This window comes from Cupressus sempervirens, chromosome 6 (assembly GCF_028749045.1).
Source record: "Cupressus sempervirens isolate cs-2001-9-10 chromosome 6, ASM2874904v1, whole genome shotgun sequence".
Classification (NCBI taxonomy): domain Eukaryota; kingdom Viridiplantae; phylum Streptophyta; class Pinopsida; order Cupressales; family Cupressaceae; genus Cupressus; species Cupressus sempervirens.
Window position 1 is genome coordinate 140804482 of NC_143123.1, and position 72089 is coordinate 140876570.

The 72089-nt window shown below is 34.0% G+C and overlaps 1 pseudogene; it reads left to right on the plus strand.

Moving 5' to 3' along the window:
* The first annotated feature begins 12717 nt into the window (after positions 1-12717).
* On the plus strand, positions 12718-47323 carry LOC149551622 (AP-1 complex subunit mu-2-like; annotated as a pseudogene).
* The last annotated feature ends 24766 nt before the right edge of the window (positions 47324-72089 follow it).

Consider the following 72089-nt stretch of genomic DNA (forward strand, 5'->3'; position numbering starts at 1 on the left):
ATTTGTCAAATCTTTAATGTAACATTGTTTGTTGTCACTCGACATCTATAGTGTTCTGTCACTCAGTCAACACTAGTTTGCTCAAAAATCACTAAAGTTTATTGGTGCTTGGCACTAACTAAACTTCACTCAACATACACTAATATTCACCTAGCTTGCACCATTTATCTTCGTTGCTTGAAATATCTTGATTTTCACTTGGCTTCTACTTTTTTCTACTTGGCTTGCACTGATCTCTTGGCAAGGCTTGGCAAACACTTTTCTTACTTGATCTTCTTCTAGTCTTTCATTGAGTAATATTTCATTATAGACTTTAAGTAGATAAAAATACATTGTAGTATCAATGTCTTACTTGGTCTTAGTGCTCCTTTTATACACCAAATAAATCAAACTTTCTCTAGGTTCTCTTTTTACCTCTTTTGAAATCCTCTTCATCAATAAACCACATGATAACATTCACACCAAAAACTAATTGTCTCACCAGTAGGTAATAGGTTTAACATCATTGACAAAATAATGATTGTCCCATTAAAGGTTCTACACTTCAAAATAATCTCTTTTCAACTTCTCTTGCTTAGCTAGATGAGGTGTGATCACCTAATCCATTGGATAGGGTGATCTTAGCTTTTTTTTCTCCACTTCTTCTAGCTTGTACTATCTCTTTCCAAGTTTTATTTACCACAACTTTACCATTTTCTTGGTTTTTTCCATTCAACCATTTCTAATTGTTGGTGTAAATAAGTATTTTCTATTTACACTTTACTTAAGTTTACTTAGGTTAATGCATTATTTTATTATATTGCATTATTTTATTATTTATTTAGGTGAGACACTTAGGATTTTGTATACTCTTAAGAGTTGTCATGTTGACAACACTGGAGTAAGAAACTCTAATTTAGCACATGGTCTCTACAACACTGGAGTTTGTATCATTACTTGAGTTTTCATGTAGAAAACATAGTTATTTGCACTCCCATTTTAGCACATGTTCTCTACAACATAATTTTGTGTGCTACACCTTTGTAGGCTTATCCTCTCATCATCACAATTATTCCTATGCTTAATGGAGGATAACCCATATCTGGTGGACATGTGCCTAGTTGTATGACTTATCATATTGCTGACTTCTATGCATTCTAGAAGCTTTCTAGAGGCCTTTATTTATAGGCGCTCCAAGTGTACTTACACATTAAATAATGAATGAATATATCATCATTCTGATCATACTCTCTTTGGTCTACTATTGTGCTTGTGTTTGAGTTCCTTGGCCTTGGGTGAATTGTGCCCTGAGATAAATTCTTACATGATATCAGAGCTCGGGGAGATTCTCTACACATAATCATTCAAGACCATTCATGCTTTAGCACCTTAACCTAAATATGAAGAATCTATAGAAATTGGGAGTGTCTAGAGCCAAATTAGACTCTGCCATTGTGTCCAAAACATCGATTCGGTGAAGATTGACTATAAATTTACCTATGCTAGGCTAAAGCTGATCATCAGGCAAATTTTTTTTGCAAATTAGCACCCGAAGGCCCAATTTGCAAGTTTGGGTATGGTCATTTAATTGATCGGTGCATTTATTTTTAGATCTACATTAATTTATTCTCTACAATTATTTTTTCAAATTTCTATTTTCAAATATATTTCTTTTCCCAACTGGGCTTGCAGAGAAATTTTTTTTGCTCAGTTGGGCTAGCAAAGAATTTTTTTTTTTGTAGAACTAGGCAGTGATACCCCAGCCCTGCAAGGTATATTTCTTAATCAGTAGATTTAATTGGAAAGTGTATGCTTCACAAATTCTAGCCATATAAGCCAACAGACTAGACTACTTGCACCTCGATTGCATCCAAATCCAGTGGGCCACCTAACATTCCACCAGTCGAGAAAGCCACAAGCCCAACAATCCTTTTTTATTTCAATATCCTATGGCATTGTTTTTATACAACATTGCAACTAGTTCACCCACAAATGTGGGATTAATCTAAGATTTCTAGTGCCCATAAAAGACACCACCGGTAGCCGTTTCTGGCAATGTAGATACGTTCAACTCAACCACCATGTGTCCCAACCCTACTGCACCACATGGACTGCACAACAACCCTGCCATGATATCTCCATGTCAGCTCCCAATTAGCACAGAGTCATTAACACGTCATTGTATAGTTAGCACTCCACATCTGCGCCAATCAGCTGATGATCATACTAACACATCAATCTACATTAGTGGAGTCAGTTCCACATCATCAGTCTACATGAATCTGTACCTACATAATTAGTAGACATGTGGTAGCCCTACCAGACATGCATTTTTTTTCAGACCCATCTATATGAATTTGTATGGTGATGACATCACACTGACATCATCAAGGACAAGGTACATTGATGTCATCAAGTTCACAAGCTCAAATTTGATGACCATCTAACTGTCATTCAGTGGAAAATTTGAACTACTATGATGGTTGTATGACCATCAAATTTAACCCCTTCTTTTTTTGATGCAACCCCTCTCCCGATTGATTTTTGATTTTGTAGTCCAACTTTTGGGAGGTCATATCTTAGTCATCCAGACTCTAAATTAGGTGTGATTTTTTTAAAAAAATTGGGTAGAATTTCCTAAAATTTTCAATGGTGCAACTCTTTTCTAGTTTTGGTGCACGAATTTGTCAAAAAAAGTGTCTTTTGGCAACTATACCTATCCAATCCTACATTTTGCAACTTCAAATGCTTTGTACAAGCTCATTTGGTCATGAAAACAAGTTCTATTTTTTTTGAAAGTGTGTTATTTTTCATCTACTTTCTAGATCTATAATTAGATTAAAGGGTTGTGTGGACAAAAGTGTCACTTTTAGAATTAGGTCCTTTTTTGAATTGTAATACTTTGATATATCTTCAAAATTGTTGTATATCTAAGACACATTGTAATGTTCTAGTTTTGAACTCCATAAGGAGGTTGTAAAAGGAAAAATTAGAAGTCCACTAAGGCCAAAATTGGCAAGTGTCCATCATAATTGCACTACATATAAAATGCCCAAAGCATCTTTTTTTTGGGGGGGGTTTCTTGGTGTTGTGTTCCCTTTTTTTCTACAGTTTTCTTTCATTTTTTGCATCATGGGAAATTTTAAGTTTTCAAAATTAACTACACATAACTATGCTACATGATCCATTAAAATGTGGTTTCATTTAATGCATAAAGGAGTTTCTCAATATGTAGATGGTACCCTTCCTATACCAACAAGTGATCAAGTATCTACTAGTGAAATCATTGATTGGAAAACAATGGATAGGAAAGCCCTAGGTGATATTTGTTTGGGGGTTGATGACAAGATCATGTATCAAATTTAGAAGTCTCATACATCTAAGGAAGCTTGGGATACCCTCCAAAACCTATATGGAAAGTGTCTGAGGAAGATGTTTTCAAAATTGAAGATGAGCTTGTCTCCTTAGATCCTAAGGCATTTGATTCTATATAGGATTTCATCATTAAGGTGAATGAACTAAGGAAAAAGCTCACTGATTGTGGGAGTCTTATTAAAGATGACAAATTGATCTATCTCATTCATAACAAGGTGCCATTTGAGTACTCCTCATTTGTTTCTACTTATAACACCTCCAAGACTACATTAGAGTATGTCTATCAAAAAGTCTCTTTTGATGATTATAATGATCTGTTGGATAAAGAAGAAAAAAAGTTGAAATCAATGAGGATTCCCAATTCGCCAAAGTCTAAGGCATTGGTGGCCAATAATGAGGATTCTCAACATTCAACTAGTCAATCTTCAAATAAAGAAAAGGGCAAGAATAATAAATAGAAGAATAAAAAATAAGAGGATGTAGAAAAGGCAACACCACAATCAAATCAACAAGGAGGGTCTTCAAATTCAAATAAGAAGGGGGAGAACAATAAGGACAATAAAAAGTGTGCTTATTGCAAGAAATTGGATCATGGAGAACATAAGTGTTATCATAAGAAGATTGATGAGTTGACGACTATCGTGAAGAAACATAATGTTCCATTTCCTAATGCTTATAAGGAGAAAGGATCTTATTCAGATTCAAAGGGAAAAGGGCAAGTACTAATGGAAAATTCAAGTTCTTCAATGGAATGGATTATTGACTCAGGTGCCTCCTATCATATGGGTTCTTCAAAAGGAGATTTTTCTTCATTGAAGCAATCAAAGGTACCATACATCTTTGTGGAAGATGATACAAAAATTGAAGTTGAAGGGAAACAAAATGTGGAGATAGAAATGGAGAGTTCAAAGATGTTCTCTATGTTCCAAACCTATGTTCTAATCTCCTCTCACTTACCAAATCACTCACCTAGGAGATGATCATAAAGTTGAGTTCCTTCTTGACTCAATAAAAATGCACAGTCTAAAAGATGATTCAATGGTTGCAGTTGGGAAAGTTAATCATGAAAAAAGGTTGTATTCCTTCTCCCACTTTGTGCCCAAGTCTCCTTCACAAGCCTTGTTGACTCAATCCAACTCTCAAATCCAATTATAGCATGAGCGGTTTGGCCATCTTGCCTTCTGCTACTTTCAACAACTTTGCACAAACAAAATGGTAAAAGGTCTACCTCCAATCAACTTTTCCAAAGGTGAATGTTCAATTGGTTCACTGGATATGCATCTAGATGACAAGTTACATAGAGGGAAGTCTTCAAGAGCACTAGTTGTTATTTAGTTGGTTCATATCTTACTAGCAGGTCCTTTTGCAGTGACATTAGTCAGTGAGGGTTGCTACATACTTACTTTCATTGATGACTTTTCAAGGTATACTTGGGTCTACTTTCTTCATCAAAATAATGAAGTGTTGGATAAGTTTCTAGCCTTCAAGGCTCATGTTGAACAAAAATCAAGGAAAGCCATAAAAGTTCTAAGGATGGACAATGAAAGAAGATATGTGAACAAAAGACTTAAAAAAAAATTCAAACTTCATGGAAATAATCTTTAGGATCCATCACCATTTAGTCCACACAAGATAGATGTTGCAGCATTGAGTACCCAAACTCTTAAGTCCATGTCAAGTTCCATGATACAAGCCAAGTCTCTTGATCCATCACTTGAAGTCAAAGTAATTAGCAATGCCAATCACATACTTAATAGGTCTCCTCATCCTACCTTAGATAGAAAAACACCTTTTGAGGCATGGTGTGGCAAAAAACTAGTTGTGACACACTTCAAAGTCTTTGGTTGTCTAGCATGGAAAAATATTTCTTCTAGGGGATGCAAGAAACCATCAGCTAGGCCTTGTACTTTCATACATTATGAAGATGGTGTGAAGGCATATAGACTTATGGATCCTGAGACACATAATATTTTTGTGGAGAAGGAGGTACATTTTGAGAAAATTTCACCCAGCTTATCCTCTAATCCTCTTCGCACTTCATACTTTGTGGAAATTGATGGTGACACTAGCGATAGTGCTTCAATAGATTTAGATACATGGGGTTCTATCAACAATTGTAGTGAGAGGTTAAAACATCAGTATAGTCCACATGCTTATATTACCACAATGATAGGTCTAGAAAAGTAGGGTACAACTAGTCTTCCAACTCCAACAACAAAGGATGACTACATAGAAAACATTTTAGGATTATTTCATACATAGCAGAGTTGGGGGACATCATTGATGATATACATCTTCTCTTTGATGGGGAAGATACTTCTACAATTGTTGTGAGGGCTCACTCTGACCCTCATGTCCATTGTCTACATGATTGATCTTCATAGGTTGATGTGATTGTGGATACTTATGTACAACAGTTGAAGGAGGTCTCTTTATCAGTTGAGGAGATAGTATATTCTTTGGGACAGGTTCTATATTCTTCCTTCACAAGGATAGTTGAGTAGGTTTTAGAGACATCAGTGATCATTGGGATTCTTTCCACACAAAATGGAAGCATCTCATTTTAACCCAGGGTATTGTTTCTTCTAAAGGGGAGGAACACTATTCTGCAATCTTGGATTAGCTTCTACATTGAAGCAACTATCACTGATCGACACTCTTCATTTGGGGGGGGAGAGATAACCTTGTCTGTCTTCTTCTCACATTTCTCTATTGTATATAATTGATGTATATCGTAAAGGGGGGGGGGGGGGTCTTGATAACTCCATCCATCTATGCATCTAGTTTTTTCATCTCTCTTTTTGGGGGAGGGTTTTTCCCATGAGGTTTTCCCTCTTTCTTTGCTTTATGAGAGATTGCATTTCATTATGTACATGGGTACCTAACATGGCCTAGTAGCCAAGACTCATTATGCATTTCATCCTAGTTTTTGTAAGCTTAAGGGCATTCCCCTAAGTTGCACTTAAGGAGAGGTGTTGGTGTAAATAAGTATTTACTATTTACACTTTACTTAAGTTTACTTAGGTTAATGCATTATTTTATTATTTATTTACATGAGGCACTTAGGAGTTTGCCTACTCTTATGAGTTGTCATGTTGACAATGTTGGTCTAAATTTCTGTATGATAAAATTCCTCTGTCAAGTAATAGAAAATTCAGATTGTCTCCATTATTGGTGAGCAGGGTTCCTAGATAAGTCATATTTTTGTTAGCCTTTGAAATTTTTTGTTAAAACCCTATGTCCCATTCCATTTAATTTTTCCCTAGCGCAAAATTTTAAAAAAAATAGGAGGATAAGCGAATATTCTTTTCCCACCCATGTTGAGTTCGTTGTTCAATCCTTGTGAAAGAAGTTTTACCCCATTGTCGGATCCTTTTAAATCTATAGTCATTGTTAACTCACTATGGAAAAATGCTCGATTGTTATGTATAGCAAGTTAGCGAGATTGATGACAAATGTATGTGATACTAAAAAGTGAAATCTGGTGCCGAGAATTATGTTAACATGAGGTAAATTTTGGCACGTGTTGTGTCCCAAGATTGTTAGTTTTAAGAATAAATGCACATGAAGAAAACTATGAATGATGTCATCGGCATCCAAGTTTTTTTGGCAATTCACTAAGTCGCTATCAAAAAAATCCATACGACTTGCTAGTGGCGACATAGCAAATGCTCAGATTTTGAAAAAAAGGTAGTGTTCTTTTAATAGGTTGATATGACTACAGAAGTTCCCAAGTAGTATTATAAATGAGCACAACCACCTTCTCTAACACTAGCATTAATTGGTAGGGTTTTCAATCAATGTGTGTTTTGTTTTCTGTCACTAAAATTGAGAATCCATCAAAGGTCACTATATCGCTAACCAAAATAACACCACTTTTTTGGTAGCAACATAGCGAGGGCCTGATCATTGCAAAACATGGCATTCTTTTATAACTAGAAGTGATTTTGAGGATCTCAAAGAAAATCTAATGCAGACTTTGCTTTTACTTCTGCGCAAGTTGAGCTTTATTTCCTAGTGACTGTTTAATGGGACGTTGCTATGTCATTTGACATATATTTAACATTTTGCCAGTAGTGATGTAGTGACTTGCCTAGAAGACACAAACATGGCAAGGCCAACAACATGTGATGTCATTAAAAGATAAAAAAGAGTACATGTGTGTGACAGCATGTTCAGCCATCTCAACGATAGCAGTACATGGACCCACTCCCCAAGTATAAAGCACACAAAGAATTTTGATTGTTAGATCAAACCAAGATCAAAGGCCATTGTTAATTTTCTATGGAAAAATGCTTGAAAGTTAGATATAGCGAGTTAGTGAGCGATGGCCCACCACTGTTGCAATAAATTGTTGTCCACAAGATCAAGTATGGATTGATAGTGCTCGTTAACTTGCTATGAAGAGATGTGTGATGAATAAGTATAATGATTTAACAAGCGAGGAACTTACCATTGTTTTCTTAAAAGTCATTTCAAATATCTATCATACGATCAAAGCAAAATCAGCGGTTATTGCTAGCTCACTATGGAAAGGTGCTCGAAAGATAAGTATAGCGAGTTAACAAGTCGATGTCACCTGTCCTTGGTCATCTATGGGCCCAATTTGAAATGCCAACTTTGAAAGAAAGATACAGATGGAGGTAGTTTATTGGTTTGACTGCCAGCATGCTAAAAGGAACATTGAGTCAGCCTAGTTTTCATTCTTTAATCGTATGATTTCAAAGATCGACGGTGCAAGTTTAAATACTAAAGGTAGTGGCACTCTGCATATTAATGAGCTATGAAAACTTTCACATGTGAAAAGAAAAAATAGAGTGTAACTTATAAGATTTTCTTAGTTGCACCTTATTCGAATAAAGATTTGAAGTCTTTTCTAAATAGGATCATTTACTAAGAGGATTGTGTAGATTTTGGCACAAGTGCCAAACAACATAAAAGAATTATAAATAAGAGATTTCCAAGTGCGTATTTTACTATAGTCTCTGAAGTGTCATAGTCTTGCATGGTATAGTAGAAATAGCTCCAAATAATTCACTAACTCTTAGACTATGGATAGCAGAGGGATTGCTTGACAAGAGTAATTGGATCCCTAGTGTTTCTTCATCTCGAATTAGTTCAAGTTTGTTTGAAAGGTGGTTTGCAACAAGGAAGTTGTTTGCCTCGTATGTCAGTATGTGGAATTTTGATTGAGGAAGACTAGTAATCCCAGGTGCTTTTATGGGTTGTGATCAAGCTACTAAGGTAATGAGGGGAGCAAAGAATAGACTTGATAAAATAAAACTCCTATCAGTAGTAACACCTTTCTCTAAGGAAATTTTCAAGATCGCACACTTCAATGCCATGGCAACAAAAGTATGTAGGACCCTGTGTAGAGTTTTTAGAGAAGGTGAAGAAGACTTTATACCCATGGGCTACATGTGAATAGTCCCTTTGAATTTTCATTACTGCACATCTTTTTGTGTTAGTAGGTGACAAATTTTGCTTGAAAGCTGGTTTTGGATGCAAATGTGGTTGGCTAAGCAAAAATTGCTCATTTTGTTATATTTGACAGTGACATTGTTTCCATGCTCGAGTGTTGTTTCTTAAGGGTTAATCCCATTATCTTAAGAAGTTGTGTTAATCAGAAAAGAGTGGTAAGTAAGGGTGTTTCTCCCAGTACCGTAATAATGGTAAAATGCACGGGTTCAAGTCAATTTGCAATCATCAAAATAGATTTTTTCAAGAACAAGCTTAGCAGTTACATATACAATAGAATCATAGTTGGAGCTAAATCAGCAAAAGGATGTGATAGACAGAAGCTCACAAGAGAATATAGGGTTTGCATAACTTCCTATTAATCTTTTTCTTTTCGGACAGATGTGTGCATCTTCTTCTTGTAAAGGACACTTGTCATTTTCTCTTAACCTGAAGCTTGTTGCATCTCACACTATATAAGTGAGGTTCCAGGGTTAGAGAAAGGGTCCGAATTCTATTTTTCTAAGTGATACTTAGTCTATTTTTGGTGTTTTGAGAAAAAAATTTGTTGTATATTTTCTCTGTCAGATCTTGAGAATACAAGAATATAGAATGATATGTGTTTCTTGTTGAAGGTCATTCTGAGTTTACTATAAATTGTATACAATTTTCAAGGAAAATGAATACAAATTTTGAGCTATCCCCATATCAGTTCTTACTGAACTTTGTCTCCTTTTAATTACTTGGTTATCGTGATGTTGTATGAGTAAAGGCTTGTGCAATTGAATGCAATTCAGTTAGGATTTATATTTGTTCATCACTGCTATTAGTTCAATGGATTAAGTAAAAGCTTTGATGAATTTTATAAGGTTGCTGTAGTAGTGGAAAGGATTTTGAACAATGAATTCTAATAAGAACTGCTGATAAAAAATTTTGTAAGGAAACAAATTAGACCTAAGAATTTTCTATAGACTCTAAACCCCAATGGATTAGGTATTGATCAAATTTGATCTAGCTGAAAGAGAAATATGTCACAAATGGTTGTCAAAAATGTAGAATTAAATCAATTTTACTTTTATTTCCTGTAGATCTTAAAAGTTGGCCAGTACTTATTTGTACATAATGTTTTAGCTTCAGTTAGACACTATTGCTGAGAACACCTACAGATCTATAGAAGAATTTTTGGCCATATCTGTTATATGGGATGTGTTTATCAAGTTATCAAGAATTGTGTATGTATTTGAGGATTTGAGATGAGAATCAGAATGAAACTAAAATAATTCTCATACAGTTTTCCTAGTCTTGTATCATCCCTGGGTATACCCACCCTAGTTTTGTAGAGCCAGAAGAGTAGAAAACCACTCGTGGTTTTGTTGAAGTTGGGCCCAAATGGTTTTGCACAAACAATGTCTAATAAGAATTGGGTAGTCTTTAGATTGTGTGAGTATTTTCATCTTGGAATTAAGCATTTTGTTGCTTAGTAGTTTTAAAACACCAACAAAATGGTGACTCTGCTAGGGACCAAATTGAACCTATGTGATAGAAAAACCTTGAGAATTTGAAATGAGATTCAATACAGTAGGAGAAGGGCATGAAAAATTTACAATAGTAAGTTCTCTTATGTGTTTTTCCAAATTTATTACTTAAGCTTCATGCCCCCAGTATGTTTTTTCTAGTTCCAATAGTATTCTTCAAGATTGAATGAAGATTGCGTTGCTATTAAGTGTTATTTTCAATCAATTTAGTCGAATGTGGTTTTCAGAGTACTGTTGTAGTTTTAGAGTTAGAATGGTTGAAAAAGGGGTTTCTCTCTTTATAGTGTTTTAAATTCTACAAAGTGACAATTTAGATCTGTAGTGTTATGAATCATGTTTTGAATCTTTCTCACAATAGTGAGTGGTGACTCTATCTAAAGGATCTCTAAACTAGTGTAGATTAGTTACCTATAATTTTTTTCAAGAGTTTTCAATTAAAATAGGCAGATCTGAAAGTTATGTAAAGTTTTAAGCAAGAAGAAGAGAGTGTATAAGTTTCTAACCAATAAGCCTGGAAGTGTTGTTTGATTTGTTGTTATAAGACTTTTTAATGATAAAAAATGAACTACAACTATGATTTCATTTAGTTCTCCTCAAGGAGATGGTGACTCTGTAAGGTTATGATCAGTGGTGTGAAGATTTCAAATTAGCACTAGGCCAATCAGTAGATCAGTGTTTTCATACAACAACACTAAAGGTATTTTGATTTTCATGTTATTTCTTTTCATGAAAATTTGTCGTGAAAAGTGTTCTCCATCAAGTGAATTTTAGCACTAAGGGGAGGAGAATAGTCTAAAAGGTTTCATACACTTCATTGGATCCAGTTTCTATTGTTGTTTCTAAGTTTATGAAGTGTATAGTTTGAAGTGGTTCATGGGTAGAAGGGTATAGATTTGCTACAAATTTTAAATCAAAAGTCATTATAGGTGAATGAGGTTAAAAAAATTTAAAGGTGTCAAGATTCATTCCACCTAAGATGCAGCTAGTTACTGAAGTTCTTAGATCCATTTCTACCAAGCGATATATGCCATTGGATTTCAATGGTATCCATGGTTCCCCAAATGTCATTCCTAGTGATGTTAGAAAAAAATTTCCTAATTTTAATGGGAACCATCTTGTTTCATCTGGTCATCATATTGAGTTGTTTGCTGATTTGATGGGTGACTATGAGATTGCTCATGAGGACGTGCACATGAATTTATTTGTTCAAACCTTAGAAGGTGATGCTAGAGACTAGTTTTCTTTTCTACCAGTGTGTTCTATTTCATCTTGGGGTGAATTGCATTCTGCCTTCATGGAGCAATTTGGAGAAAGGGTAAGCATATCTAATTCATATGACAAGTTCTTCAAGATTCATGTTCAAAGTGATGAACTTGTCTCTTAATTTAACATCAAATTTGCAAGAGTTTTGAATGAAATCTCTAAGAATTATAGACTTGATGATCAAATGTGTTTAGCAGTGTATTTTGATGCATTTGACAAGAAAATGAATTATCTATTAAGGGATAAAGAACCACAGACATTATATTAGGCATTTGTGACCGCTAGGGATATTGAAAATAATTTGAGGTATGAATTTATTAAAGGTCATTTTTCTATGTACGACTGCTGGTATAATGTATTTGAAAGAAAGGATGAATGTGGTATTGGTGCTTTAGTTTCAAATAAGCATATCAATACCCCTATTGTAGGTTTTAATCAAATGGAGAATTTAGATCAGAATATGTATATAGTTAAGGTTAGCCTGGTTACAAATTAAAACACACATGTTCATGATGCTACAGCAGTAGGATGTATCTCAAACTTTGATAGGGTTCAGCAATGTGTTGATATTGTAGATCAAGAATTAGTTACATTAGTAAGTTCTTGTAATGGTGATTGTATACATGATTCTATTGCTAATAAAGTTGCTGCACCTAGATCTCATTTTTGTGCAAGTGAGGAAGCTGAGAGTTGTCTCCACGATCATGAGTTTGATATTGCTGATCCAAGATACCATGGAAAAGTGATACAAAATAAATAATATGAATCACACTTATCTCAGTCACAGTCAGAAGAACAGAAATCACATGCTTCTAACATTTCAGCAGTAGATGTGTATTGTGAAGAGGCTTCATGTGAAGACAATGACAAGAGAGGTTACTCAAGTCAAGAAGAGGAAAGTGCTAGTCTATTTTCATCTTCATTTGAATCAGATGTAAATTGGGAGGAAGAAAGCAATGACGGAAGTGAGTACTCTTTTGTCAGTAAAGATATGAATTCTTCTTTTGAATCTGAAAAAGAAAGTGCATCTCAGTTTTTGTGTTATACAAATCAGTTAGTCAATGAAAAATATGAAAGTGATTTATCCACAACGTATGACGATAAAGAAATGGTGAAGTCAGTTGATGTTAATGAGTTTGAATATGAAGATTTTAGGGAAGAGTTGTCAGGTGTTTTTATTTTAGACAGTAAAGATTTAGTGTATAGTGAGATGTTTAGGAATGAATCGGGGTCTATCTGTAATAATTATCCTAAACAAGCTAATGAAGAGGATATAATTATGGACACTATATGTCTGGTAGAAGAAATAGAAAGGGAGTCTTCATATAGTCCTAAGTTTTCTTTATACGCTAAAAATTTCCATGAGAATAAAATGGGTAGCGAATTTAAAGTATATGATAACGCTTTATATGATGATGCTTGTGAGGATCAGCAACTCATGTTTTGTCCTGAGGTTCAAAAGGGATCAATGTATGGAGTCATTAACCCATTGTTTGAAGAAGACATGGAAAATTCAGATTTAGTTGAGAATGAGTTTAATGATGATACATTGTCTTACTGTTGTGAGAGATCAGATTTTTCTACTTCTTGATATGATGGTGAAAGTATTGATGAGATTGCATCTTATAAAATTGATAACAAGGTGTTTGATGAAGGTTTTTTTGAAAATCAGCATGCACCTTGTAATGAATTTTATGATAAATTTTCTAATGAGATGACTAACCCACTTGCTGATCTCAAAGAATCATTTGAAGATCTTGGATTAATTTCAATTTCTGACATTGATGACATGTATGAGTACCAGTCAAATTGTTCTTTAGAGTACCATCCGGATATGCACAAGGATACAAAATTTGAAGGTATGAGTGATCCTCTTCCTCAAGTTGAATATGAAACTTTCATTTTTGAGATTGATAGCATGCATAGGTCATTAAATGAAGAGGATTTTTAGTTTGGTATGTTTGAGAATGCTGATCAGAACCTTTATAATGAGCAAGTGGTTGCAAGTGAATTTAGTTTTTATATGCATTACGAAGGTGAAGTTGTAGTTTTAGTTTTACCAAGAGAGTTGATTCATGATGCCAACCTGATTGGTGAAATTGATAGAAGAAATATTTTAAATTTACCTCATGCATGTTCAGATGAGAATCATATTTATGACAGAGGTAAAAAAATTTTTTGAATTGCAGTGGCCTGGGGCCATCGTTTATACATAATCTTAGTGGTAGTTTCTTGCTTTTGGTAAAGTTGTCAGAGAGAAAAATTTTGTTGTCAAGTGTGTGGTCTTCTTTCTCCAGAGATCTGAAAGCTTACCATGCCTGCAAGGGGCATGCATCCCCAGACAGAGCCACTATTGGTATGAATTTTTGTATGATAAAATTCCTTTGTCAAGGAATAGAAAATTCAAATCGTCTCCATTATTGGTGAGTACGGTTCCTAGATATGTCATATTTTTGTTAGCCTTTAAATTTTTTGGTAAAACCCTGTGTCCCATTCCATTTAATTCTTCCCTAGTGCAAATTTTTTTTTTAAAAATAGGAGGATAAGTGAATATTCTTTTCCTACCCATGTTGAGTTTGTTGTTCAATCCTTGTGAAAGAAGTTTTACCCCACCATTGGATCCTTTTGAATCTATAGTCATTGTTACCTCGCTATGGAAAAATGTTCGATTGTTACATATAGTGAGTTAGCAAGATTGATGACATGTGTCTGTGATACTAAAAAGTGAAATCCAGTGCCGAGAATTATGTTAACATGAGGTAAATTTTGGCACGTGCTATGTCCTAGGCTTGTCAATTTTAAGAATAAACACACGTGAAGAAAACTGTGAATGATGTCACCAGTGTCCAATTTTTTCTGGCAATTGACTAAGTTGCTATCAAAAAAATCCATACAACTTGCCAATGGCGACATAGCGAATGCTCAAATTTTGCAAAAAAGGCAGTGTTCTTTTAATAGGTTTATATGACCGCAAAAGTTCCCACACAGTATTATAAATGAGCACGACCACCTTCTTTTGCACCAGCATCAATTGGTTGGGTTTTTAATCAATGTGTGTTTTGTTTTCTATCACCGAAATTGAGAATCCATCAAAGGTTGCTATATCGCTAGCCAAAATAACACCACTTTTCTAGTAGCAACATAGCAAAGGCCTGATCAATGCAAAACATGACATTCTTTTATAACTAGAAGTGATTTTAAGGATCCCAAAGAAAATCTAATGCAAACTTTTCTTTTACTTTTGCGCAAGTTGAGCTTTATTTCCCAGTGACTGTTTACTAGGACATCGCTGTGTCATTTGATAGATATTTAATGTTTTTCCGGTAGCGATGTAGTGACTTGCTTGGAAGACACAAATGCGGCAAGGCCAACAACATGTGATGTCATTAAAATATAAAAAAAGAGTACATGTGTGTGCCAGCATGATCAGCCATCTCAGCGATAGTAGTGCATGGACCCACTCCCTAGGTATAAAGCACACAAAGAATTCTGATCATTAGATCAAACTAGGATCAAAGCCCATTGTTAATTCACTATGGAAAAATGCTTGAAAGTTAGGTATAGAGAGTTAGCGAGCGATTGCCCACCACTGTTGCAGTAAATTGCTGTCCACAAGATCTGGTATGGATTGACGGTGCTCATTAACTCACTATGAAGAGATGTGCGATGAATAAGTATAGTGAGTTAACGAGTGAGGGACCCACCATTATTTTCTTAAAAGTCATTTCAAATATCTACCATACAATCAAAGCAAGATCAGTGGTTATCGCTAGCTCACTATGGAAAGGTGCTCAAAATATAAGTATAACGAGTTAGCTAGTCGATGACACATGTCCTTGGTCATCCGTGGGCCCAATTTGAAATGCCAACTTTGAAGGAAAGATACAGATGGAGGAAGTTTATTGGTTTGACTACCAGCATGCTAAAAGGAACATTGAGTTAGCCTAGTTTTCATTCCTTAATCATATGATTTCAAAGATTGACAGCATAGGTTAAAATACTGAAGGTAGTGGCACTCTGCATATTAATGAGATATGAAAAGTTTCATGTGTGAAAAGAAAAAATAGAGTGTAACTTATAAGATTTTCTCAGTTTCACGTTATGCGAATAAAGATTTGAAGTCTTTTCTGAATAGAATCATTTACTAAGAGGATTGTGTAGATTTTGACACAAGTGCCAAATAGCATAAAAGAACTATAGATAAGAGATTTCCAAGTGCATATTTTACTGTAGTCTCTGAAGTGTTGCAGTCTTGCATGGTATAGCAGAAATGGTTCCAAAGAATTCACTAACTCTTAGACTATGGATAGCAGAGGGATTACTTGACAAGAGTAATTCGATCCCTAGTGTTTCTTCATCTCAAATTAGTTTAAGTTTGTTTGAAAGGTGGTTTGCAGAGAGGAAGTTGTTTGCCTCATATGTCAGTATGTGGAATTTTGATCGAGGAAGACTAGTAATCCCAGGTGTTTTTATGTGTTGTGATCAAGCTACTAAGGTAATGAGGGGAGAAAAGAATAGACTTGATAAAATAAAAATCCTGTCAACAGTAACACCTTTCTCTAAAGAAATTTTCAAGATGGCACGCTTCAATGCCATGGCAGCAGAAGTATGTAGGACCCTGTGCAGAGTTTTTAGAGAAGGTGAAGAAGACTTTATACCCATGGGCTGCATGTGAATAGTTCCTCTGAATTTTCATTAGTGCACATCTTTTTATGTCAATAGGTGAAAAATTTTGTTTGAAAGCTAGTTTTGGATGCAAACATGGTTGGCTAAGCAAAAATTGCTCATTTTGTTATATTTGACAGCCACATTGTTTCCATGCTCAAGTGTTGTTTCTTAAGGGTTAATCCCATTATCTCAAGAAGTTGTGTTAATCAATGAAGAGTGGGAAGTAAGGGTGTTTCTCCTAGTACCATAATAATGGTAAAACCCATGGGTTCAATTTAGTTTGCAATCATCAGAATAGATTTTGTCAGGGACAAGCTTAGCAGTTACATATATGACAGAATCATAGTTGGAGCTAAATCAGCAAAAGGGTGTGATAGACAGAAGCCCACAAGAGAATATATGGTTCGCATAAATTCCTTTTAATCTTTTTCTTTTCGGATAGATGTGTGCATCTTCTTCTTGTAAAGGACACTTGTCATTTTCTCTTAGCCTGAAGCTTGTTGCATCTCACACTATATAAGTGAGATTCTAGGGCTAGACAAAGGGTCTAAATTCTATTTTTCTAAGTGATACTTAGTCTATTTTTGGTCCATTGTTTTGAGGAAAAAATTCGTGGTATATTTTCTCTATCAGATCTTGAGAATACATGAATATAGAATGATCTATGTTTCTTTTTGAAGGTCATTCTGAGTTTACTGTAAATTGTATACAATTTTCAAGGAAAATGAATGCAAATTTTGAGCTGTCCCCATATCAATTCTTATTGAAATTTGTCTCCTTTTAATTACTTGGTTATCTTGATGTTGTATGAGTAAAGGCTTGTGCAATTGAATGCAATTTAGTTAGGTTGTATATCTATTCATGAATACTATTAGTTCAATGGATTAAGTAAAAGCTTTGATGAATTGTATAAGGTTGTTGTAGTAGTGGAAAGGATTTTGAATGATGAATTCTGATAAGAACTGCTGATAAAATTTGTTGTAAGGTAACAAATTAGATTTGAGAATTTTCTATAGACTCTAAACCCCAATGGATTAGGCAATAATCAAATTTGATCCAGCTAAAAGAGAAATATGTCACAAATGGTTGTCAAAAATGCAGAATTAAATCAATTTTACTTTTATTTCTTGTAGATCTTAAAATTTGACTAGTACTTGTTTGCATGGAATGTTTTAGCTTCAATTAGACACTATCACTAAGAACAACTACAGATCTATAGAAGAATTTTTGGCCATATCTTTTATATGGGATGTGTTTATCAAGTTATCAAGAATTGGGTATTTATTTGAGGATTTGAGACAAGAATCAGAATGAAACTAAAATAATTCTCATACAATTTTCCCAGTCTTGTATCATCCCTAGGTATACCCACCCTAGTTTTGTAGAGCTAGAAGAGTAGAAAACCACTCGTGGTTTTGTTGAAGTTTGGCCCAAATGGTTTTTCACATACAATTGTTAATAAGCATTGGCTAGTCTTTAGATTGTGTGAGTATTGTCATCTTGGTATTAAGCATTTTTTTACTTAGTAGTTTTAAAACACCAACAGACATTACTAGAGTAAGTAACTCTAATTTAGCACATGTTGTCTACAACACTGGAGTTTGCATCATTGCCTGAGTTTTCATGTAGACAACACAGTTATCCACACTCCCATTTTAGCACATGTTGTCTACAACATAATTTTTTGTGCTACACCTTTGTAGTCTTATCCTCTCATCATCACACTTATTCTTGTGCTTAATGGAGGATAACCCATATCTGGTGGACATGTGCCTAGTTGTATGACTTATCATATTGCTAATTTCTATGCATTCTAGAAGCTTTCTAGAGGCCTTTATATATAGGCACTCCTGGTGTACTTACACATTGAATATTGAATGAATATATTGTCATTTTGATCATATTCTCTTTGGTCTACTATTGTGCTTGTGTTTGAGTTCCTTGGTCTTAGGTGAATTCTACCATAAGGAAAATTCTTACACTAATAATAACCTCTAAAGCATTCCCATACTCTCCACAATAATGACAATTATACCACATATTGTAATCCCAATTGTAAGAGTTACCTTGATTAGGTGCATGTGTTTTCTTATTAGATGTCCAGTTAGATTTTGCCTTGGATCTACATTCATGAGCTCTATGTCCATATTTTTGATAGTTATAACAATGTCCTTCAAATCTAGGTGAAGTGGGTGTGTCATTCTTCTTTGATCTACATTCATGTGCTTTGTGTCTTTTCTTCTTGCAATTTAGATAGTTACTAGTAAACTTAGGTTTAGGGTTTTGCATACCATTTTTGCTCTTGCATATGTTTCTAGTGTGTCCAAGTTTACCACAATGGTGACAAGTAGATTTGTCTTTGAATTTTGCATTTCTTTGCTCTCCACTCTTTGATGAATCTCCTACCTTAGTAGATGAAGAGTTGTTGTTGTGTCCTAGACCATAAGTATTAATGGATGACCTTGGTGATCTCATTAGCCACTAATACATTAGGGGTCAATTTGCGATAGCAAGAAAATGTTATGTTTTTTTGGCTTTTTTTTTTCAATTATAGCTCAACGACATTGCAATTTTGACATCAAGCAACATAGGTGTCGCAATTGCAACGTCGTCAAGCTATAATTGAAAAAAAATCCCGCATTGGTCATTCGACAGGTTTTCTTCTACGACATATCAAGTCGCGTTATATGCCATTTCAAACATTGAAAACTTGAACTTTGAGGTGCATTGCGAGACAAATAGGAAGTTACTTGATCCAAGTTTGTGGAGTATGCACTCCCCTCTGTGAAAGTTTAGGCATTGTTGCAAATAGACCAGTGGTAATCACATAAGACTGAAGGGAGAATTATTAGAAAGAACAAAAGGAGAAACATCTCTTTGCAAACTTTGGGAAAGGGAGAGTTGTGCCAGCTCATCCTCATCTTCATATGTGTTCACAATCTCCCAAACCCAAATAAAACTTAATTGGTACTAAATTAGGTTGTGGATTTTATTTCAACTTCTTATGCATTCAAAAACCCTCAAACTTACCTACAAAACTAGGGGCTATCGTGTACATTATATGCATTTGGAGAAGGGTACGTGCACCGATGTTTTGCATTATATTCATTTGGAGAAGGGTATATTATCAGGCTCTGCAGGTGAGAAATGTCCACAACTTAGCAATTTGTGTGGGTGGAAATTTTATTGCTAAATGATAAATTAGTTGCATTCATACACACAGGTTCTTAGTATACAACACTACCAGTAACATATTCTGATTGATTGGTCAGGCAAATTCAATGTAATTATTTCTATTATAGCCAGTATCGTGTTATTGATGCCCAATGACCTAACACTCATCACAAAATATATACTATAAGAATAATTCATACATAATTCCAACACTCAAATTGACAAAGATCATGATTTTCCATCCATTCAAAATCATGCTATAAATAGAACAAAGTGAACTATCAAAAGGAGAACATTTAACTACTTATTGTAACTTATTATAGGTTTAAATAACCATATACACCATGAGATGCCCAATTTGGTAACAAACATTTTCACCTATGAAATACCCAGATCTGAGTCCATTGCTACTAGATAAGTTGCATTTGAGGAAAAAGTTGGATTTCTGAAACAAACTTGTGGAGGAGTTCCTTACCAAATAGATAGCACATCAAACTTGAATTGTTGCATTTTTAAAATTACCCATCATTGCATATCCTAATTAGGTTTTATACCAAAAATTGAGTTTAGAATACAAAATAGAAAGAGTGATTGTGCTACTAACCATAGCATGATACTCAAAGCCACTGAAATTCGAAGAAAAGCCCATAGATCATGAAAAGCAAGCCACGAGAACCCTTTCCAAGCCTCTTGGAAAAAGTAAACTATATACAAAAGCTGACTAATATCAATAATATACCATGATATGTTTGATGTAATAGCTACTCTAGCTAACCCTAAACCCACTTGGAAGATTAATAACCCACTCAGAAATGCATGAAACATCAACACCGCCAAGGCAATCCAAGCCATTACCATGACATTTCTCTGTGCTTGAAGAAACTTTTGCATTGGGAAACCTAATGCATAGGTAGACAGTTTTGGTAGCATCCAAAGTGCATATTCTCCTAATAGATTTGCTACATTCTCCTCCTGCCATAGTAGCTTCAAGATTGGAGTTGTAAAGATGTAAATAGAACTCAAGAGCACTGATGCAGCCAGTAGTATTAAACATGAATGTTGCAAATAAACTCCAAGAATTTGATGTTTTCCTGCTCCAACTGCCTAATCATAGAGGGTTTATTTATTTAGAGAACAAAAAATTGTAAACCTAAAACAATGTTTACAAGCTCAAATTAATCTTTATAACCATTAACTTGGTGAGTGAAGTTTTTGGGTTAGGTTAGGTGTTTGAGGACCTTGGAAACCATAGTAGAACCCTCATGAAGTTGAGTCCTTGTATTTTTATATGTGAGCCATTAGTAGCCCTAAGGAACATTGTCAGTTTGGATTGCAATTTGATCTTTTGGCAAGACTGCCTAATAGTTGATAAAGAGCCCTTACCCATCTCTGCATCATTCCCCTCATCCTTAGTAGGGATGAATCTTCTAAATAGTACCACATAGATTTTTTCGAGAAAAAACATATGAAAAGATCAAATAAATTCCATCTAAATTAACCAAAGTAGATATATAAATCCTATTTTAACTATAAGTTTACACATAATTATAGAAAAAGACTATATTCATATCTCCTTCCTAAAGCCAATCAACCCTTACCTTCTACTTCCTAAAAATAGTTCTCATTACTTACTTAAGTTCTCAAACAACTTGAGACTCCTCTCTACTCAAATCCTATGAAAAGACAAGATCTTGAATTTTTGTAAGTGACAACACACGATCTTGTGCCTATCTCTTCCTAGCATAAATATTACAAATACATGACCATTTCTTGATATGCCATTTAAACATATTGCAATTTCTTACTTCTATCATATGCTCATATGCCAGGCCTCCATCTCATAAGCATGAAGACATGAAATGAAGCCACATTGGTTGGAACTTAAAAGGAGGATTCTTAGGAAGTACAACTCGAGTAGCATAAAACTTAATAGGCCAATTATCTAAACCCCTCCAATCAAGAATTTCAAAAACTGGATAATGTACCCAATTTTGTTGTATTACTAATCTCTGACTACTGTTTCCAATCTTCCTATCCTCTGATATCAATATTCCTATTTACTCACTATTATTCACATTCATTTTTTATAATTTATTCATAACATCAATCATTGTTTTGCATGTATATTCACCACTATCTTTCTCTCTGATGTCATTATTTTTTGCATTGCAGTAGCACTATTTGGATGCGTATCTACTCACTGTTTCCTTACATTGTTTGATTGCTATTTTTTCTCTTATACATATATTATTTCTACTTTTATATGGCACACACATTGTTTCTACCCTTGGCCACCCCACTTCTCTTTGTTGTATGATGACCATCATAATATTCTTACTACATTTCTAGGTCTACTTTGTGTAAGCAAGAGCATCGTTTCATACAATCGCAGATATTGTATCTTCACCAAAAGTGTTGTACCATTATTAATAGAAAATGGTCTTTGACATTAGTGCTTGGACCCCTTAGACAAGACAGTAAATTGATGATCTTTATATGTTGAATATCCTTCAAATAAAAGTTGTGAATGTATCCAAGAATAGTGAATTTCCTTGCAAACACTCTAAATAACTTTAACAAAAAGGCAAAATTATCTCTCTTTCTACCCCTCATCATATGAGTCATGCTCTCTAATATTTATCATAGTTTTGATCTTCTTCTTCATTGAAATTAATTGCAATCATGCTATTTTAATGTCATTAAATCTACTCATATCATTGTTGATAGCTCTTTTGTAACCTTTGACAATGATGCTCCTCTAGACAATGGTAAATGTACATCTTGTCATGTCCTATCATCTCTAAGTTTCTATAACAGTCCATCTCACTGTCTCGTCATCACTGTTATGGATTCCATTTGATGACATATATGTTTTGTTATTTTCAACATTTACCATTGTTCTTGATCTATGCTCACTGAACATACATATAAAAGTGTGTCAACATTTCTTCATCACTATCCTTTAATGTCGTATTTCTTTATCACTATCCTTTAACATTGTTCCTAGATAACAGTGACTGATTTTGATGACTTTTGATTGATCTCTACTCAAGATATCTCCAATTCCTTCTCATTGTTTTTAGTCTTTTGTAGCACTTGTGTTTGTCTTTGAATGAGCACCATTTAATGACTTGCCTCTTGTCCTTTAATTTGTTGATCACTATTTTGCACTGGAATTCTTGTTCTTTGGGCTTTCCTTTTAGATTTTTGTATTCATCTTTTCAAAAACAATGTTCTTGTCTTATTTTATGTAATGCTTTGCTCTTAAACAAACTTGTATCTTTGTCTCTAAGACACGTGCCTTTTTTATCTCTTTCTTATTGCTATAATATTCACGAGACCTTATGCTCTATTGAACATCCTTTTGACTGAGTTGTTATGACCATCACTTTTTTTCCAAAATTCTATACTGGTAAATATCATTTAGGACCTAATATTCATGTAAAATCCCTCTAAGTCACAATATTTTCCATGGATGTCTAGATCAACCTAATAATCCTACATTTGGTGTAAGGTGCCATTCTTACCCAACTACCAATAGTAAGTTTACCAGAATCATAAAGATTTTTTTTGCAAGCAATGCAACCTAGATAGATCTTCATTTATATAATGAAAGTTAATAAAAATAGAAAATTGTTATAAGAACTCCTATACTGGAAACATTTGTGTAAAAATGTATTTGATCTGCTTCATATCTTCTCTAATAGCTATCACATTCTTTTGTTGTTTTCATTAGTGCCCTTGATATTGTCTTCATTTCTTAGTTTCTTTCCTTTTGTCATGACTCTTCATAATGCTGCTCCTAACTGCTCTTATCATCTTCAAGATCTCTGTAATATAAAAGACCTTGCTTGTCATAGCAGTGACATCTATTGAGAATCACTATCTTTTATTGATATCTCACTATCTAAGAGATGTGTACTATCTTAAAGCACTGTTGATATCATTGTTACATTGAATATCACTGTTCCATTGAATATCAATGTTATCTGTCACATTTTTTTCATTCTGAACATCGACACCAAAATGTACCCCTTGAGACTTGGGTTCTTTAGAAGTGAAAGCATTAGCATCAGCTCCAACAACCAACTCCACAATTAGCAACCCTTCTTCTTGCTACTTCACAATATCATCACTCTGAGACAGGATCTCAATTGATGATTGAACTATGGTTGGAGATTCCTACTTTTCCACCAAGTGCATTTCAACCTCTTCAGTTATATCTTGTTGCATAGGAGTTTCAAAATTTTCAAGTCTTTTTTCACTAGAATCAACCTTACCTAACTGGCATCCATCTTCCTCAAGTGGTTCATTTGTTTCCTTTGTTTTTTTTGAAGACTCTAGTTTCTCTACTTCACCATGTTCCTTAGTAGCACTTGGACAAATGGTTGGCATATCAACAGCTACAAAAATTCAGCCCTCTTCAATCATGGCTCTCTCATCTAATTGAGCCTTAGCATAAATCTCACCAAGTGATGAAGCACATACCTGTGACAGACCATTCAATATCATTCTTCAGAAAATGCATAACCTTAATTTACATTGAAATTAACTGTAATAAAATTAGAACAAAATTGAATATAAAAAATTTGAGAGAATTTGGCATCCCTAGATTTTCATAACAAAAAATGAATTGTCTCTTAACATATGAACATAACTCTCCTGTACAAAACGATAATTGTGTGGTTTGTTTTATTTAATAAGTATAATTATGGAGAGGCAAAATTGATAAAAATTTTTGGGAAAATTTTGCTAAAAGTCTTAGATGATACTCATTAATGGCAAGTTAAAGCAATGTAAAGTTCTTCTTTTCATGCAACACATATATCTTCTTTTCGTGCAACACATATAACAACAATGTAAACTTATCTTGAAACTTCTTCTTTTCCTACAACACATATAACAACAATTATAAGTGCTTGCAAGGTATATGCTTATGAATAAATATTACATCCTGATTTAAATGTATGAAAACAATTTTCATTCCTTTTAAGCTTCATTCATCTCGAGGTGCAATTCACAAACTCAAGAATAGTGGCTTTTGTTCTTTAGGATACCTTTAGGGGAAGAGTATGTGAATACCCCCTCGTGTCTAGAGTTCAGTTTAGAGGAGATGGCTATTTACACTGCTAAGGTTTGTTGAATCTAATTTTGAATAAAATTGCTTGCTATTGTATCATCATAGAAATGAAAGCAAATGATTTAAGAGTTAAAAGAACAAAATGGATTTTTTGAAAAGGCTCTAGAAACTTTCAAGAAAATACTATTGCTAATGATTTATTTCTGTTCTATTTTGGTATTTGATGAATGTCCATGCTTAAACATTTAATGTCATTATGGTTATATGAATGGATTTTTTGCCTTAGAACACTATCATCTTCAAAATCCCATATGAAATCTATATGACCATTTCATTTCTTCAATATGCCCTATGGATGTCCCTATGTAACTTTATATCTTTTAATTGCATATAATAATTATTTTATGTGCTTTTTCATGACTATGTTTGACTCATATAATTGTGATCTCTCTAGCACTATGATGTCGTTTAATATGCCTTGCTAAAGCTTGTAAATTTTTTCCCTTTTTCAATGTCATGTAATATGTCTTGCCTTGTAGCTTATATGTTTTGAAATTGTTGTTATGCCTTGTAGCTTGTATAATTTGATTGTTGGAGAGCTTCTACAACTAAGCAAGAAGGCCATTGCATGAGTTATAGCCGCGCGCTCGAGTATGAAAATTGTATATTTTTTAATCTAATGTATATTTTAACTAGACTTGTAGCTTATATGTTTTGAAATTGCTGTTAGGCCTTGTAGTTTGTATAATTTGATTGTTGGAGAGCTTCTACAACTAAGTAAGAAGGCCATTGCACGAGTTATAGCCGCGTGCTTGGGTATGAAAATTGTATATTTTTTAATCTAATATATATTTTAACTAGACCTTTAGCTTATATGTTTTGAAATTGATTTTAGTGGCTTAATGTTGTAAGTTCTCTTGAAATAAGACCTTCAGGCAGTTGGTCAAAGTTTTACAAATAATCTTATCCACAAATTTGCCTAGAGCAATTGATTGAATGTTATAAAAGGTGATTGGGTTAAATGCCTTAGGAATAAAGTCAAAGAAAGTATTTTTAAAATATTAAAGTATTTAGCTAGGTCTAAGAAGATTTGTGTACTTTTGACAGTTTTTCTTAGTTTGTGAAAGTTGTAGGCCGAAGTTTTCATGGCCCGATTTTTGCTTCCTATAAAGACCGATCATGTCAGATAATATAAGTGAAGAAAAAAAAAAGGAGACAATTGCTAGATTGTGGTCTAACTTGAAAAGAAAAGGTGATGGAAAATGTTATTGTCCTTGAAAAATTTGTAAGGGCTTAAACTATAGAAGACTGCTAATCAAAACAGTTAAGAGACATTGTAGGGAGAATGGTCACATTGAAGGGGGGCATGACTATCATCCACTGGTAAGTTGTTCATTATATCATTTTAACAATTTATATACATATGAAATCACTTGATGATGAGTTGATGATCATGGTTTATTTATGTTAATCAATTTTATATAGGTTGATCTCCCCAAGAAAGTACATGATATGAACCACAACAATCTGAAGAATATGGTTTTTGAAGTGGAGGAACATGGAGGTGCAAATATCTAAGGTGAAGATAATGATTCCATGGAAGATGATGATCATGCGCCAGAAAACACAATTGAAGATGATGGTATAAATGCATTGATCCATGACACATTTAGTCCAAGCATATCTGATCATGATGATGATGATAGCCTCGATGTACCTCTACTTGAGAAGGCATATGAGCCCCTATAAAAAGACTCCCAAACAACTCTTCTCTATGTTGTATTGTTGTTGTTGAACTTGAAGGTTATGAATGGTTTATCCAACATAACAATGTCACGTATGTTAAGGTATGTCATATATGTATTTATAGTTAACAAGGGGTGAATAATGTACCACTAATATTTTTTATATTAACAACCCCTATTTTTTGTTTATAGATTGATAGGCGAGTTTTTGTTACCATCATCAAATATTCTACCTTGCTCATATCGAGAATTATTTTCTATTATGAAAGATATTGGAATGGAGTATCAAGCAATACATGCTTGTCCCAATGATCATATTATATATTATAAAGAACATGAATTTGCAACACAATGCCTCTTATGTCATACGAGCAGATATCAAACAGATCGACTAACAAAAAAGGTGCCTTAAAAGATTCTTCGTTACATCCCCATTATTCCATGGATGCGACAATTATTCAAGTGTAGCAGCTTGGCTCAATTTATGGATTATCATGCATGCAATAGAAGTCAAGATGACATTATTTGAATCCCTGTGGATGGTTCGGCATTTATGCACATAGAGCAAAAGTGGCAACACTTCAAAGAAGAACCTTGTAATCTCAGGCTTTTATTGGCAGCAGACGGTGTCAATCCATTTGGAGAGATGAGATTTGTTTACTCGGTGTGGCCTATTTTTGTTATTAACAATAACATTCCTCCGTGGATGTCAATAAAGAGGGAGCACATTATGTTGGCAATGATTGTTCCAAGTATCTTATTATTTGATAGTTATTAATTTACATGTACTTACAAATCTTGCAGTAAAATGGTCACAATAATTATGTAATGTTACTATTCATTCAAGTAGGTAAATATCAAGTTAAAGATATGAATGTATATATTGAGCCTCTTATCGACGAGTTGGTGGAGTTATGGAATGGTATCACTATGTATGACGTGTCTAGACCAATAGGACAAAGACAATTTCAATTCCATGCAATACTTGCATGGACAATACAAAATGCCCCAGGGTTAACACATTTTTGTGGTATGTTAGAGTGAATTCAAGTTGCACACGATAATTCTAATTATAAAAATCAACATATTTAATAATCCAATTATATCATTATCTTGTAGGTCTTCAAACAAAGGGAAAATTTGCATGTCCAGTTTGTGGTCCAAAGATGAAATCTCATCATTCAAAAAGTTTAGGAAAGCAGGTGTTTGATGAGTGTAGACACTTCCTCCACAGGAATCATAAGTATTGAAGTACAAAAAAACATCTTTTCAATGGGAAAGAAGAGACTACATCAAAGCCATGAAGAATGACACCTCACCTATGGAAATTGGAATATAATAGAATTAATCATCGAGGTAATGTCATTTCACCTAATGGTTTATGTTTGTAATTTATATATTTCTATTGTGATTTTGTTTACTAATTGTGTAATTAATGATCATGAAGGTTGTCAAGGTAGTACTGACAACCTTTGAAAGGGACTAAAAAGCTATCCCAGACAATTTAGCAGGTTTCCCTACTACGAGCACTTACAAATTGTGCATTTGTTTGATTCTATGTATATTGGAAATAATATAACAGAGACATTGTGGAAAATATTGGATGGAAGGCGTGACAAAGAAAAAATTGTCAAAATTTGTAATGACATTCATGAATCCAATCATGCATTGAAGAATTTCATTCACTCAAATAGCAACAGAGATCAAATTAATATAAGTGCCCTTCCTTGGTTATTAATGGAGCAAAAAAGTGATGCCATAAAAGAAGTCATACAAAAAATTTGATTTCCCACAAGATTTGCTGTGAACATAAACAATCTCATATCAAAAAAAAGTGAATTTGGGCCAGGGTTCAAAACACATGATTGGCATACTTTCATCAAGGAAAGTTATGTTCTCCTGTATTTACAATATATTCATAAACTACATGTACTATTCATTATGTTATGTTAGAAAACAATGAAATGATTGGTTTATAATTATTGCAGTATGTACTTCCTCTATCTCTCCCAGAGCCCTTCAACAATAACATCAAACAAGTGATATACGATCTTGGAAAATACATGAGGTAAGCAGTAATATCTATTCAATTTGTTGTATGTATTTATTATATTCATGATTTATTTTTCTTGCTATGTAATCTATTGTATATTATTTTGTAAAGGCTCGTATCTATATATTTTTTGTGACTTGAATCTCTTAATGTAGGTGTTTGTCATCTAAAGAAATCCATAAAGAAGATATAAACTATTGGAAGAGAAGAATTCCTCATTTACTGTGTGAAATGAAAAAGTGTCTACCTCCAACATGTTTCAATGCACAGGAACACTACCTCATAGACCTAGTTGAGGAGATTGAATTGTGTGGACCTGTACACACTAGGTCAATGTGGATAGTTGAGAGGCACTTCAAATATTTGAAGGCTTTGGTTCGACAAAGAGCACATCCTGAGGGTTCTATGGTAGAGGGATATATGGTATACCAGACTATGGTGTACATTACTGAATATCTTCTTAAGTTTGCATCAAATATCTGTGTAGATCGCATTTGGGATCTCAAGCCTTTTAAAAAATTAGAAGGGGAGCACTTGATGGGGAAAGGTACATTGAGGAAAGTGAGAGGCAATAAATTATAAGATGTTATTGTAATAAATTATTTCTTAATCTTCAAAATAAATCAGTTGTAAGTTGTCTATTTTTTTTGGTACAGGTGCTCGAGAGTGGGATGCACTACATTTGTATATTGCAAACAAATTTTGATTGGATGATAGTATGGATTGAACGATGTCAACATTCTAGTCAGACATTAACATGGGAAGGTGTATCTTCATTGGTTAAAGAAGCTCATCGTAATGGAGATTCCAATGTTACGCAAAGGGAAATAGATTTAGCACGTGGTTTAAGATATTTCCAGGTACGTACAAATTTATTAATCACCCATATGTTTATCAACTCATGATACAATAATTTTGACATGTTTCACATATTATTGCAAGTTAAACACCACAAGGCTATGTTTTGTAATGGTCAAAAATTTTGCATCAAAGTGTTGGATGACACGAAGAAAACTTGTGATTCAAGAATAATTGCAGTCTTTCAAGTGACTAATATTTCATCTAGAAATGACTTACATCCTCGAGAGTCTTAAAATTGATACTATGGCATTTTGGATGATATACTTGAGTGTGACTTTAGTTCCTTCAAATTAGTACTCTTCATTGTCAAATGGTACAGGCTACGACTTAATCCAAATGATCTTGATAGAACTGTTATTGAACATGATAATGGATTTACAATGGTTAATACAAGGTCATTTGAGCCATTTGGGGATGAACCCTATGTTGTTCCAAGCCAATGTGAGTAGGTATTTTACTCAGAGGTTCCACATAAACCAAGTTGGTCATTTGTTGTTAGACATGAACTGAGAGGAAGGCCAATAAAGTATAATGCGATGGAAGAAGAAGATACCGAAGAAGTAGAAGATGATATAGATGTTGCCACTGATGATGATGATGAAGATGATGCTGATGTTGATGATGATGATGTTGATGATGATGACGACGATGATGACGATGACGATGATGATGGTGAAGATGATGATGATGATGACGATGATGATGATGACGAGGATGATGATGATGATGATGATGATGATGATGATGATGAGGATGAGGATGATGATGAAATTTAGAGGTATGTCATCAATCCTTAATCTATTTAATATTCATTTCTTGATAGAAATATATTTGTCTTATATGGTTACATAATTTATTCATTATCTTTTTAAAAGCTACAAGTTTCAACTAGAAATAGAATACTGCTAATCTAAATTAACTATTAATCTAAATTAATTAAATAAAACTATTTAAAACACATATTGATGCATGAATGTATTGAGCCTTATTTTCTTTCAGGTCAAAAGCATTTGTAAGTGTTTAGTTTAGAAAAGGGAATTCATTAAATATCTATAAAATGGAGTCGTACCTAGAATAAAATTCATAGGGAAAACATAATATAAGTGCTTAGCCCTTCACTACGCCTACTTCCCTAGTAGGCTTATAATGTGAGCCTGATTTAAGTGTTACATTGTGTACCTTTAAATGTTTTTAATTTTTATGTGATGCTTATGATGGATGTGATTATGATTATGATGTGATTATGCTCATGATAATTTAATTACATTTGCAGGAAACTAAACCCCTTTCAGGAGCATCCCGCATAGTCTCATGGATCAATAGGTATAAGTCAATACTCCTTATAGATAGTCTATTTAATACACTTATCAATAGTAAGATTGATGTCTTCTAAGATCTCTACCATTTGCAGGTACCAGCAAATAGGTATTTGTCAGAAGTGTCTTCCTTGAGTGAGGGAAATATAGGAATAGAAGAGGAAAGTGGGATGTACAGTTTATCTAGAATAGGGAGATTAACTAGAGATCAAAGGACTAGAAGGAAATTGAATAAATGAATGAAATTTTTCCTTGATCAAGGGGGGTCATGTTCTTATGATGATGAGTGGAAGGTGACATGGAGGTGCCCTTGAGGTACCAACATCTACAGAAACATTGGATACCTAAGGAACTTCCTCCAATAAACACTAATTTTTGTGTTAACGAGAGGATATATCACATAGCACCATCATCATTACATGGTTTGGGCCTATTTTCTATGGACGACATAAAGGTGTCTTACAACAAAGTTTATGAATTGATGGAGTATGTTGGACCATGTTACGATTACAAAAGTTGGATGCATATTGTTCAATATAAAAAAAGTATGCGTAGGTATGCCCTCTGGTAAAATTATATACAACAACAAGACAATAACCAAAGTAAAAGTGTGGCTATATATATTGATGAAAGGCCAAAAGAAATAGGGAATATTGTGGGTTTTATAAATAGTACATGACCTAAGTCAACTATAAAGCAACCCAATTGCATATTTGAGGCATGCAAGGGAAATTGTGTATTCATCTGTGCGATAAAATCAATACGTGTAGGGGAAGAGCTTCTTATTGATTACAATTTGAACCACATAGATACAAACGAGGCTACTATCATGGGGGTGGTACATACTATTAAACCAACTTCTAATCAATGGCTCCAACATACCATTTAGTCAATAAATTTTTGGCTAACATTTTTATACTTGATCTTTGACATAGGGGCACAATATGGAGCAACCACCCAGAGGGGATGCTGGCAATGTTCCTGGCTCATCTACACATGAGCAGGTAAAACTCATTGTAATTGTGCAAACTAGATAGAAGCAAAATGTTATTTTTTTAATGTTGTTTTCTTCATTGTTTTGGAGTAATTTTGATAATACTAATACTATTGTTTTTATAGAGGGCCAGTGGTCGGAGGGAGGGAAAGGAACCTGTAGTCCCTCAATAGCGCACCCCTGAGGAGGACCCTTTTTATATTGATTTAGTAGAGACCAATGACCTGATCGGTTCAATTAAAAGGTTGCTAAAGAAAATTGGCAAAGAAATTATACGTTTGGAAACCATTAAGCGTACTGCTTAAGAAATAAAAGATAGGGCATCTGAATTGTTGCACACCTCTGAAACCTTAAAAGTAAGTATTAATAAAATTTTTAATTATAACAAGAGTTCAATAATGGTTTTTATGTTATGCTCTTTCATGGCATTAATTAAAATATGGATGCGTTGTCTTTACAAATTTTTTTGCATGACTTTGAGCCCCATTCCCATGATGAGGGTGTTGCAGGTGGTTTAGGTAGATCGCATGTTCCATTCCCCACTTGTGTTTTCCACTGAATATATATAGGAATTATCATAATCATTAACAATACATGCTCAAACAATCCTTTTTTCTAATGCTCTAACAATCTTGTCCATGCTAGTCCATGCGTTCTATATTTATGCATGCTCTAACAATTTTATTCTTCAGCTTTAGATCCTATGATGACATTGCCTCCATCTAGGACAACCACAAATCTCTTTCGAACTGCTGAGTCGACAACACACAGCTTACAGGCATCGACTATTGCACCATCTACTGGTACAAAAATCCCTCTTTTTCTCTCTTTTGTTATGTGTGTAAGTGTTATGTGTTAATACTTTGTGACAAAGACTTATGAAACTTATGAAACTTTTTGCAATAGGAGTTGCAACATCATTTCTTGGATGTTCCTATGTTCCTAGTATGGGAACGGTGACGGATGTCATATTGATTGTCAGCAACAATGAAGGCATTCCATTAAAAGTAGCCAAAGTTCCAAGTACTTTAAAGTTATTATTCTATAGTGATATAATAGTAATTTATTTTTTGATCACTCTTCATCGACTAATGAACCCATGATTATTTTGTAGGGAATGATGTTTTTTGGAAAAAACTTGGTGATGAGTGTTTGCGAATATTTAGGCCCACTGTGCGTACCTGGCGGAACATCATATCCTAACTAAAACCCCAAACCACTATTTTGATTTCATGTCATTGCTAGAATAGTTTTCCTTTTCATCCATTTCTTGAACTATATTAAAGGTAGCTTCACTTCATTTATGAGTCTAACATGTTTTTTTTTTACTTAAAAGGTGGAATAACCAAGACAAAAAGTTGAAGGATGACCTTATATAGAGCATGACCCAACTCTTTGGACCTCATGCATTCAAGAGAAACAAGCTCCTTGAAAAATCTGGTTTGTGTTTGAAGTATATTAGGGACCAGTACAGAAAAAATTTACAGGATAATCCTAGGTACGAGTGTCCACCCTATGTTCCTGAGGCTAAGTGGCAAGCTCCAATTTTGGATGGAAAGTATAAAGCTGACAAGAAAAATGCAATTACACTAGTAGAGAGTACACCAAGGTATGAGATATTGTTGAGAATGTAATTATGTACTAATTAACCTCTATATTTATGCTATCTAACATATTTCAAACTTTTCATAGATTGCCTAACACATCAAAGGCAACAAAGGTAAGACTAGAAAAGCATGGGACACACAAGCTTGGCTCTAGTGGTTTTTTGAAACTTCAAGCACAAGTTGTAAGTATTAGTAAATGAAAAATTGTATCAATTTTTTTATATATTGTGATGGGAAATGCTAGGATAGACTAGCTTGTCTATGCTCCTAATCCTCAACTTTTGCAACTTTTGTATTTCCTTTTGATATTTTAACTAGCCTCCATTGGTTGATGAAACAATGCAAGTAAAATTCACCATACCATGCAAAAATGTAGGGCTCAGAGTTCAAGAGATGCCTCATAGAAGAGGATAAGATAATTGGCTTCCAACAAGGCTATAGAGCCATGGTTGAATGGCTACAAGCTGAAATCAATGTGGAAGGTTCTAATAATGATGCATCTGAGCCACAGGTAAATAAGCTAAATGAAATTTATTTCAAATTGAATACTTTACCAATTAGTCTATTTGATGTTAAGTTCCAATATAAAGTGAGTATATATGTTTTAAGCAAGCAATGATAACAATGCATAGGATGTTGGAATACAGCCTGACTATCCTTCTACACAATTTGTGAATGCTGAAGGTTCACATGATGTGCATCCCATTGGTGGAGGTATACATTTTCTATTAATTTTTTTATATGTAATTGCAATTGGTGTGTGGATTAATGTAACATTTTGTATAGCAGCTGTAGAGGATCGAGGGGCCGATGTTCATGAGCATGTTGACGTTGAGTCCAGACAAAATGATGTGGTCAGATCAGGTAAAGAGGGCCATAGTTATGTTATTTAAAATAATTAAATACTTGTAACAATTATAATAAATTATTTTTAATTTAACTCTTTTATTTGTTATTGCAGAGGACCCCCCTTTGCAAGAGCATAGGAATTTGAGATCATCAAGAATAGAGAAAAGAACAACTAATGAGGGGGAATTGATGATGACACCGATGCTCCTCTTAGACCTTACATAGAAAAAAGAAATAGAAAGAAAAAAAAGAAATGATTGTCATCTACATACCTTAATTGATTATTACTAAATTTTATGTCTCAATGAATTTAATTATGTGCTAATGAATGTTCATGAATTATGTGTTAATGCAAAATATTGATGAATGTTGCATGTTTACTAATCTAATGTGTTAATGAATGTTATCATGTGATATTGATTGAATGTTACATTTTATTAATGGTTGAAAGAATGAATGAATGTTAGATGCTAACGGGGAATGTAGAGTGATGTTAGGGGGAGGGGTGTGGGGCCAAATGAGCTTCCACCTTCACGTGGTTGGCCCTGTTTAGTAGATAATATTAAACTATTCTAAAAACAAAGTGAAGCTCAATAAGATACTAAATATTTCTCTATTTTGTCCTGTGTTTAGACTGTTGTCCTATGCATGTAAGGCTTCATGCTTTGAACTGTCATGAAGTTCTAAACTTGTAGCTTTTTTATTGCATCCTTGGATCTCAGCACTGTCTTGGGATTGTATTATCACCAATGATACGATTATCATAATTAACTAGGGAAACCCTTGATCAGCACTATCTTGGGATTGTGTTATTTGAATATGTTGCTGCTTGGAAGAGGTTATTTTAAGCAAAGGGAATTAGGATTTGATCATATTAGTGATACTAACACAACACAACACACACTCCAGCCCCAAGAAAAATTCTTTTGACCTGGAGCTATGGATTGGTGAGGCCACAAATGGGGGACCTCATCCACAATTAACAAAGTTAAGGCTCAAGCCTAAGAGCAAATTGGCACAAGCCTACAATGACAATGGCCTAGTGGCTATTTGAACCTTGTTGGCCCCTACACCATCACCACCACCACTTAACCAACATACTTAGTGGTGAACCTCACTTTTGATATTACTAAGCAGTAAAGGAGGTATCACTATTAATACTTGTCAATTTCCTGTCCATATTTTACCGATCCTTCATTTGAATCCATGTATGGTGCAGGGGAACCCAAGAGAAAATGAAACTATAGGGTACACTAGGAGCTATGTAGGCAATAATGAAGGTACAAGGGAAATCAATGCCTAATGGAGACCTATTGAGTTATTTGATGATGAATCATGGCTATTAAAGCTATTAAATGTAATAAATTTCACAAAGTTGAAAAAATGTAAGGTATTGCCAAGAATAGGCAAATTGGCACAAATAGGAAGTCAATATGATGTAAGGGGTCATTTGAAGTCCTAGGGTGTCCTAGGAAGAGTTATGGGTGGATGGTAGTGTTTACATGATGTAATAGGCTATTAAAGCCCCTAAATGATGTAAAATGCAATCAAAGTGCAAGATCTTGTAAAATTGCCAACATTGGCAACATAAGCCAACTTAGGCTTGAATGGGGTTAGTTAAGGTTATAGGTGTGTGAAGAGGGTTTTAAAAGGTATTTTAGAGTAATTTAGGAATGACATTATAGTTTTCATAAGTCTTTAGCCAAGAAAAGGTCACAAAAGATATCAAAGGTAATGATGTTAAAAAAGTTATAAAAAATGTCTATTTGCTATCATAAGACAGTTAGAAGAGCAGTTGGCATCCAAGGGGGCTTTAGTTCAGTTTTATGAGTTAGTTAGATGGGAAAATGTTTAGAAAAGAAATTTCTTTATAAGACACAAGGGCAGAAGTTGAAGAGAGGTGTATGTAACAAGAAAATAAATTAATCAAAGAAATCTACTATTCACTATCACAATGACAGTTTCCTAATTGCAAGATTCGACTTGGTAATCCAATAAAGTTCTTTATATTTAAGATTTATTATTTTTTCTCCTTGAAAATATTGTCATGATTTGTTAACTCTTGGAAAGGACTTTGTAAGTTATTTTTAAAAAAATAATTATCTTTGAAATCTTTGTTGTCACAGGGAATGTGACTGATTGTCACAGTTTTGTAGTCATTAATGGAGACAAGCCTCTCCCACTTTCTATGAATGGACTGTAACTTGTGGGAGAGGCACTTAAGTGTATGAATATGTTGTTTTTGTGATTTTAATGTAGGAGGATGCAGGTGATAGTGGACAAAGAAAAGAAGAATAGGGTGACTGTTGTACCAAACAGTGAAGATTTGCAAGTTACCACATGGTGAATATGAGCAAATGGAGGTTGGAATGGATAAATGTGTGTTGAAAACATTTTAGGGAGTATGTTTAAAGGTGTTTGAGCCAATAGAAAGGCTTTATGAGTTGATTTAGGGTCTTTTCTAGGAAGCCCTAGGCTAGAAACCCTTAAAGGGAGGGTTTGATTAAAAGGTGTCTAGAAATGCATGGAGGGTCAAAAAAATTGTGGAATCCTATCATTTATTAGATGCCTTAAGACTATTTCAAGGTTTTTAGAGTTGGGTGTGTGCGCAAAGCATAGTTGCTTTGTTAGGCAAGGGCTAATTAGTCCTAATTGTTGTAGTGATAGCCATAGAAAGGTGCAACAGTCATAGGTTGAGAAATTGATATTTGCAAGGTTTGAAGAAAACCATAAAGCTATTTGAAAAGGTGACTAAGTCACTAGGTTGTTTGGGGAGTTACAGAGAAAAGTGCAATTTTGATGCAGGAGCATCCAGAGGTATAAGGGCAATCCTGTGTCACCCAAAAAATATACTTAGACTTAGTTTCTATTTCATGTGTTTTCATTTTTGGGTACCCATTTGGGTCAAATAAAGTTTCCAACTCTCACAGTTCCACTATCAGTGTTCGTGTAAATCTCAAAAAAATACGAGTATGTAATTGAGCCATCATTTTGGTGAACTAGGAGGTGTAAATTGGCTAGATGAATGTAATTATAATTTAGAGCATTCTAGAAAAAGAATCAGGTCAAGAGGCCCCACGGTTTGAGAGTTATTACAGTTTTTTGAGCTGTGGAGACCTCCTAAGAATGCTTCAAAGTTAGGTTAGGGGCATTAAATGACCTCAAAAAGGGCCAAAAAATGGGGGATGAGTGAAGCTTGTACATAGGGCTATAGAGCACTTCGAGAGCTTTCTAAAAATGTAAACAGTTTGTCAATCGGAGCTATGGTTCAAAAATTATGCCTCCTGAAAGTTCGATGACCATTTCTAGATTCTTCTAGATTTGTGCCAACTTCTAACGCAGCTTCTGGAACCTTCTATTTGGTCTGTGGATGCCTACTAGCACTTTCTAGAATGTAATCTGAGTCCTTAACCCTCTAGGGTCTATTTAAGGAGATTTCTGGCATTGTAAAAGGCATTTCAGAGTGGAGTTTGAGAGGAGGTATTGAAAGGAGAAATTATCTCCACATTTATGCTATTGTAAGCCCTTAGGGCATGTTTTGAAGTTTATTTCTCTGTACTGAATGTACTAGCTTATTTTTCAGTTAATACAATTTCCCTTTTCTGTTGTGTCCATTCTATTCCTGGGTTGTGTCCCCATCAAGTGGTATCAGAGCTGGTTTTCCTGAGTGTGTAGACAGAGCGCCTATTGTGAGGCAGTTTGCACCACGACTGTGTGGTTGTGGGTTCAAGTTAGAAGATGCCTCCACGAAGAGTGTGTGGCAGAAGGGCCAGAGCTATTAATCCAAAGGAGGTTAGAGCCCTCCAAAGGCAGGTACAGGCATTGCAAGAGGAGCTCCGTAGAGGAAAAATTGTGGTCGTAGGTGATGAAAGTGAAGATGACAATGAAGAAGACGAAATTGGACCAGAAGAGGAATTTGATGGGGAAGTTCTGAATCATGCAGAGCAAAGGCTTTTTAGGGCCATTACTAAGTTTGGGAAAAGACCTACAATTGAAGTGGGTGTATTTTCAGTAAATCTGAAACCATATGAGTTGATCGATTGGATCAATGAACTGGAAGAATACTTTGAGTATGAGGATATCAGGGACCTAGATAGGGTTAAGTTTGAAAAGGAAAAATTGAAAGGCCATGCCAAAATATGGTGGCAAGAGGTTCAATTGGAAAGAAACAGAAGAGGAAAGGAGAAGATCACAAGATGGGATCGCATGGTGGACAAATTGAAGAAGCAGTTCATTCCTGTGGACTATGAGGGTACTAGAAGGAACCAAAGGAATGAGGGTTTCAACTGCTCCTGTGACCAAGACTTTGGAAATCAAAGAGGAAGAGCTAGAGGACATGGACAAGGAAGAGGAGGCTTTTGTGGTACCTATTTCCATTGTAATGAAGAAGGTCATCGTGCCTTTGAATGCCCCCATCGAAAAGGAAGGATAGATAGGAGAGTTGAGGGCAAAGCTAGGGTTGCTCATGTGGATGAAGATGCAAAATCATCACATTCAGAGAATGCAGAAAGAGGAGAGACCTTGGCAAATGAAAGAGTCCTACTAAGTGTTGAGATTGAACTAGGACAACAAAGGAGTTTGTTTCATACAAGATGCAAGTGTGAGGATAAATGTTGTGATGTAATCATTGATGGTGGTAGCACTGATAACTTGGTATCATAAGAGATGGTCTCTAAGCTGAAGCTCAAGAGGGAGAAAAATCCCCAGCCCTATCAGATTTCTTGGGTAAAAGATGATCATAAGGTCCTGGTAAGTGAACAATGTTTAGTGAAATTCAAAATTGGGAGTTACCATGATGAAGTTCTCTATGATGTTACTCTAATGGATGTTTGCCATCTATTGTTGGGTAGACCATGGAAGTTTGATAGACATGTAGTACATGATGGACATGCAAACACATACTCTCTGACAAAGGATGGAGTTCGCCACAAATTGAAGCCCATGAAAAAGGAAGGTGAAAAGGTATGTAGTAGTGCTAGGATTTGTCTTATTGATGGAAGGAAGTTTTTAGATGGCATGAAACATCAGCATATGTGTTATGCTTTGATTCCTAGGAAAGATAAAGAAGGTAGTAGTGAAATACCACTTGAAGTTTCAGATTTACTAGGAGAGTTTGGAGATATTATCTCTGATAATGTTCTAGATGGATTGCCACTAGTAAGGCAAATTAGTCATCAGATAGATCTGATTCTAGGAGCTAGTTTGCTTAACAAGGCTGCTCACAGGATGACCCCTACTGAAATAGAGGAGCTAAATAGACAGGTTCAGGAGCTATTGAGGAAGGGCTTGATTCAAGAGAGCCTGAGTCCATGTGCAGTACCTGCAGTACTCACACCAAAGAAGGATGGAGAGTGGAGGATGTGTACAGATTCTCAAGCTATAAATAGGATAACCATCAAGTACCAGTTTCCTTTGCCAAGGATGGATGATCTTATGGACTACCTGAGTGGAGCTCAGTACTTCACAAAGATAGATCTAAAGAGTGGTTATCACCAGCTATGGATTCGAGAAGGAGATGAGTGGAAAACAGCCTTCAAGACCAAGGAGGGTCTTTATGAGTGGTTAGTCATGCCCTTTAGATTGACGAACGCCCCAAGCACCTTCATGCGGCTCATGAATGAGGTACCTAAGAAGTTCTTGGAAAAATTTGTTATTGTTTATTTGGATGATATTTTAATTTTCAGCAAGACTTTGGAAGAACATTTATTGCATATTCGTAGTGTCCTTGAAAGGCTAAGGGAAGACAAACTATTAATTAATCTGAAGAAGTGTATCTTTGCAAAAAGGGAGTTAGTCTATTTGGGGTTTGTTATATCACCTGAAGGTCTCAAAATGGATCCGGAGGAGGTAAAAGCCATCTTGGAATGGCCTACTCCAAGGTCTGCTACTGAAGTAAGATCATTTCATGGTCTAGTTAGTTTTTACAAGAAGTTTATTAAGAATTTTAGTGGCATATGTGCACCCCTAGCTGATACAATAAGAGGGGATAGAAAAGAGTTCAAATGGACTGCAGCAACTGCGAGAAGTTTTGAATTGCTGAAGAAGAAGGTGACAGAATAGCCTATGTTGGCACTTCCAGATTTTAGAAAAGTGTTCCAGGTGGATTGTGATGCTAGTGGCAGTGCTATTGGGGCTATATTAAGCCAAGAAGGTAAGCCTATTGCATATTTTAGTGAAAAATTGAATGATGCAAAGAAGAAGTATTATGTTTATGATCAAGAGTTCTATGCAATAGTTTAGACCTTAAAGAAATGGAGGCATTATTTATTGCCAAAGGAATTTGTTTTGTATACTGATCATCAGGCATTACAATACCTAAATAGCCAAGGTAAATTGAATCAGAGGCATATGAAGTGGGTAGAGTTCTTGCAAAGCTATACATTTGTGTTGAAGCATAGAAGTGGAAAATCTAACAAGGTTGTAGATGCACTAAGTAGGAGACAGTTGTTGCTTACAATAATGTAGGTTGAAGTAGTTGGGTTTGATGAACTCAAGAATTTGTACCCTGAGGATCTTGATTTTTCTGAAGCATGGAAAGCTTGTAAAGAGCCTGTTGTTATAGATAGAACCAAGTGGTTAGACTATTTGATTCAAGATGGCATGTTGTTCAAGGGTAGTCAATTGTGCATTCCAAGGAGTTCCATGAGGGAAAATTTGATTAAGGAGAAACACAGTGGAGTGATGGCAGGACATTTTGGTCGAGATAAGACCATTTCCATTCTTTGAGAACATTATTTTTGGCCTCAAATGTCACAGGATGTGAAAATTTTTGTATAGAGTTGTCAAGTTTGTCAAGTTGCTAAGGGATTTAGCTACAATACTGGACTATATCAGCCATTACCTATTCCATCAAAGCCATGGGAGGACATAAGTATGGATTTTATTCTTGGATTGCCGAGGACACAAAGGGGTAATGACTCAATATTTGTGGTGGTTGATAGGTTCTCCAAAATGGCACATTTCATTCCATGCCACAAAACTCATGATGTTGTCCATATTGCAGACTTGTTCTTCAGAGAGGTGGTCAGACTACATGATCTCCCAAGGAGTATAGTTTCTGATAGAGATACTAAATTTGTGGGGTATTTCTAGAGGACATTGTGGAAGAAGTTGAGAACAGACCTAAAATTTAGTTCCACACATCACCCGCAGACTAACGGCCAAACAGAAGTGGTAAACAGAAGTCTGGGAAATTTTTTGAGATGTTTAGTTGGGGATAAGCCCAAGGGATGGGAGTTGATTCTACCATAGGTAGAATTTGCTTATAATAACTCTGTAAATAGGAGTACTGGAAAATCACCATTCCAAATTGTATATGGGAGTAGCCCAAGGACTACACCAGAGCTGAGGAAGATAGAACAAGGGGAGAGGACAAGTGTTGAAGCTAAGTAATTTTCTGAACATATCAAGCATCTACATGAGGAGGTTCAGGCACACATTACCAAGATGAATCAAGAGTATAAAGCTAGGGCTGATCAAAGGAGAAGACAAGGAATTCCAAGTAGGGGATCTAGTCATGGTGCACTTACAAAAAGAAAGATTTCCAGTCGATACTTACAACAAGCTAAAAATGAAGAAATTTGGCCCTTGCAAAATTTTGAAGAAACGTGACTCAGGAAATGCATATGAGGTGGAGCTGCTAGATGGTATTCACATTTCTCCCATTTTCAACATTGCAGATTTAACAGAGTATCATGATGATGGTGCAGATGACAAGCCAGTGTTAGAGCCATGTCCAATTCCTACTTCTAAGAAGGAGATAGAAGACATTCTAGATCATCATGTGGGTAGGAGTATAAGAAATAGGCAGTATGAAGAGTATTTGGTGAAGTGGAAAGGACGGCCGATCGAGGACTCAACTTGGATTTCAGCAACTAAGGTTTCCCATTTGGGATTTCCTCTACCATTCATAAAGTGACAGGGTCACTTTTCAATCTACCCTGGGTGTCTAATGCAGGAGCATCCAGAGGTATAAGGGCAATCCTGTGTCACCCAAAAAATATACTTAGACTTAGTTTCTATTTCATGTGTTTTCATTTTTGGGTACCCATTTGGGTCAAATAAAGGTTCCAACTCTCACAGTTCCACTATCAGTGTTTGTGTAAATCCCAAAAAAATAGGAGTATGTAATTGAGCCATCATTTTGGTGAACTAGGATGTGTAAATTGGCTATATGAATGTAATTTTAATTTATAGCATTCTAGAAAAAGAATCAAGTCAAAAGGCCCCACAGTTTGAGAGTTATTGCAATTTTTCAAGTTGTGGAGACCTCCTAAGAATGCTTCAAAGTCAGGTTAGGGCATTAAATGACCTTGAAAAGGGCCAAAAAAATGGGGGACAAGAAAAGTTGGTCTATAGGGCTATAGAGCACTTTGAGAGCTTTCCAAAAATGTAAATGGTTCGTCAATCGGAGCTATGGTTCAAAAGTTATGCCTCCTGGAAGTTCGGTGACCGTTTCTGGATTCTTCTAGATTTGTGCCAACTTTGAACGTAGCTTCTGGAACCTTCTATTTGGTCGGTGGATGCCTACTAGCACTTTCTAGAATGTACTCCTAGTCCTTAACCCTCTAGGGTCTATTTAAGGAGATTTCTGGCATTGTAAAAGGCAGTTCGAAGTGGAGTTTGAGAGGAGGTACTGAAAGGAGAAATTATCTCCAGATTTATGCTATTGTAAGCCCTTAGGGCATGTTTTGAAGTTTATTTTCTCTGTATTGAATGTACTAGCTTATTTTTTAGTTAATACAATTTCCCTTTTCTGTTGTGTCCATTTTGTTCTTAGGTTGTGTCCCCATCAAATTTGTTGCAGAATAGGGCTACTAGACAAGCCTAGAAGGGCTAAAGTAGGAAATGGTGAAAGATGGGTTGTTGGAAGCTGGTGAAGAGTTGAATCATGGTAGATAGGCCATGATAAGATGGTCTAAGGTGTTAGGGTCAGTGAGAGATGCCAAAGTTGGATTTTGGTATGATGGAGGTGCTAGGTACACTAGGTGACCTAGAAGGAAATTGATCCAATAAGAGATTGTGGTAACGAGGTAGGAAGTGAATTCATGGGTATGGTGTGTGGAAGAGATCTACTAAGTCAGGGACTTCTTATTGATCCTTGAGTTGAACTCTAGTTCCTTGAGTGGATTCCAAGACATTGTTGAATCCTCGAGTTAAATAGGGTTCCTTAAGGGGATATTAGAAGGCTCTGCATCAATGTAACTTCATGTCCTTGATTTGAAGATTCTTTAGTTAGTTTGTGTCCACTTTCTTTAAAATTGGTAATAAAACCATTTTTAGAGGAATAAAATTCTTACATGGATCTATTGATAAGAACTCTTTTAAAACTATGGAAAGAAAACAAGAAACTATACTTTCTGTTGACTCATTTGTGCTATGCGCATCATGAAGTTAAAAATTGCAATGTTGTACAAAGAAGCTTCTCAGATATGGAATATTTACATAGAGGTATGCAAATTACTTAAAAGTTAAAGATGTTTAGGTGGCCGATGTCAATTAAATTACATCGTCTCGTATGAATATATTCATTAAAATTTACTGCCCTTTCTTATATGTTGTCTCTTATAAGGCTGAATTGACCATGTATGAGGATGGTTTCAGCATATGTGTTTTGACAAGTTTTCTGATGGAATTACATGGACAGGGTGATCCCATGTTACAAAATCTAGTACTCTATGACAATGGGGTGACTTACATGTTCATTCAACATAACAATATCTACCTTATGGGAGCATCAAGACAAAACTCTAATGTAGCTAGCTTACTATTATTTTTACATCGACTTGTGGATGTAAGTTCAACAATCTACACTTCTCATTCACAATTTATTTCTTGTCCAAGGCTCTATTTTCAATTATTAAATGGAACACTACATTTAGGGAACTTACTGAACTTGTAGAGCTAGGGATTCTAGTGTATGCATATAATTCTTTTATTTGTAGCTATTGCATGCATATTTAGGTGTTATTATAGTAATCAAGAGTTGTTAATGTTCCCCTTTGTTTTCTGCTATGATTAGTGTGTTGCAATAACTGATTCACATGTCAACTTTAGATTCAGTTTTAGATTGTCATGTGTGCTATTTCTGCAGGTATTCAAGCACTATTTTGAAGAGCTAGAAGAAGAGTCTTTGAGAGACAATTTTGTCATTGTTGTGACTGTACACATCTATTTTTAATCTAAGCCACAGAGGGTTGAGGGTTCAAAATTCCTTGTAATGAACTATTTGAGAATATTTTATCATGAACTTAAAATTTAAAATATGTGTATATCATTTCACCACTTTTATTTCCCATTGTGCAGTATGAACTACTAGATGAAATAATGGATTTCGGGTACCCTCAATATACAGAGGCAAAGATTCTTAGTGAATTCATCAAAATGGATGATTACAGGATGGAAGTTACTCAGTGACCTCCAGTGGCTGTTACAAATACAGTTTCCTAGCGAAGTGAAGGAATACAATACAAAAAAAATGAGGTTGAAGGCTAATCCAGATTTAACTTTGTGCTTTGCTTAACTATGGAAATTGATATTTAACTAATTTTGTGCTTTTAATTTTTTATTAAAGGTCTTTTTGGATGTAGTAGAAAGTGTAAATATTCTTGTGAGTAGCAATGGGAAAATAGTGCGATCTGATGTGGTTGGAGCACTGAAGATGAGAGTGTACTTGAGGTATTTTTTTCCTACCCCATGCATAATCTTATTATTGAGTTCTTTTAGAAATAAAACTAATAGACTATAGAGAGGAAACATGGAACCATTTCCCATAATCTCTGCTAAGTTGAAACACTGTAAACTCCAGCTAGGTTCATGGAGAACATTATAATGTTACTGCACACCTATTTTCTTAAATATGTACCCTACTTGTGGAACGCCTTGAAATAGGACAAACCCCATTTTCTAAGCTAAAAGGCCCATGTATGCTTATACACAACTAAATGAATAGACATATATTATGAGAACGGGATTGGCGCATGCGAGTTCAGATAATAAACATCTTGTATTTATTTTTACGTGGTAGAATTATGAATTACCATCAAACAAAAAATGTACAAATTGTCCAACTTTTTATAAGTACAATTATTATGTTCATATTCATTGTTAAGATTTAATAAATAACAATTTTTTGGTCACGAGACAACCAACTTTGTTGCTGGATACTTGCATTTCAACAGATTACATGCTTTAGCAAGAATAAAACAAATATAGAAGAGTAATGAACTGTGGTGGATGATTGAACAGAGTCCAATTTCTTAGAGAGTTTAGAGTGACAGATTAAAAGTCAAATTATAATGACCAAATGTTGAAGTTTAGATTATGCTGCACTGGGTCCCATACCCAGACCAGGTCCAATTTGTACAGTTTGTAGGCCTTCCTCGAGTCTATAATAGATGTATCTAGAATAATTTGGTCAAGACACCCATGCCCTTGCCATATCAAGGCTGAAGTTGGATCCCCATAGCCGATCTTGGAAATAAAATAGTATGAAAAATTACAAAAAAAGAATAAAATACTGATATGTATATATCTTTAGACATTTTATATAATTATTGAGTGTTGGAAGTAGTTTGACCACTAATAATTTCTTTGTTTTATACATATGCCATAAGTATTAAACCTTTATAAATTTTGATTTAATATTTGGCATTGAATTATTGATTGTGTTTCATGGTTAATTTAGCTTGTTTTGTGCAAAATGTGGCTATTTCTAATTTTTATTTATTTATAATGTACTTTTAGCATGACTGCTGAAATGTTACATAGCTAGCTGTTAATGACAAGTGTATTTTGATTCACTTTTTTTTAGCAGAATGCCGAAATGCAAACCTGGACTCAATGGCAGGGTGCTATTAGAAGCTCAAGGCAAAGCGTCAAAGGATAAAGCAATTGATTTGGATGACATCAAGTTTCATCAGTATGCAATCAAGCTCATTTTCTTACTCAATTCCTTAAACTATCAATTTTATCTTATATTAAAGTGCTTGCAAATTCCTTTGATGTTGTACTTGGTCTTTTTTTTCCCTTGAAAAGGCATATGTTAATTTCTATTTCTTCTGTCAGGTGTGTTTGTCTTGCTCATTTTGAAAATGATAGAACTATATCCTTCATACCTCATGATGGGACTTTTGATCTTATGAACTATAGACTTAGCACACAGGTTGGTTCATATATTCAAGAGAATGCAGTTGTTGTCAAATCTTTGAAGTTCTATTATGAAGGATATCCTTCTAAAGTAGGTTTCATAGCATATGTTTTTATTACTTTGCAGGTAAAGCCATTGATATGGGTTGAAGCTCAAGTAGAAAAGCATTCAAGAAGCTAGCTAGATTATTTGGTGAGAGCACGCAACCAATACAAAGATCGCAGGTTTCAAATTATCTCTCTAGCTTATGTATGCATATTTTAGATCTGATTTATCTACTGTTTAGATAGATCTTTCTAACATGTTAGCTTCAGGGAATGGTTTAAGTACGACTGATATTTTTGTGTATTTGCTAATTTGTCTCATGGTTTTCTTTAACTTTGTAGTATGGCAAAAAATGTTGAAATTGAATTGCCAATACCAGTTGACGCATCTACACCTCATGTACACACATCAATGGGTACTTCTGCATACTCCCCAGAGAGGGATGCTTTGCTTTGGAAAATAAAATCATTTCTTGGTGGAAAGGTATCTTGCAGCTTTCATTGGTTTTCTTGTTCAAAGATGGTTAATAGTACCGTGGTTCTGGACCCTAATGTTTTAGTTTCTTGATTGACTTATTATGTGGGTTTTGATTTGTGAATGCATATTGAGGGCTGAATTTAGCCTTTCTAGCATAACTGTTGAAGAAGAAACCCCGAAAAGCGGGTGCCTATTCGTGTCAAATATGAGATACCATATTTTACTCTATTAGGAATTCAAGCCATTTCTTAACTTTAGTTTACAAATGTAGATTATTTCTTTTGCAAATATCATTAGCTCATTACCATGATTTATAAATTATCTGAAATTTGAGTCATTTCAGGTCATTTTGGACTAACTCCATAAAATTCATCACAGTGTTGGACCCTTTTGTGTGTTCACTTCTATATTTTTGATGAGAACAAGCTCATTGCTTATAATTATATTGGCCTCAGTGAAAATCATTATGCTTTTTAAATATTTAGCTCCACAAGTAAATTGATGCATTGAATAAATGGGTGAGAATTTACATTTTGTTCATTTAGATTTAGGCTACTACTTTATAACAACTTTCTTTTGTTGCAATTCTTCACTGCAGGTTAGGTATCTAAAAATCATTGAAAAGAGTGGATATCAACTAGTGCCATGGGTGAGGTACATTACAACGGCAGGTGAATATGAACTAAGAATGATCTAGACTAGTGATAACTGAGAAATGTTGTAAACAAGAGAGAATGTGGTATTTGATCATTCTGATGGCTTATTAAGTTGTTTTTAGTTTCTAAATGAAGGATCAAGTAGAAGGATGTTATTTGAGTATCCGCCTAACAGCTATGTCTTGTTAAAAACCCATCACAAATTTGGTTTTGTTGTGTTTATCATTCTTTCTTTTATATATTCTGATTGCTTTCAACCGCAATTTCTCGATCTCACCTAATTTACTCTCTAAGGGAAAAAAAATCTTTGGAATGAACTTTGCTTCAGCACTGGGTGGGAGGATATAGAGATTAGTTACAGTCGATTATTTCAGCCATTGATCATCAGAATTGAGGTCAACCAATAACTTTCTCTCCCCCTTCTCTAAATATATGTATTGTGATATCATATTATGATCTGAACAACTGCTTAAAAGATAACATATTCTAATTATTTCATGTAGGTAGAGAAAGTGTACAATTAGGCTATTTATTATAAGAAGACTCTCAAATGTCAAAGTGAACCGATGTCTCAGTTGGAATGCATTGCAACCTTTGTAGTAAGTATATAAAATTATTTTAATTCCTTTTTCCATGACTCAGGTTTTGTTTATAGATGAATTTTAATGTTGGTTGTAATTTACTATTTGTTTGATATGTGGAAAGTGATATAAATTTAATAGAAGTATTTGTATGATAATTTTAGGTAAGTGCAGCAATAAAAGTGAAAGCTTCTATCATAGTAGTATTTACAACATCTGAATGAATTGTAAAGTAATTATTATCTTATTCTACATTATATATTCCTTGGACATTTGAAACTATCAAATTTGGGAAATTGGTGATAAGTTACAATTTGGTTTCATTTTGGCCACTATTGGGGTTTGGTTATCATAATCATTAGCTCATAATGCAGGCAATTTCATCAATTCTAGATTTATCTGTTGCCATGCCAATGTGAATTTGATTTTCTGATATACAGATAACACATCTACAAATTCTGATTCTCAGCACGATATTTATGTTTTATTTGCCCCAGGTTGATTGTTAAGTACAAGCCTACTATGTTAGTAATTTATGTTGTCATCCCAACATTGACAACAAATCAATTGAGATGGGGCTTTATGGGTGCATTTCAGGTATGCTATACATATTATTAAAAAAGAAAGTTGTTCTATTTTTCTTCTACCTGAGTGACATGGATTAAAAATCAAAGTAGCTTTATTATTCTGTGTAAGTTTTTGTTCAAATCATTCAAGTAATGTTAATTAAATAAAAAATGATGAGATCAATACGCACATCTCAAAAAATTATGATGTTGCTTTACTGGCATTAATATCCAGAGATATTTTTAATCCAATTACATATATCAATGTATTCAATCTAATGCCACATCATTGCAATATTTCTTCATAATATTTGTTTTCATTGAACCTTCCCAATTTTACTGGCTTTTGCTTCCATGGTTTCACTACTTCTATATTTGTATTTGTATAATTGGTTTCACTACATGATATTGTAGTGCACAAAATATGTATTGCACATTCCTAGTCCACCATAGCCAAAAAAGTGTGTGCATGTTCAAGAGATTGTTTCTATCATAGTTTATCCTTATAAGAAAGCTTTTGAAAAGAGAAATGTAAGAATCAATTTTAGCAAAATTGTCAGTACTCAATGATTTAAGCAACATAAGTATGACATATTAAGGCCTGAGAAGGAGTGAGGAAAAGGGAGGAGACAAGGGAGGTGAATCTTCTAGCTATGTCATTCTCAACTACCTCCAACATCAAACAAAATCAAACCTCTTATAACTTGCGTAACTTCATTTGGTCACATCTTATATTTGAGCAAGATGGTGTCTTATTGCTGCTCCTTCCATTATTTCATGATATATTATTATTAGGGCATCCAATTGGCTATAGGAAAAAGATGATTCTTGAATAATCAAATTAGCAATACGGTCAATCTGCATTGCATTTGGACACTTGGTTTGAGGTTCATCTCATCGATTCCCATTCATCATAGGATCTTTATCTGATTACACCTCAATAGAAAACATTGAGATTTCCTGAGCCCCAAGTCCAAATCATGCAGGCTTCAATCTCCACATATCATAAAGCCTATATATAGAGCTAAGCATTCTCACACCATTTGAGAGCTGATGCAAGTGAAGCTTCCAGCTACAAGATGCTCAACTCTATATACAGGCTTTATGATATGTGGAGATTGAAGCTTGCACGATTTGGGCTTGGGGCTCAGGAAATATCAATGTTTTCTATCAAGGTCTAACCAAATAAAGATCCTATGATGAATGGGAATCGATGAGATGAACCTCAAACCAAGTGTCCAAATGCAATGTAGATCGATTGTATTGCTAATTCGATTGTTCAGGAATCATCTTTGTCCTATAGCCAATTGGATGGCCTGATAATAATATCTCATGAAATAATTGATGGAGCACCAATAAGATACCATCCTACTCAAATATAAGATGTGACCAAATGAAGTTACACAGGGTTTAAGAGGTCTAATTTTGTTTGATGTAGCTGGAAGCCAACAAATTTTTTTATATGTTTTACTCTGCCACCGTCGTAATTGTAACGGGAGAGCAGTAGTGGTGACACCATGTTCCATCGCATCTCATCGCAATTGTGACACAAAAATGATGAATTTCAATGGGGTTGTTGTAAAGGCAACGCCCCCTTCCATTGCAATTCAACCGTCATCATCGCAATTGCGACACAAAATGGAATTATTGCAATGGGGTTGTTGTTGGAGTTGTTGTAGGTGGACACCCCAACTGCTATCACAAAAACCTTGGAGGCATCACTATTGTGATAGATACCCCACAAATTGTGACGAGGTTGATGTCACAAGAAAGTGGTTGGATTGCAATAGCTATGCATCGTAATTGCAATGAAATAGGGTAGATGTCGTATTTTGTGACTAAAAAATAGCAACATCTATTACTGTCGCAATGGTGACAGATAGCTATTGTAATTATGACACATAGCTATCGCAAATTGATGCCAAATGTATTAGTGAGCTCTTCAAAGTATTTGATAGCTTCACTCAGTTTGTTCATTATTTATAGTATTTCTTTCTCAAATCTTAACTCTCTTCTTAGCTAGTCACTTTGTAATCTCAGATTTGTGATTTCCATGTCCTTTCTATAAAATTCTTGACTTGTAGTTAGCAATTGGTTCGTCATGTCTAACTACTTGTTTGTGAGCTTCTACACCTCAAATGATCTTTCTTTAAGTTTGGCAGGCATTTGTCTTTTGTCTTCCCTGGTCATGGCTTTATCTTCTTTAGGTTTATTCTTTTGCTCAATTACTTCACATAATCTTATGATTGAATTTCTTATTCTCTCTTGAGTTCTTTGACTTCTTTACTCATATTGTTGTTCTTCTATAATAGGTCTTCTATTGTTGCATCATTGTCATCAGTATTTCCATTATTATGCAATCCTTGTATATCAACTTCCTTATATTGTGTATCATGTTGCTGAATGACCATTTCTTTCCTTTTCTATAAGGATTTCCTCAACTCTTATTTTGCTCCTTCAAGTTGTTGCAATATGATCTAGATTTCAATCATTTGATTCTCAATTATTTTTTTGATCTTGTATTCCTCCATCCTCAATATCTAATCCCATCAAGCTGTAAGACTTTTTCAATAGAACTAAGCTTTGATGCCAATTTTTGAAAATCTTAATGGGAAACAAGATATTCGGGGTGTGGGTGAGGGAGGGGGGAATCATAATCTATAACACTTTGCATTGCTAAAACAGTTCAGACCTAATCCATCTCATATCTCAAATCTTATTTCATATAAACATAAATATGTAATGATGTAATGAAATCTATCTAAGCATAACATCCATAAACAATCATCAATAGATAACACAATGATTTTGGTTACTCAGAAACACTTCAATATGAAGGTAAAGTTGGGGTGGGGATAAAACCCACAAATCTTCATTATTGCAACAACAAAGTTAACTTGTTAGGGTTACACTTTGATCATATTAGATGATCTACCCTGTGAGGGGTCTGCTCTGTTAAAAGTCTTTAAGATTGTTAGGTCTTACTCTGTGAAATGATTTTACACTTACAATAAAGTAAGGACTCTATTGGGAGATTTGAAGTAGGTTTGTTAAAACTGATTTAGTACATGACCCTTTAGTTTTCTTTGAAAGTGATTATAGATTTCCTTATTTGATATATTTGTTCTATCCTTCACTACATTGGTTGCAATGTCTGAACTCCTTCTCTTTGTACTTAGCTTGTTTTCTTCTTCACTTTGCTTCATACGATTCACACACACTCTATATGATTTTAGGTTAGGAACACTTTTTTAAATATATAATCCTTAAAGGTTCTAGATTATGATAAACAATCCATATTTCATCCTTTTTCCATTTTCAATTCTAATTTTTCGATTGGTCATTATGTTTTCCTAAGGATTGATAACTTCTAATAAAATGTGTAATTTCCTCCCTAATTATCTCTTGGATCCTTAAATATTGTGTAGAGGTTGGCTAGAATGAATTACATAAGTGTTTGTGCAATTACAACTCAAATGTCAATATTGGTTAATTACAACTCAAATGTCAATATTGGTTTACTTGGAACTTGAATTTTCTAACACTCAATCATACTAACATTCATCTTTTCACTCAGTAATAATGAACTTTTTGCTTGCTTGGTCTCAACTAGATTACTCAACTTGTATGCTTTTTCAATCTCAACTAGGGTGCTTAGCAAACCTTTGACTTGCTCGACATGTATTGATAAATAAAAAAGTCCTTTCATAACTTTACCTTATTTGGATGGCTCGATCATAGTGATGATTGTCCAATACTACCTTAAAATGTCTAAGTGTTAGATACTAATAGGCAACTTAGACTTAGAGATCAACAAAGGATAGCATAAGAAAATGAGTCAATAGGATAGATCACAACCTAAAATAGTAGGAAAATTATCCAAATGAATAGTAAATGGATAAACCACAAGGAAATATTTTTAGGTCATGCATAAAAAAGTTCTCTTATTCCTAGTTGTATAAGATTGAGTTGACCAAGCTAGTAGTGATACTAATATTTTAAGAAGAGTTTTTTTCATGTGACAAAGCTATGTGCTTATATTAAATCTGTGCTAAGTTTGAAGTCATACTTTTTGAAGTCTTTGTAATTCTATATGGTTTGGGTTACGTACCTACATTAGAACAAATTTTCTTTTGAAGGTTAAAATATTGAATTCTTATTATTTTATTAATTAATAATTTTCTTTAATATTTTTGTATATTGTTTAATGTGTGAAATTATATGAGTTGATTATCTATTATTGGATCTATAATCATGATTGCATTATTGACTACATATGTCTTATGAAGGTGCATGATTCTATCATGCCCTAGAATTTTGCCCCATTGTTTGTAACACAAAAAGTAAATAAGAAAGCATAACTAAAAGTTTTATGTTGTGATGCCGAAGAATTGATACTAGATTGATTTTTTCTTGGATATATAATTTAATCCAGCCTTACAATAGCGAAGTCAATTTTATTGGTTGTCATTTGAACTTTGCACAAGTACCCATTAACAAGAGGGAAATAACTACATTATTAAAATTTATTCTTTTAATAAATTTATTTAAGTTAATAATTCCATATCCAAACTAATATTTTAAAAATATTAATAAGACATAACATGTTTATAATTATTTATAACACGTTTAACATGCTCTTATTTTTTGCTAATCCTTTTTGACTTGTCTATGGGCCAACACCTTTGATTTTGCTACTTATATTTATCAAAGCATTTTATACTTTATTTTTTATAAAATTGAAGTTAAAACTCTCACATTAAATTGTTGACTACTTGTTAACACATTAGAAAACCTATAAAAAATATTGTTGTACCAATTAGATCCCTATTCTTCATCATACTCATGAATTTATTTGAAAATACATGCAATTGTTTATCTTCATCCAATATTTGAATGGGAGTCTCCTATTTCAAAATACATTGAATTAAACTTCATATAAACACACAACAACATAAAAAGTTAATCATTTATTTATTTACTTGTTAAAGTTTATAGGTTATTTGTAAGAATTTGGCTTAGGCCATAATTCACCCAAGAACTAAAGAACTCAACACAAGCACACAGTAGACCAAAATAGACAGAGTATGATCAGAATGATGATATTCATTCAATATGCCAACTTAGCCAACTTGAGAGTACACTAGGAGTGCCCATATATAAAGGCCTCAGGAGAGCTTCTAGAATGCATAGAAGTCAACATCATGATATGTCATACAACCAAGCACATGTCCACTAGATATGGGTTATCCTCCATTAAGCATGGGATTAAGTGTGATGATGTGAGGACAAGCCTACAATGGTGTAGCACGCAAATTAGTGGTGTAGACAACATGTGCTAAATGAGGAGTGTGGATAACTATGTTGTCAACATGAAAACTCAGTGAGTGATGCATATTCCTGTGTTGTAGACACCATGTGCATAATTAGAGTTGCATAACTCAATGAGAGTACACAAACTCCTAAGTGTCTCACCTAAAATAATAATAAAATAATGCAAAATAATTAAATAATGCATTAACCTAAGTAAACTTAAGTAAGTGTAATAAGTCAATACTTATTTACACCAACACCCCCCCTTAAGTGCAACTTAGGGGAATGCCCTTAAGCTTATGAAATCTAGGATGCAATGCAATATGGGTCCCAACTATTAGGCCATGATAGGTAGATTGAAAGGAGATTTGAACTTAGGTTTGGAACATAGAGAACCTCTCAAAACTCTCCATTTTCCATTTCCACATTTCCTTTCCCTCCAACTTCCATTTTTCTATCATTTCCCATTAAGATGTGTGGTACCTTTGAGTGATTCAATGAAGAAAAATCCTCCTTTGAAGAACCCTTATGATATGAGGCACTTGACTCAAATATCTATTCCTTTGAAGAGTTTGAATTAGCCATGAGTGCTTGCCCTTTTCCATTTGAATCTGAAGACAACCCTTTATCCTTATAAGCATTAGGCAATGGAACATTATGTTTCTTCATGATGTTGGTTAATTCATCAATCTTCTTAAGATAACACTCATGCTCTTCATGACCTGATTTCTTGCAATAAACGCAGTTCTTCTTCTCCTTATTGTTGTCCCCTTTCTTATTGGAATTTGAGGACTTGCCTTGTTGATTGGATTGTGGTGTTTTCTTTTTTGCATCCTCAGATTTGTCCTTCTTCCATTTCTTCTTACCCTTTCCTTTGTTTGAAGATTGTGTAGCTGGATTTTGAGAACCCTCATTTGCCACCAATGCTTTGGACTGAGGTGATTTGAGAATCCCCATTGATCTCAACTTCTTTTCTTCATCATCGAATAGTTTAGCATATTCATCAAAAGTGACTTTCTTGTAGGCACACCCTAAGGTAGTCTTAGAGGTGTTAGAAGAAGATACAAATGTGGAATATTCAGATGGCAGCTTTTTATGGATGAGATAGATCAGTTTGTCATCTTTTATAGAACTCCCACAATCAGTAAGCTTTGTCCTTAATTCATTCACCTTGATGATGAAATCTTGTATTGAGTCATACAACTTAGGATCTAAGGATACAAGCTCATCTTCAATCTTGAACACATCCTCTTCAAACACTTTCCCATAAAGGCTTTCGAGGGTATCCCAAGCTTCCTTGGATGTAGTACATTTCTTGATTTGATACATGATATTATCATCTACCCCCAAACAAATATCACCTAGGGCTTTCCTATCCATTGGTACCCAATTTGAAATATCACTCGCAAAAACATTATCACCTGTTGGTTTAGGAAGAGTACCATCTACATATTGTGAAACTCCATTATACATTAAGTGATACAACATTTTGATTGACCACGAAGCATAGTTGTGAGGAGTTAATTTAGGAAACTTAAGTTTCCCATAATGTAGAAAATGAAAGAAAAGTGCAGAAAAGAGAGAACACAACACCAAGAACACCCCCCCTTTTCACTAAATCAAGAAACCCCCCAAAATAGATTCTTTGGGCACTTTATCAATAGTGCAATTACAATGGGCCACTTACCAATTTTGGCCTTTGTGGACTTTTGATTTTTCTTGTTACAACTTCTTAATGGAGTACAAATCTGAAACTTTACAATGTGCTACAATTATGAAGCAATACAAAGCAAAGAAAGGTTGTATTTCTGAAAGTGACAATTTTGTCCACACAACAGTACAATCTGATGTCAGATCTAGAAAGTAGACAAAAAATAATACACTTTCAAAAAAAATGAAACTTGTTTTTGACTCTAGATGTGCCCGTACGGAGCTTTTGAAGTTGCAAAATGTAGGATTATCCAGGTATAGTCGCCAAAAAATGCAATTTATGAAAAATTCGTGCACCAAAACCAAAAAATAGCTACACCATTGAAAACTTTAAAATTTTTTACCCAATTTCAAAAAAAATTGCACCTAATTTGGAGTCCTGACGTGCGAGTTATGGCCTCCTAAAGTCGAACTGCAAAATTGAAAACGAATCTGGAGAGGGGTTGCATCAGTGAATGAAAAAGTTAAATTTGACGGTCATACGACTATAGCATCAGTTCTATTTTTCTCTGGAATGACATCCAAACGGGCATCAAATTTAAGCTCATGAACTGGATGACATCAGCCAATGACGTGGGAGTACGAATTTGTTGACTTGGAGTCACGTAAGCACTGAGTCGATGTCCACGTGTCATGACAGCTGTCCTACTAATTGGGATGTACTGCTTAGTGGGAAAACTATGATTGGTTGTTGATTGTCTGCGTGGACGCTGATGTAGTTGAATTCTTGTCAATAACGATGACTATCGCTATGACTTGGCGCTGACAGTGCGCTGTACGTGATGGGTGCTGGGCTTTCCACGTGTCTTATGATACAGTGGGTTGTTGAGAGTTTAAAGCATGCACCGTATTTCCATAAAGTGACACCGAAATTGCTAGATGCACTGCCGAATTATGTTGCTAGTTGTCGTTAACTTTTCACAGTTAGAATATGAGTTTAGTCCCACATTCGTGGGGTTAGAAGTATTGCGCTTGTTTAAAAACAATAGCGCACAAGTAAAATGCAAAAGGGATGCCGCCGGTTGGATAATACTTGCTTGAAAATTTGTGCAGGGTGCGCAGTACAATCAGCGTGGTACGGTGGCCGATGTGTAAGTGCAGAGGTTTTCATTTGTGGCCAAGTTTAAAATGAAGCCCGATGAATATATAAACCCTGCAAAATAAATTATAGAGTACCCACCACCAAAAATGTAGAGCTGAGCCAGGGTGTCACTCCCTGGTTTGGCAAAAAAAAATTCTCTGATTGGCCAATGTGTAAGTGCAGAGGTTTTCATTTGTGGCCAAGTTTAAAATGAAGCCCGATGAATATATAAACCCTGCAAAATAAATTATAGAGTACCCACCACCAAAAATGTAGAGCTGAGCCAGGGTGTCACTCCCTGGTTTGGCAAAAAAAAATTCTCTGATTGGCCAAGTATCCTGAAAATAAAAATACCCAAAAATATTTTTTCTCTAATTGGGCAACTGTCCCGAAAATGAAAATACCCAAAAATACATACCCAAAAATATAGAGAATAAATTAAATTTAGATCTAAAAATTAATGATCAGATCAAATAAACAATCATACCCGAATTGCAAATCAGGCCTCCAGGTTCTGATTTGCAAAAAAAAATTGCCTTACGATCAACTTTCATCCAATATAGGTAAATTTATAGTCGATCTTCATCGAATCGATGGTTCTTATGTAATGGTGAGGTCAAATCTGGCTTTAGACACTCCCAATTTATATAGATCCTCCAGATTCAAGTCGAGGTGCTGAAGCATGAATGGTCTCGAACGGCTATGTGATGAGAATCTCCCTTAGCTCTGATACCATGTAAGAATTTGGCTTAGACCAGAACTCACCCAAGAACTAAAGAACTCAACACAAGCACACAATAGACCAAAATAGACAGAGTATGATCAGAATGATGATATTCATTCAATATGCCAGCTTAGCCAACTTGAGAGTACACTAGGAGTGCTTTTATATAAAGGCCTCAGGAGAGCTTCTAGAATGCATAGAAGTCAGCATCATGATATGTCATACAACCAAGCACATGTCCACTAGATATGGGTTATTCTCCATTAAGCATGAGATTAAGTGCAATGATGTGAGGATAAACCTACAATGGTGTAGCACACAAATCAATGGTATAGATAACATGTGCTAAATGAGGAGTGTGGATAACTGTGTTGTCAACATGACAACTCAGTGAATGATGCATACTCCTGTGTTATAGACACCATGTGCATAATTAGAGTTGCATAACTCAATGAGAGTACACAAACTCCTAAGTGTCTCACCTAAAATAATAATAAATAATGCAAAATAATTAAATAATGCATTAACTTAAGTAAACTTAAGTAAGTGTAATAAGTAAATACTTATTTACACCAACAATATTAAATTAATGCTTATCATTTTAATGGGTTCACTGCATCATCAAACAAATATGAAGTCTCTTTAAAGATAATGATTACGTTCCATTTATATCTTCACCGATTTATTAAGTTTTAGAACTTTGTTCTATTAAAGACTTCTTTCAAATTAAATGCATTTCATAAGTCATTATATTTTTATAGCATATCTTAATAATCAAGAAACTTTTAACTATAATCATACATCTTCAATATTCTAGATTATACTCTATGAACCATCATCAAATTTACCAACATCTTAAAACACAAAGCAAGTTTATATTAATTTACAAGTAAACTTTAAAATAAAATAAAAAGTCTAAAGTGCATCTTATCTAAAATATATTTTAAACAATTTCATAATGTAAGTATACTCTAGATTAATGATTAAAAAAATTTAACTACGACAAAATCTATTCAATAGTTTAGGTTATAGGGAGCAGCTCGAGTTCAGTTGATAATCAAGAACTAAGACTTTGTGTTTTTCTTGTTAGGTTTAAGGTTTGTATATTACCATGTATATCTAATACTAATTGTTTGTTAAACTATTTTCGGTATCCCATATTTACAAGGGGTACAACTTACCTTATGTCTCCTTCTGTAATATGTATTTTAGTATATTGTATAGATATTTCTAAGCAATAGACTAGTGAACTTGCTCATCTAAAATCATGATTCATAAAGTAAGTTATATATAACCCATCTTCAAAATTATCCACTTTCTAACTACTTGCATTAAAACTAACTTAATATTAAAATTTCAATTAAATAAATATTAAAATTTCATATCATGGAGTTTGGTGTGAATGTCCCTGAAATGGGAATGATGCATAGAGATCATTAGGAATATGTTTTTAAGCTTTATCTTGGCCCTAAATATGCATAGATTGAATTATCCTAGTCTAGGTGGAAAGTACTTTATATTCTCAAATTTTGTCTCCTCTCACGTGTGACCACTTTTATATTGAATGCATTTCATCATGTGAAATATTGTCATCTTATCGGAGAAGATATTTTTCTTATTTCGTATTATACATGACATTTATATATGGAAGACGTCATCATGTAGTGGGGAGTAGAGAATTCGCTCCCCTAATCAGTATGTTTGATAACTCGAAAAAAAATGCAAATATATCAAATTTGATGTATATGATAGGTTGGACATTAAAGTTTTAGAATGATTAGCATGAATTAACTTATAGAATAAAAATATCAATGGTTTCCATGGTAGAATGCATCATTATTATGCTTCAGATTATTTATACGTTTTTAATTAATAATAGATTTAAGAATATGGTTATTATTATTTTTTAAATTTTTATAGTGGATCAGTCATATTTACTCTCAAGGAAAGCATCATATCAATGTTATAGTTAGATAGAAATCTTATATCTTAAATAAGATAAAATTTGAATTTATTAACTTAGATTAAAAAATATTGTATTATTTTAGTAATGAAATAAACATTTGTGAAGAATTTATAGAATGATTTATCATTATTTTTTATATAGCTATTGAAATAAAAGTATTGTAGCAATGATCTTTCAAAGTCTTTGATGTTGGAATAGTTTCAAAACAGTCAAATATAGATAGTTCAAGACAAAGTGCCCTGAATATCTTATTTGGATGTAATTACATTCTTTAACCATTACATTTGCACTACCTTAGGATACTCATTATTTCTTCGATATTATCGTTTAATATATTCATGGTCAAGAATGTCTCACTCATGATTTGTTCTATTAATTGCATTCATTTTGAACTATTTTGAAACCACACATAAATAATAAATATACCTCAATATTGAACTTAAAGCCATTTTTGCGATTCCTTGTTGGTAACTGGAACCTAATCATGTAGTTGAGCTTAACTTTTAGTGACTTTATCAAATGTTTTTTTGTTCCCAAATCAATCAAGGTGGGGTGAAAGGGGAAGAACCCGTGCTAGGAGTTCATAGGCAACACTACCATTTGGAGGATTAAAGGCAACAACCTATAAGAAAAATCACCCATAATTTAAGAAAGGAGTCAAGTTTTTTTTTCATTTAGTTGGATAATAAAAGAAAGTGAACATTTGTTTCTCCATTTATAGTCCACATTGAACGAAGGACAATACTGTGAACTGTAACTATTTCTTCTTTTTCCACCATATTTAATATTGTTTATATTTGAAATAGAAGCAAGACACTAGGGGGCTGAATTAGTTGCTACCAAAACATGTCATGACCTATGAGGAAACCCGAAAGGACAAGACAAAATCAAGAGAGAAAATGCAAAAAAAATATTTTTAGTTTACATAAGTTTAATCATGTAATCTAAGTCCTAGCAGGTTCCCTTGCATGATTACTCCTCAAATTCATATTAAACACATTTCATAGAACATTACGAGTGAACATGAACCAAGAATAGAAATCTTTCGATTCATTTAACCTCATAAGAGAAAGTAGAGAGAGAAAAGTATAAAGGTCTCATAATAGTTTTTCTTCATAAGAGAAAGTAGAGAGAAAAAAGTATAAAGGTCTCATAATAGTTTTTCTTTACTTTTGCATTATGAAATAACATTAACATGTTCAAGGAGGTTCACATGTGTGAGATTATGGTGAAGTCATACTAAATATTTTTGCATTGCTCAGTATCATTTTTTGCTATCATCACTTCAATACATTGTGTGGTTTTACATTTAGCAAGATCAAATCTATATTTAAGTCAAAAGCATGCCTCAAGTTGATCAAGGTTGACATTAATAGATGGTAATAAGGTTTTTTCCATTCCAATACATACAGATGCAGAATATTCATTCTTTATTCAATTTTGGGGTTGTCAATCTTGTTCTTCGATCTATACAGTTGCAATTGGGCTCTATTGTAATGGCACCTTATTTATTATTCACATGGGAGTAGGTGTGTCATATTTTTTGAGTGTTTGGTGGGGATTTTATAGGCAATCAATGGATTTCCTTTTTTGATTCCTTCTTCCCTGCTCCCTCTTCTTGCCTTCTCAATTTCTAGAATGTCGTTCTCATTGGATGTTTGTGTGAAATGTGAGTCTTGCCATCAATATCACAAAAGCATTCTACCGAAAATTATATAATTTTTCTTCAACCAATGGTAGATGAAGATGCACTCTCTCATCCCTTGAATGATCAGATGTTGGATATTATGTTCATTCTACTCTCTTCTTCCATGCGTCGTGCGATTCGAAATGTCATTGGGGTGGACTTCTTCTCTAAAACTTCTAGACAAGTGTTATATCCCTCAAATTTGGTCTCCATTTTTCTATCTAATGCTATGGATCTTCTTCAGTCAACATTGAGACTAGAAATCATTGCTTACAAGGTGGTCAGACCAGAGTTTTGTGCTCAAAATAAACTGAAGCGAGCTATGCAGAATTATGATTTGTGGTACGAAAATGCCTTGGTGGAAGGACTATTTTTAAGGACTATGCTCATGTAGAAACATGAAGTTTTGGTGACTTTTGAGGCAATACAGAAGGCATGTGAAAAGAATAACTCACGGCTCTTAACAAAGACCTTGCAAAGCATGGCAAAAGCTCTGGGTTTTAAGATGTCTAAAGGTGCAAAGAAAATTGATTTTGCATTGCTTGACATTCTGGGTCTTCTAATCTCTAAAGCACATGCAATATCTACTCATAAGAAGACACCTCTAGCTCCCTCAATTCAGTTGGTTCATGAAATTGGTAATTGATTGGTTCCTACTCTAAGTGTTGTTGGCTTGAGACACCTTGTCCAAAAACCCCATTTGGATCATCTCAAACCAACAACCTAGGGGGGGGGTATTTCTTATATTGTTGTTGAAGGCTCAAGCTCGGGCTGGGAGGTGGCTCCACTACCATGCTCTGATTTTGGCTAGGGTCACTCAGTAAAAATTGGTTTAATCTCCACTTCTATAGAAGGTGCTGAGGACATGGAAGAAAAATAGTTTATTGGCATTCTTCTATTTTTTGGACTTTTCTTCAAAACTTCAAGCATGTTTTGTAAAATGTTATGAAATTTTTGGTTGTATTGAGTCCCTTATGCCTGTTGTTTTGATATCTTTGAAAATGAAAAATTCGATAAAGTTTGAATTTTGGTGAAATTATGTTTATTCTATTGATAAGCTATGATTGTCAATATCAATGCTTGTAATTTGTACATACTGTGACGATGTTGGGTTTTCTTTATTGGTTCTTTCTCAATTGAGCTCTTGAACCAGTTTTAAATTATATATATATATATATAGTGGTTCATCCACTTTTCCAAAAAAAAAAAACAGTAACACATTTGGATTCAAAATCTTGAATAATAATATTCTCAATTGAAGCTTTACTTTCAACAACAATATTGCATTTTGTTTTCCTTTCTCATTATTTTCCTAGAGATACCCTTCCCAACTACATGTTTTCTTATAAAACATTCTTTATAATTCATGGCCTTATAGGCTTACATCAAAATGAATAACATTTCAGAACTTAGATATCATTATAATTTGACTAGTGTTACAACTTTCTTTACATGATACAAAGAGAAGAACATTTTCAACAACTTCAAATGTTCCAAGAATATCCAAAATGTGAATAGTACCTTGAAATAATTCACTACTCAAAAAATTGGGTCCACTAAGGTCCATTCCCTCAAGATAGGAGATAAAATTATCATTCACATAGGTAAACTAGGGTAGTCTAAGGTTGAGGATCAGCCAACCCAAAATAGAAAACATCACATAAAAGACAACAAATAAACACAAAATAAAAGCAAAGGAGATGGGTTTCCAAAGATGATGGTGTGTTTCATTGTGTTGTCCTATGTGTTGGGATCCTCTCTAGCAATCATGTACCATGACACCCTCATACGACCTGCCCTAGTAGCTATAATGAACATGTAACTCTAGTGAGACCTATGCAGGCCATTATCCAATCTTTTATCTTTGATATAAGTTTGATTCAATCCCTTACCCATTCCCAACTAGTTTTGACTTATGTTATGTTTTCTTTTTCAAACTCACCCAAAGGTTATCCTTATGACCTCTACTCCACACAATAGGCCATCTAGGGTTTAGAAATTCTCTCATGCATCCCTCACATAAGGTTTCTTCAGGTGTTTACTTGGGGCCCATACCACTAGGACAAGCCTTGTCTCTTAAAATAAATGATGGCATACTAACATAGTCAATCCAAGTAAAAAAATATAAGGTAAGTGTAAGGTTAGGTATCACTTCTCAAAAACTACCTAGAAAACACTAGTAACACTATAACCCTTACAAAATTTAAAACAACATCTATATATACATTTAACACATAACATATATAATTAGATTTTGTTGAAGTAAGAGCCCAAAATAGATTCCTAATAAAATAAAAAAATTAATTTAATTTGATATAATTCAACTTCAAATAAACTTAATCTATTATCCATTAAGTTGAAATATTAGTTAACTTCAAATACAATTTAATTTCAATAAAATTAATTTATTAAATAAAATATTAATTAAATCCACTTAATAAAATTTAAATTTAATAAGCTTAATTTATTAAATTATAATCCTTATTAAATTCAAACTTAATATACTTTAAATTAAATATACTAAACTTATTGAATTAAAAACTCACTCAAGTTAAACTAAGTATAGATGACTAAGAAGTTCTCTTGAGGATTTATGTTTGCATTTAAGGAGATTTCTTACATCATTCATTGAAAATTCAACATCTACAACATACAAGCATTTTAAGATCCTTATTAACAAGGGTTTTATCAAGAAAGGTGAATATTTGCATTTGTCTTGATTCCTTTCATTCTTAAGATTTTATTTTATTTCAATGTTGATTCATCAATCTAGGGCTTGACCAAGGAAAACCTTCCCCCATCAAACAAAATGAATTTGTCTTGTATGCAAGAACAAGATATCAAAATTGTGACTACAAATCTAAAAACTACTTGTTGTGAGCTTTTAGACAACCTAGGACAAATTTTCTATTGCCATTTTAAATTGGAAAATATTTTTTTTCCAAGGATGAAAATCTACCCAAACTAATTCGAGAGTGGTGAGAAAGTCTGAAGGTAAAATCATCCAAAATATTTTTTCTTTTTACAAAATTCAAGGTGATTAAAAATAAGCTTATTCCCTAGAGCATAAATGTATTTGGAAACATATTTGATACTAAGACCTCTCTTGAGGTACTAAAAGAATCCCTCAACACCTTGGTTGTTGAAAAAGGGAAGAATGACGATATTTTTCAAAAATAAGAGAAATTAATTTAAACCAACTATGAAGTCATTTTAGCAAAGGAAGAAATCTTTTGCAAATGAAAATCTAGAGAAACTTGGATGGAAGCTAGGGAAAAAAAATACTTAGTTTTTTCATAAAAGCACAAAACAATGTAGGAATATTAGTAAAACTTCTTGAGCCAAAGATTAGGAAGGAAACTAGACATAAGACCCCACGATTATAGCTAATACTATTATTAAATAAACAACTAGGAAGGAACTAAGCTACCATAGGTGAAGATTATACTTGATAATATCCAAAAAATCATCATAACAAAACATAACAAAATTCTCAATGCTAGGTTTACTAAGGAGGAGATTGAAGTATCCTTAAATCATATACAAGGTGATAAAGCACCATGAATGAATGGGTTCCCAACATCCTTCATCAAAAGGTGTTAGAAATTCATTGTGGAAGAAGTAATAGATGCATTGGAAATAGTTGGAAACTTTGGTATTTTACTAAAATAAATTAGTAATACCTTATTTTTTATCCCTAAAAAAGAGAGATAAAAAACCTTTGAGGATTATATTCCAATATACCTTTGTAAAAGAATTTATAAATTACTAACTAAAGCCTTAGGTAATAGCCTTCAAAAGGTTTTACCCTACATTACTAGTGATGAAAAAATTGGCCGTGTTCCAAGATATCCATATATAATGGGTTTGTTACTGCTCAAGAAGTAACATACCCGATTCAACAAACTAGAAGTCCTAGTATTAACGTTAAACTAGACATTAGCAAATCCTATGAAAAATATTGATTTATGTTTTCTCTGTAAAGTACTAAAGAGCTTTGGCTTCTCCAATAAATGAATTAATCTCATATATGAATGCATATATACTCCTAAATTCTCAATATCAGTTAATATCTCTCCAATATTTTGTTTTACCACATCTAGAGGTATTAGAAAATAAGACTTTATTTACCATTTCCTTTTCATTATTATGGAAGAAACTTTTAGAAAATCCATAATTAAATCCACGTATCAAGTTCTTCTCTAGAGTTATTACAAGCTATAGTTATTGTTGTAACAAAAAAATGACCTTTTCATTTTAGATACAACCACTTGACTTATAGAATCCACATGAGGTGATTAAGTTGTGTCACAAACATTGTGAGGGATGTTGGCCCACTACCAATAATCCCCCTCTCAATGTCACTCACTATGATGTGCATGGATTTAAACCTATGACCAATCTATGATACCACTTGTTACAAGCTAGGATTTTCATTACACCAAAGGAAAAACCTTTCAATGCTTGATACAACCACTATACAAATAGAATCTACTTGAGGTGGTTAGGCCATGTTGTAAGCCCTATGAGGGATGTTGGCCCACTGCGAGTAAGGATATGCACATTGCTAGTAACATGGAACCCACTACTCCCCAATAATGTATGGATGAAACAGTTCTTTAAGAATCATGTACTAATAAAGAAGTCAAAAAATTTAAAAACCTCCTCAATTTATACTCTAAGGCCTTTGGTCAAGAAGTAAACAATGCTAAATTAGGAGTGGGGGTGGTGAATTAGTTGTATGATTGAAACAACTTATAATAACTTTATCAAATCTTAAACATGTAATAAAAAGATGTAAGAACCATAGAAAGATAAACATACACAATGGCACCAAATCTATTAATTATGGAAACTCTTGATAATAAGGAAGACCTGAATGGGAATGATGCCCATAAGATGATGTACTAATATAAAAGGTCCTTGTGAAAGGATCGACTCTTTTAGGGGCCAAAGAAATATAATTAGTACATATGAGTGCCTATTAGGATACTTTGAATCCCTTTTGGGAGATTCCAACCTTGTTTGGAGTTAATAGGAAGTCAATTGAACCCATTGTCCAAATTGCTTCAAAACTATCTTCCCAAACCATATCTTTGGGATAACATATCCAAGTTCATGGACTAACTATACAACAACTTATTTAAAGGTACTAAAATCTAAAGATCAAGATGTGTAGAAAGGAGGTGACCAAACTGAACATGGAAAACTTTCCTACATGTGAAAGTTTGGTGAAGCTACATCTAGGAGGTCTTGGATACTATGCACCAACTATCATTACAACTGAGCATGATGATCCTGCAGGAGCCCTAACTAGTGATGATTTGACAAAAGAATAAAGAACACAATCAAGATATGTTAGAGCTTGCCTCTACCCTAAGTTACTTAGAGTTTGATAACATCAAAGGTTGTGACACTGCAAAGAATATTTGTGATGCTATTGAGACGATCTATGGAGGAGATAAGAATGTTTTGAGAGCCAAAGCTGAAAGTCTAAAGGGAATTTTTGACAACATAAGAATGCAAGAAGGTGAGATCATTTTTGAATATTGCACAATAGTTAAAGATGTTATGAATGCTATTAGAGGAACTAATGGTATTATTTAAGATGAGACTATAACTGGCATAGTACTAAGAACACTACTACCTATCTATGCTATTAAAGTCTCTTCCATACAAGAACCAAGGTGTGTTCCTAGTAGTAATTTGACCCTTGAAGAACTGATGGGTAGACTCACTTCATTTGAACTCTCTAATTTTTATAATTTCAACACTAAAAATGTTAAATCTACTTTCAAAGCTAAACTATCATTAAAGGAACCTAAAAAGAAAAAGAAAAAGGTTAAACATGTTTCTAGTGACAGTGATACAAATGTGGAAGATGTAGAAAAGCTTGAAGCATTGTTGGAAAGGAGACTTCACTCAGGAAAAGGAAAATACAAAGGTAAGATACCTATCAAGTGCTTTAATTGTAATGATGTTGGTCATATTGGTGCTAGCTATCTAGAGAAGAAGAACAATAGAAGTGGAGACAAATTCAGAAGTAAAATAGATGAGAATAGTAAAAATTATAAAGATAAGGAAAAGAATTCTTATTACATTAATGAGGAAGAAACAAAAGATGAATCTGATAAACATGATAATAAATTTGTATATGCCACTATGAAGGATGATGTTAATGAATGAGAGTGACAGATAGATCATTGATAGTGGATGTTCACATCCAATGAGTAAAGATAAAAGTAAGTTCATTACTCTTGATTATTATAATGAAAATAGTGCAAGATTTGGTAATGATGTATCATGCCTGATCAAAGGTAAATGATTAATCAATTTGATAGAAAAGATCATGTGTAAAAATTCTTATTATGTAGAAGGACTTAACTATAACTTTTTGAGTGTGTCCCAACTTATTAGTTTAGGTCTCAAAGTTGAATTTGAGAACAAGAAAGAAAAGATCTATGACATTGATGGGAAACTAATTGGATATTAAGATTAGACTAGAGTTAATCTATTTTATCTTGACATGAATGATGTCACTTGTCTTGTAGAATTTGATGATGTGTGGTTATGGCACAAGAGGTTATGTCATGTTAACTTTGATAACTTAGTTAGTATTAGTAATATGAAAAGAGTCAAAGGTTTGCCTAAACTTAAGAAACCTGATAATATGGTTTGCAAACAATGTTAATTAGGAAACATGAAAAATCTAGTTTCAAAAGTAAGACTTACTTCTCTAAATAAATTCTATAATTAGTTCATACTAATTTGTGTGGATTAATTGATGTGCAAAGTTACAAAGTTGACAAGTAATTATCCTATTTGTTGATGATTATTCTAGGACAATGACAGTTATGTTTTTGAAGAAATTTTTTGATTTTTTTCAAATTTTTAAGTGTTACTTGGTAAGAGTTTAAAAGGAGATAGAAAAAAATTTGAAATGTATGAGATCTGACAGTGGTGGAGAATTTACATCAAATGAGTTTGAAATATTTTGTAATGATAGAGGAATCAAGAGATAGACTTTTGCACCTAGGACCCCTCCACAAAATGGGATTGTTGAAAGGAGGAACAAATATGTGATGGACTATGCTAGAACACTCATGATGGAGAAGAATGTTGCTTTGAAATACTAGAGAGAAGTTGTAAGTACAATTGTCTATGCCTTGAACTAAGCACAAGTCAAGAAAGGTACTCATTCAAAACCTTTTAAATTATGGTATGGATACTCACCCAATGTAAAGTATTTTAAGGTATTTAGAAGCAAGTGTTACATTCTTAAAGATAATAGGAATGGTAAATTTGATGCTAAAAGTGAAGAAGGTATATTCCTAGGTTATTCTACAATAAGTAAAGATTATAAGTGTTTGAATACTAACACTAACAAAGTTGTGGAAAGTGCAAATGTGAAGATTGATGAATATGCATAGGTACATGAAGCTAACCCTATGAAGGAAACTAAAGTGTACAAGTATTTTGAATACTTTTATGAAGATATGTCTGTTGATGAAGGTGTTGTGAACTAAGTTGTAAATCAATAGCAAGTATCAGTGACTATTGAGTCACATACAATGGATGCCAAATTACATTTAGGAATCGAGTTGCATTTAGGAGCTAAGGTCCAAATACAAGTTGAGGTACATTTTTGATTTTGAGATAAGTGTACATGAAAGGAATGTTGATCTACTTGATAGCAAAGTACCTAGTGATTCTAAAGTTGGAAGACCTATTGAAGAAAGAAGAGAAAAACCAAGATTGTCAAAGTATGTCAGAAGACATCACTTTGTTGAACAAATTATTAGAGATAAAGAAGAAAAACCAATGACAAGGATTAGGTTGAGAAATCATACATGTTTATTGAGCATGCATGAGCCTAAGAAAGCGAAAGATGCATTAGAGAATGAAAATTGGAGTAAAGCCATGAAAGAAGAGATTGATCAGATTGAGAAGAAAAAGACATGGACTCTAGTACCTAGACCAAGAAACAAGAATGTGATAGTAACCAAGTGGGTGTATAGAAACAAGTTAGATGAGAATGGTGAAGTTACAAGGAATAAGGCAAGATTAGTGATGCAGGAGCATCTAGAGGTATAAGGGCAATCCTATGTCACCCAAAAAAAATACCTAGACATAGTTTATGTTTCATGTGTTTTCATTTCTGGATACCCATTTGGGTCAAATAAAGGTTCCAACTCTCATAGTTCCACTATTAGTGTCTTGGGTTATAGTTTTTAAGCACCTTGGGATACATGTAAATGCTAGAAAAATAGGACTATGTAATTGAGCCATAATTATGGTGAGTTAGAAGGTGTAAATTTGAGGGAAGATTATACTTGTAATTTAGAACATTCTAGAAAAAGAATCAAGTCAAAAGACTCCATGGTTAGAAATTTATTGCAGTTTTTCAGTTTTTGGAGACCTCCTAAGAATGCTTCAAAGTCAGGTTTGAAGCACTAAATGACCTTGTATAGGTTCAAAAAATGGGGGACAAGCATATCTGGTCCATAAGGCTATAGAGCACTTTGAGAGCTTTCTAAAAATGTAAATGCTTCATCAATTGGAGCTACAGTTCAAAAGTTATGCCTCCCAAAAGTTTGGCTACCATTTTTGGATTCTTCTAATTTTGCGCCGACTTCTAATGCGACTTCTAGAGTCTTCTATTTTGGTGGTGGATGCCAACTAGCACTTTCTAGAATGTGTTCCTAATCCTTAACCCTTTGGGGTCTATTTAAGAACATTTCTGGCATTGTAAAAGGCAGTTCAGAGTGGAGCTTGAGAAAAGGTATTGGAAGAAGAAATTATCTCCAGATTTATACTATTGTAAGCCCATAAGGCATTTTTTGGAGTCTGTTTTCTCTATACTGAATGTATTGGCATATTTTCATATTTAATAAAGTTTTGCCTTCCTTTTTTGTCCATTATGTTCATGGGTTGTGACTCCATCAATTAGTTTGCAAGGGGTATGCACAAGAAGAAGGAATTCACAATGGAGAAACATTTGCCCCAGTTGCAAGATTGGAAGAAGTAAGAACTTTGCTTGCTTACTCTGCATACAAAAGTTTCAAATTTTTTCAGATGGATGTGAATTCAAAATTTTAGAATGGTATACTAGAAGAAGAGGTTTACATAGAACAACTTGAAGGATTTGTTGATCCAAACAACAAGAACATGGTATATAGACTACACAAAGATTTATATGGTTTAACACAAGCCCCAAGAGCATGGTATGAAAGGCTTCAAAATTATCTTCTAAATATTGGTTTTGAGAAGACTAACAATAAAAACAATCTATACTTGAAGATAGAAGGAGGTACATGTATTTTACTAGCTGAAATTTTTGTTGATGATATCATATTTAGAGGTCAAAATGCATTATGTGATACATTTTCAAATGAAATGAAGAAACAATTTGATATGTCTATGGTTGGAGAGATTAAGTTCTTTGTTGGTTTGTAAGTATTAGATGAAATATGGTATATACATCTCTTAGTCTAAGTATGTAAAGAAAATATTAATTTTTTTTTTTTTGGAGGATTCAAAACCACTTGGCACTCTTGGTGAAAGGACATAAACTTTCAAAGATCGATGATTCTCATAAAGAGAATCAACATGGTACATGTCTATGATTAGCAAGTTGCAATAGGTAGTACATAACAAACCTAACATTGCATTGGTTGTTGGGATTATTGCAAGATTTTCTGTAAATCCTAAGGAGAATAATTTTATGGTTGTTAAGAGAATTATGAGATATCTAAAAGGAATAGAAGATTATGGTCTATACTACAAGAAAATGGAAAATTTGAGTTGAGAGCCTATACAGATATTGATTTGGCTAGAAACATTGATGATAGAAAGAGTACAAGTGGTGGAGCATTTTTTTTAGGAAATAGATTGCTCACCTAGACCAGTAAGAAACAAAATTGTATATCTCAATCTATCATTGAAGTTAAATATGTAGCTACTAGAGTAAATTGTATAAATGTGGTATGGATCAAACATCTACTCAAAGGCATGAAGGAGGAAATTACTAAAGCTGTAGTACCTTATTGTCATAACACAAGTGCTATAAACATATCAAAGTACCCTTTGATGCACACAAAGACAAAGAACATTGCAATCAAGTATCATTACTTGAGGGAGTTGGTTCAAGACAAAGAAGTGAGGATGGAATATGTGAATACAAAAGAATATATAGCTAATATATTCACAAAAGATTTACCTAAGGATGCACATGAATATCTTAGAGGTAAACTAGGGGTGTTACCCCTATCAAATGCTTCTTAAGAAGGATGAGTAGTGCCCTGCATCAACTGAACTAAATATTGTATTTGATAACTTGATGCAATAAATCTTACTTTAGGAGCTACCTAAAGTAATGAAGGAGCTGAATTAGAAGATTTGTAGTCACATGCAAGGTGATAGAGGGAGAACCTGAATTGATTATATCTACAAGAAAAGATGACAAGTCTTTGGCATTGTTGTCAAAGAGGGAGATATAAGAGAAAACAACCTAAAGAGGGAGATATAAGGAGATAGATATATATTGAAGGAGATTGACAAAGCTAACATTACCCTATATAGAGGAAGGACTTATACTGCTAGACGGAGAAATTTCAAAAATATTGATTCCTTTTTGGTATTGTTATTGGTAGTGGTTTTACATCAATGCCACAATGCCAAAAAGGAAGATTGTTAAAAGAGATTGTTTTGAAGTGTAGAACTTGTAATGGAAAAATCATTATTTTGTCAATAATGTCAAACTTGCTACCTACTGGTGAGACAATTTCTTTTTGTTCTAAATACTATCATGTGGTTGATTGATGAAGAGGATTTGAAATGAGAAGACAATAAGAGAACCTAGAGAAAGGTTGAGTTATTTGGTGTATGAAAGGAGCACTAAGACCAAGTAAGACATTGATAATATAGTGTATTGTTATCTACTTAAAGTCTGTAATGAAATATTACTCAAGAAAAGACTGGAAGATGATCAAGTAAGAAATGTGCCTGCCAAGCCTTGTCAAATAGTTAATGCAAGCCGAGTAAAAAATAGTAGAAGTTGAGTGAAAATCAAGAGATGTTGAGAAAATAAGGCAAGCAATGCAAGCTAATTGAATGTTAGTACATGCCAAGTAAATTTTAGTTGGTCTTGAGCATTAATAAACTTTAGTGTTTGTTGAAT